At 39.4% G+C, this 63195-nt stretch overlaps 1 protein-coding gene and 1 pseudogene across 3 annotated transcripts; both read right to left on the bottom strand.

The window, feature by feature from the left end:
* Window positions 1-27663: 27663 nt before the first annotated feature.
* Window positions 27664-59723, bottom strand: LOC147003500 (sulfotransferase 2A1-like). 3 transcript variants are annotated; one of them, XM_085842158.1, is made up of 10 exons: window positions 59588-59720; window positions 58329-58537; window positions 54949-55075; window positions 53583-53602; window positions 48281-48300; window positions 44198-44225; window positions 42804-42843; window positions 36226-36320; window positions 33603-33780; window positions 27664-28054 (listed from the first exon to the last, which is right to left on the bottom strand). In XM_085842158.1, the coding sequence occupies exons 1-10, from the start codon at window positions 59718-59720 to the stop codon at window positions 27942-27944; spliced, it is 963 nt and encodes a 320-aa protein (XP_085698284.1). In that variant the 3' UTR covers window positions 27664-27941. The 3 variants fall into 3 exon arrangements, with proteins under 3 accessions (XP_085698284.1, XP_085698285.1, XP_085698286.1); XM_085842159.1 differs by lacking the exons at window positions 42804-42843; window positions 44198-44225; window positions 48281-48300; window positions 53583-53602 and having other exon boundaries at window positions 59588-59723; XM_085842160.1 differs by lacking the exons at window positions 33603-33780; window positions 36226-36320; window positions 42804-42843; ... (1 more) ...; window positions 48281-48300; window positions 53583-53602 and having other exon boundaries at window positions 59588-59723.
* LOC147003501 (histone acetyltransferase KAT6B pseudogene) lies at window positions 44780-47308 on the bottom strand (annotated as a pseudogene).
* Window positions 59724-63195: the final 3472 nt, after the last annotated feature.

The raw sequence follows: 63195 nt of genomic DNA, 5'->3' as shown, positions 1-63195 counted from the left end.
TCTTTATTGTGTCTACTTCCCTTTTTAGGTCTAGTATGGTTTTGTTCATTTCCATCATCTGTTTGGATGTGTTTTCCTGATTTCATTAAGGACTTCCACCTGTTTGATTATGTTATCCTGTTTTTCTTTAAGGATTTGTAACTCTTTAGCAGTGTTCTCCTGCAATTCTTTAAGGGATTTTTGTGCTTTCTCTTTAATGTCTTCTACCTGTTTAGCAGTGTTCTCCTGTATTTCTTTAAGTGTGTTATTAAAGTCCTTCTTGAAGTCCTCTACCATCATCAGGAGATATGCTTTTAGATCCGTGTCTAGCTTTTCCGGTGTGTTGGGGTGCCCTGGACTGGGCGAAGTGGGAGTGCTGGGTTCTGATGATGGTGAGTGGTCTTGGTTTCTGTTAGTAAGATTATTACGTTTACCTTTCACCATCTGGTAATCTCTGGGGTTAGTTGTTGTCGATGTCACTATTTAAAGATTGGAGCAGAAGCTGTGTTCCACTCACCAGCAGTCTCAAAATCCTGTGGCGGGGGTCGTGGGTAGCTGGCGGGTGTCATCCGACCCTGCGCTCTAGCTACCCTGGTGCTGGTCCGGCTGGATGAGGCCTGTGGCCCTACTCAGGCCGGTTTCTGCTTCCCTAACTAATGCAGTCTCAGGTCCCGCGCTTAATTGGATTGGAGCAGAAGCTGTGTTCCACTCACCAGAAGTCTTAAGATCCTGTGGCGGGTGTTGTGGGTAGCTGGCGAGTGTCAGCCGACCCTGCGCTCTAGCTACCCCGGTGCTTTTCTGACCGGAAGAGGCTTGTGGCCCTACTGAGGCCGGATTTCTGCCTCCCCAACCAAAGCAGTCTCAGGTCCCGCGTGATTGGACTGGAGCAGAAGCTGTGTTCCACTCACCAGCAGTCTCAAAATCCCGTGGCGGGGGATCGTGTGTAGCTGGCAGGTGTCAGCCAACCCTGCGCTCTAGCTACCCCGGTGCTGGTCCGGCCGGATCTGGAGAGATCTTAAGCTAACAATTTAACTGATCACCTGTGAGCTTTAGAATAAAAAGAAGCGTACTCACTTGAGTCACATAGAAGGCAGAAAACAGTCAAAATCAGGGACAAAATCAACCAAACACAAACAAAGAAAACAATACAAAGAATCAACACAACCAGAAGAAAAAACAAACAAACAAACAAACATCAGATCCTACTCTAAATGCCTATACTCAACAAAACCGAAAAATCTAAAAGAAATGGAAGTTTTTATGGACAGATACCACATACCAAAGTTTAATTAACATAGGTAAACTATTTAAATAGGCCCATATCACACAACGATATAAAAGAAGTAATTAAAAATCTCCCAACCAAAAGAAGTACAGGGCCTGATGGATTTAGTGCAGAGTTCTACCAGACCTTCAAAGAAGTCTTGATACCAATTTTCCTCAAATTATTCCATAAAATAAAAAGAGAACGAACACTACCTAATTTCTTCTATGAAGCCATAATTACTCTAATACCTAAACAACACAAGGACCCAACCAAAAAATAAAAACTCAGACCAATCTTTCTTATGAATATCTATGCAAAAATACTTAGTAAAATTCTTGCAAACTAATTGCAAGAACACACCAAAACCACCATTCACCATGAGTGAATTCATCACAACCATCAAGACAAATTCATCCTAGTGATGCAAGGTTAGTTTAATATATGAAAATCCATTAATGTAATCCACTATATAAACAAACTCAAATTAGAAAATCACATGGTCATCTCCTTAGAAGCTGAAAAAGCATTTGACAGATTACAACATCACTTCATTGCCACACCCACTCCAGTAAAAACTGAGTTGCAGGCCCAAAAGTTTGGATAAAATCCTGAGGCAAAAAGTTTTAGGGAAACATAGTCTTCTGAAGCCTTGGCATCCCATAGCATGAATGCTCCAAACTTGTCCTTGCATTAGACAATGAATCAATCTGTGTTTTGTATTATTGTTTTATTAGAGGTACCTCCAAACAATGTCTTGTCAAATACCTAAGCAAAATTCACCTTTGCTTCCTGGCCTTCACCAATGTCCTAGGCAGTCCTTGAACTGACCCTGGTCTTAGAATTCTGTAAGAATGTTACCTATTCAGTAACATTCAGAATTACCACTAGTATAATAAAAGAGATAGTGAAAGAAATCAAACATTACTATCTACTACATAGAATTAGAAATTTCTGGGCAACCTTAACAAAGTGAGTTTAGATTTATATCATAATTATGTATGGCACACTACATTGCTTAATAAAAGAAAGTCCCCAAAAATGTCACTTACAATAACAGCCACATCAATTCCATTTACAGGAATTTACAATGGTTTAGGAAGAAGATCTGGCTGTGGTTTAAGGAGGTAATGCATTATTCATGAGAAGGTTAGCTAGAGTGGAACTCCCTGAACTTGGGCATGAAAGCCCTTAGTCCAGAGTGTAAAGATCTCATACCTGTCTTCTAAAAATGTAGTTGACCTTAGATAGAACAGACTTTGTCTCAGTTGTTTTATTGCCTAGTTCCTACTAGTCTTTATGTATGTAGTCCTCTGTTTTGGATAAGAGTCATTAATCATCAGAAAACCTCAATGTACCTTGACTGATGTGTCACCTAAATTCCTTATTTTCTTCTGTAGTAAAAATGTAATGCTCGCTTTGAGAAATTATATTCAGGGACAGCACTCTCTGTGTCTGTCTGTCTGTCATCCTCTCCAACTCCTTGCTTGCCAGATTACCGAAATCCTGGTTTCTCGTGGATTGAGGGACTGACTGAGTCTAGTCAATGGCAGCTGGCAACTTGAACAGGGACTTTGAACAGGTAAGACTCTCTCTCACTCTCTCTGTCTGTCTTCCTATTTTCTACCTTCTCTCTTTCCCCTGCATTTCTAAAATGAATCTCTTAAACCATAGACAGTCTCTGCTCCATCAAGATTCCACTGCACACTCTGTTCAGTGTTGGGAACCTCTTCCCCTATTCCTTCTCTCCTGCAACCCTGGGGTGTTAGCAAGGTTGCTCCAATGAGGTCCCTGGTCCGGGGCTGTCCCTTTTTTAAACCCACTGCGTGGGTCAGGCATGCTCACACAGGGACCTGTGGAAAAGTGTCCAGCAGCTCTGCCTGCATCTGCCTGCCCTGTGCACAGGAGCACCTTCCCTTCCCCTGGGCCCCCACAGGGCCCCCCTTTATTTTGTTCCATAGTGCTTACAATGGCTTAAAATTGTTCCTTTTTTTATATACTGCTAATTCTCAAATTTGCAATTGATGTGCTTATATAACTCAAGTTAAGAAAAAAAATACTATTCCTTTAAAGGATTGTCTTTGGACATTTAAGAACTCATCCTAATTTTCCTGGTCAAGACTTCAACTACCTTCCAAATAGCCACAAATAATATAAAATATCTTGGGGTAACTCTCACCAAACAAGTGAAAGTCCTATAAAACAATAACTTCAAGTCTCTCAAGAAAGAAATTAAAGAAGATCTCAGAAATGGAGAGATCTCCCATGCTCTCAGATTGGCAGAGTTCACATCATAAAAATGGCCACCCTATCAAAGGCAATCTATAGATTCAATGCAATTACCATCAGAATCCCAATACAATTCTTCAAAGTCATGGAAAGCACAATTCTCATATTCATTCGGTGAGGCAAAAAACCCAAAATAGTGAAAACAATTTTTAACAATAAAAGAACAGCTGGGGAAATGAACATCCCTGACCTCATGCTTTACTATAGAGCTATAGTGATAAAAAGTGTATGGTATTGGTACAGAGACAGACATATTGATCAATGAAACAGAACTGGAGACATGGGAATCAAACCACACATTTAGGAATCCTTGATCTTTGTTAAGGATGCTAAAAATATACAATGCAAAAAGAAAGCACCTTCAATAAATAGTGTTGGTCTAACTGACTGTCTTTATGTAAAAGAATGAAAATAGACCCATTATTTGTCACCTTGTACAAAGGACAAGTCCAAGTGGATCAAGGACTTTAACATAAAATTCGATACACAGAATCTAATAGAAGAGGAAGTAGGAAAGAACCTTGAACTCATTGGCACAGTGGAGAATTTTATATATAGAACTTCAAAGGTTCATTCTGTGAGATCAATAACTGATAAATGGAAATAACTCATGAAAGTGGATAGCTTCTTTCTGTAACACAAAGGACATAGTCAATAAGACAAATTGTCATTGTACAGATTGGGAAAAATATCTTCACTAACGCCCCATCTAATAGAGGGCTAATATCCAAAATATATAAGGAATTCAAGAATTTAGTCAGCAAAAAAACCAAACAGCCCAATCAAAAAATTGGGTATAGAACGAAACTGAGAATTCACAAATGAGGAATCCCGAATGTCTGAGAAGCAACTAAAGAAATGTTCAAATTCCCAAGTCATCAGAGAAATGCAAATCAAAACGACCCTGAGATTTCACCTTTTACCTGTGAGAATGGCTAAGATCAACTCCTCAGGTGTCAACATATGTTGGAGAGGATGTGGAGAAAGAGGAACACTCCTCCATTGGTGGTGGGATTGCAAACTGGTACAACCACTTTGAAAATCAATCTGGAGGTTACTCAGAAAATTGGAAATAGGTCTACCTGAAGACCCAGGTATACCACTTTTGGGAATATACCCAAAAGATGCCTCATCATGCCACAAGGGCACTGTGTTTATAGCTGCCTTATTTGTAATAGCCAGAAGGTGGCAACAACCCAGATGTCCCAGTACAGAAGAATGAATAAAGAAAATGTGGTTCATTTACACAATGGAATACTACTCAGCTATTAAGAAGGAGAACATCCTGAGTTTTATAGGCAAATGGGTGGAAGTAGAAAATATCATCCTGAGTTATGTACCTCAGACCCCAAAGGAGATGTATGGTATGTACTCACCAATATGTGGATGTTAGCCACAAAAGTACAGAATTCCCAAGATACAGTCCACAGAACTCAAAAAGTTCACCAAGCTTAAGTGCTCAAGTGAGGACACCACAGTCCCACTTGGGTGGGAGAAAAAGGCATTCACAAGTGGGTTGTGAGAGAGGGACCTGGGATGAGAAGGGCTGGGAGGGATGGGGAGAAGAAGGGATCCTGATCTGTTTTTGAGTGAGGGAAAAGGACTAAAGCCCTGAAGGAAGGCAGGTAGAATGGAAACAGACATCTTCAGTAGATAGGAGGTTGGGGGGATCCTCCAGAATGTACCAGACCCCTTCAAGGTCAGAGATTCTGAGGAATCAAAGGGAGGGATCTTAGATAAAATGCCAGAGAGTAGGGAGAAGAAAGTTATAGAGGCCAACTCCAGCAGGAAGGCAGGACATCAAATCAGGGAGAGGTGACCCATCCCACTATCAGAACTTTGACTCATAGTTGTTCCTGTCTGAAAGAATCACAGGGAGGAAAATGGAGGGGACCCTGAGGAAAGGAAGGTCCAGCAACAGGCTCAAAGTTGGATCCACCTCAATGGGTGGTCCCAAGGGTTGCACACTATTATTTAGGCTATGGAGCACTCACAAAAAGGGTCCTAACATGACTGCATTCAGGAAGTCCCAGCAAGCAGCTAAAAGAGACAAAGGTAGATATTTGCTCCCACCCAATGGACAGAAGCAGCTGAACCCTGTTGTTGTATCCCATCCCGCGGGATTCAGTTACTCGTGGGTGCAAGGGAGACCACAAACCTGGAAAGAGATGGGAGGAAAAAAAAAAGAGAAATAGGAGACCAAGAAGGATACCTATCAAGGTCTCGTTTATTATGCTGAGGGGCCTTCTTTTTAAAGCATACATCATGTGGAATATGGGAGGGGTCGAGGGAGAATTCTACAAAGAACAAAGAAATGGGCAACTGCTGACATGGGGGCCGAAGTCACATGCCAAGCAACGGGTACTTTGCATCTTATCTCCGGAACATTGATCCTTCTCAATAGCCTTGGGAGTCAAGCTGGGCTCAGGTGCAGCTCATGTCCTTGGATGTCATGGGAACTCAGGAAGAAATAGGGAAGAGGGGACTGTTATTCAACTTTTACAGCCTTAGGTGTTAGGAAGGGAATAAGGAGGAAGGGGGTGGCAACCAGCTCTTAGTACAAGACCCTTTGGCCTGTTAGGGAGATTGTGAAGGGCTCACTTTCTCACGGGATGGTTTCTGACATTGTTGAATTAGGGAAGGATGAAAGAAGCTGAGAAGAACGGCAAACCTGTAGAGGTGCCAGCAGTCTCAGTTAATCTGGACCCTTGAGATCTGTCCAAAACTGGACCACCAACGAGGTAGCATACAACAGCTGATATGAGTCTCCCAACACACATACAGTAGAGGAATTCCAGGTCTGTGTCCATTCAGAGATGATGCACCTAACTCAAGTGACTGGCAGCCCCAGGTAGTTTAGTGGTCAGGTGCGGTGGGAGGTGGGTGCATCCATGTGGAGTCTGGATGAGGAGGAGTTATGGGATGTGGAGCAGTCCAAGTGCCGGCCTGGCAGGTGCTGATAAAATATGGAGTGTGAAAACATTAATAATTAATTAAAAGAAAAAAGAAATAAATTGAAGCCTTATAAATATAAGACCGAATCTCAATATAATTTTGATTTGTATTTCCCCTCCAGGGCCAATCCCAGTGGGATTCTTCTTTCTTGTCTGTTCTTCTTGATGTAGAGATGAGGGAAGAGCATCAGCAGAGAGTAAGACTTGGTTTCATGAGATACAGGCATAAGACTTTGTCTTACTATATATTTAGGGTTGTTGTATAATAATAAACAGTTTACTTATTGTACTGGCTAGTTTTATGTGTCAACTTCACACAGGCTGGGGTTATCACAGAGAAAGGAGCTTTAGTTGGGGAAGTGCCTCCATGAGATCCAGCTGTGAGGTATTTTCTCAATTATTGATCAAGGGGGAAAGGCCCCTTGTGGGACCATCTCTGGGCTGGCAGTCTTGGGCTCTATAAAAGAGCAGGCTGGGCAAAGCCACAAAAGAGCATCCCTCCATGGCCTCTGTATCAGCTCCTGCTTCCTGAACTGCTTGAGTTCCAGTCCTGACTTGCTTGGTGATGAATAGCAGTATTGAAATGTAAGCGGAATAAACCTTTTCCTCCCCACCTTGCTCTGTTGCGGCCCGACCGCGGTCCACAACACGAACGGTTCACTGAGAATGGCAGTTCCCTGCAAAGAGAGGAATCTAGACGGGGCGGAAGAAACAATGGAGTCAGGACAAGACTCTGATCAAGACTCAATTTAATATTTCCAGACACTCAGTTTATAAAGGAAGGGGGAGGGAACCCAATTTCCCACCAAGTAACTCAGGGTCCAGTAGCAGGACGAACACGTGTGTGACTCCAGGCAGCAAGGGCAGGTTCCAGCAGTGGGCGTGGCAGGACGAATGAGCCTGTAGCTCCACCCTTGAGCAGGCAGGTTCCAGGCTGGGGGGAAGGGAGGCCACATTTCCCCCGATTAGATAACAAAACAAAAATAAAAAAAGGGGGTGGCCTGTGGCAGAAAAATTATCTATGTTCAATAGTTCTGCCTGAGTTCCTAGGGCTAAAGAAAAAACTTGTTTCCGTGGGGTTCCCTAACTTTTCTAATGGTAAACTGTATCTGGCTAAGACTGTCTTAAAAGCACTGACTGAATAGCAGCACTGGGCTGTAGGCTCTGACTTTATAATGCTAATTAGTGCTGAATAGGTAGCTACCTGTTTACATTTTAAGTAGGGCGTTGGAACCCTGGCTGAGTTTAACTAAACAATTTTAGAATAACACTGAACTGATAATCCTCTGCAATTTTGGGTAAAAGGCAGGGGAACAGTGAGAAGGGGTTAAGACCAGCTCTTTAGTACAAGGCCAATTGGCTTTTTTATTATTTGGGTGGGAGGCAGTGAAGGGCTTGCCCTTACGACAGCAAGGTCTCCAATCTCTCTCCCCCCTATTAATTAAGTTTAAATAGGCAATGCTTAACAGAGGTGATCAAATGATTTTCTCATCCGTAGATGAGTGGGCCTTTAACCTTGACTTGGGTGGACATTAGCCTGATTCCTCCCGTGAGCATTGTAACGACTCACATCTGTGGCTCTTGGTATCTTTTGGGGAGGGGAGGCAGAGCCTTAAGTATTTTTGGTTTTTAGCTAGAGTCGGATACCAACCTCCTTCAAATCAGGTGTGTCGCACAGGGAACTCAGAAACGGTCAAACTGGACCTTCCCTCCGCAGTAATCTCCTGCGCCAAGCGGTACCCATACCGTATTCATATGATTATGAATCAGTAGCGCAATTCTGAGTTATTGCGAGGTCTCTATATGAGACTTGTCAACCTCAGATTTAGCAAGGCCTAGACAAGAATTATGTCAGTATTAACACCATTAATTTTGGTTAAAATAGGAGCTGAAAGTCTTTCCTCTTCATCTCTGTTATTCCCAGTAGCCTGAGGAACTAAGGACACCTTGCAGTAACAGCAAGGGTGAAAAACCAGAGGCCAGCTAAGGGACTAAGCCTATATCTATCAAAATAAGAACTAATCTTTGTAAATATATATGAAATTTCTACTTCCCTAGCTCTCCTGGTAAATCTAAATCTTATCTTAGACTGAAAAGCCACATGCTGGGATGTCCCTGGAAGGGAGATTAGCAGAACCACCTGTTTGCTCGTAGGGTCGGAGAACCGGAGAATGTAGATTGACCTGCTTGAGAGAAGGAAGAATTTTAAACAATGAGAGTGTAGCAATGTAAATTTTCTGTTTGGAGAAGTCAAGGTACTTTATTTAGATGCAAATTGTAAAGCTAAAGTTAATCTCCGGCCTCTAGTAGGGGAATTGGGAAACAGAGGAAAACAATTTTTTTCTGAGAGCTTCCACTCCCAGCACAAGAGGAATTTTAGTCTTTAGAATGATACTTACGAGGAGAGACAGAATCTGTGTCTACCTGACGAATTAATCTCTCTGGTAGCCACCGTGCTTCATCTTCATCTCGTGAAAAAACACAAACCGAGCCTCTTCCCCAGATTAGAACTGGATCTGGACCCTTCCATTTATTAGTCAGGGCGTCCTTCCATTTTACCAATGCATAAGAATTAGAAGTAACTGGGTGCCAGTGGCGTTCCGCTGCAGACTGACCTTTAATGTCAGTTTGCAAAAAGTTTAGGACAAATAAGGTAAAGGCAAGGTGAGCCTTTGGTGACTTTGGGGGATATGTTCTGAATTAACTTTGCTAGGTAATTTAGAATATAGGAATCTCTAATAATTGAACTGAATATTAGACCAGTCTAAGATTGAGTTAGAATGGCTGGTCACACTGAAGAAGAGTGAAAAATCATTATGACTCTATTAAATGACTAATTTTACTAAGTCTGAATATACAGTCTCTGATGTACTATTGCCATAAAGTTAAAAGGCTAGAAGCTAGTCCAAACTGGAAAAATGACAAGCAAGGATGGATCTAAAACATGAATTTAATTTTTTAGTCCTTTTAATCAGGACACTGAGTTAACTTACCTGTCAGCTCAGCACACGAATTACCAATATGCTTCTGTAGAGTTCTGGGGAGAGAACTTGTTTTTTCCTTTTCTAATAAGGTAGCTGTTTTAGGATCAATCTATAAGCCAATAAGTAGATCCTTTTAAGATACTAAAAAGCATTTATTAAATTTGACATTTTAATTTCAAATTTTGAAAATAAAGGTATGTTTTAAATAGTGTGCATGGAAATGCACTAAATAGTATATATGGGGATACAATTTCTCTCTTTTGTCTTTTAAGAGGTTAAAGTTTAAAATTTTACAATATCTAACCTTTTGAATTAATAACTTTTTGGACAAAACATTTTAAATATTTGGCTGTAAAGGGGCAGTGACTAATTGCACTTTCAATTATTTTTCTTAAGGAACGGTTGTAACTAGAAGACTAGAAAAGTTATTAAGAGTCACACGTGCATAATTTATTTATTTATTAACTAAAAATATGTATAAGCAATTGTAAATTTGAGAATTAATAGTATCTGAGGGACGAACAATTTTAAGTAATTATGAGCTCAGAGATATAGCATTGACTATCAATATATAAATTAAGGTTTGATTGTTTAGCATTTTAAAACACCATCTACAGCACACAACCAGATTATTTGTGCTGGAATAGGGGCAACTGTGTGTCTTAAGACTCCGCCCCACAGCAGCTAGTTGGGCCCACGTGGCCAACGATCGGCTGGGAGGATGAGAAAAATGACTTTACAATAATGTTTTTTCTGGCCAAAGAATTGTCTTGGGCACAACTAATTTTTAATTACCAATTAACAACAATTATAAAAGCTTTCTTTATTTTTTGTAAAACCTTTTGTAGTAAACTAAAACACTAAATAACAAAAGGATACTGTCTCTGAATCTTTTGGGTGAGAGCAAGGATTTAAGGTAAACTTCCCTTGAGAAGCATTAGTTAATAAAATACTTTCCACTTAGGAAACAATATATACTGAAAGATTAAAACTTTTGGCTTCTTGTAAAGAAGCAGAAACAATAAACATTTTTCTTACATAATGTAAAGCTATATTAGCCATACGTAGAGGCAAAATTTTCTAGTGATTACCAGTTTACTAGAAGCAAAAATCTTTGAATTTAAGCATTATTTTAAACATCTGAATAGATCTGTAACACTGTTAAAAAGAAATTTTCTTGAACACAGGGAAAAACTTTTTTAGGCATTGTTTGCAAAACAAAAGAAAGGGCCACAAGCCGCTCTGGGGTTGCCCAGAGCCCTGTATTGACTCAAAGGTAAAATACTTTTTAATCTGAGCATTAATCTTAAATTTGCAATCAAACTGCAAGCTGCAGTCAATGGAACAATGGCAGTTTTAACCATAATTTTTAAGTTTTTGTGCAAGGTTAGGATAATACCTATAACTTTGGGAAAGCAAAGCCTACGTTTAAAACAATTTATCACTGTTAAAATCAATATTAGAAGCATTACTATCATATTACGAAGTTTGGATATCAATTAATACCTATGAATACCTATTAAAGCAAGCTTTAACGCTTTAATAAAGAGGCATTGCTTTATATCTTATCTTAAATTTTACTATTTAGGATAGGAACCACATTAATCATTATCTAAACTAGAAATATCTTAAGAGACTCAGCCTCTGAAGCTTAATCTCAAACTTTAACTCGCTTCAGGGCCTCACCAACTTTCTCCCAGGTTCCACAATCTATCGTTTCTTCTTCTTTGAACCATGGACAACAGCTATCTATCTTATCTAAAATATTTCTGACTTTGAACCCTTCTTTCTTCCACCTAAGCAGTTTTCTAAAAAACTGCGGCACACCGCCTGTCTCCGTATCTAGTTCCGATTAACGAAACTGCTGACCCCAAGCAGAAGCAGTGTTGGGTCAGCACTGGTTCAAACTTGATTCGTATCCTACCGCATCCTCAGCAACACTTTACAAAACTGAAATTTTTTAGGCTAGCGCTAGCATGTGTACCTGTCCGTTGCTCCGATGCTCCTCTGATACGAAGATTCTTTCCTTTCTTGTGGAGCTCCACACAGCAGTCGTTTCTCTTAACATCCCTCTGCCATTCTTCAGGTCCCAGTTCTGGCGCCAACTGTTGCGGCCCGCCCGCGGTCCACAACACGAACGGTTCACTGAGAATGGCAGTTCCCTGCAAAGAGAGGAATCTAGACGGGGCGGAAGAAACAATGGAGTCAAGACAAGACTCTGATCAAGACTCAATTTAATATTTCCAGACACTCAGTTTATAAAGGAAGGAGGAGGGAACCCAATTTCCCGCCAAGTAACTCAGGGTCCAGTAGCAGGACGAACACGTGTGTGACTCCAGGCAGCAAGGGCAGGTTCCAGCAGTGGGCGTGGCAGGACGAATGAGCCTGTAGCTTCACCCTTGAGCAGGCAGGTTCCAGGCTGGGGGGAAGGGAGGCCACATTGCTCCTTGGTCATGATGTTTGTGCAGGAATAGAAAACTTCACTATGACACTTAGATCTAAGTCTATGTTACCTTGCTACTGTAGTTGACCTGCCTCCTGCGATCATCTGAGATCAGAAACTAGTTTCTTCCTAAAACTATCAAAGGATTAAGTGAATAGCCTTTGTACTATCTCAGCAGGTACTCTACTGCTCTATCAGCCACCGATTTGTAAATAGCAGGAAGAGAAAGGGACACTTAGAAAAGTGATTAAAGTATTTATTACTATGTTGTAAAAACATTCCTATGAAAGCAAACTTAGGAGAAAAGCAGAAAGATCCAAAGTGGGGTAGGGCTAGGGGAAGGGGCAAAAATCCTAGTAAGGGAAAAAATGTTCTAAGGGAAAAATTCTTCTGTATTTGACTCTCATTATTTGTCCTCAGTACTTATACATTTTTCAGAATACATGGTCACATGTTACAAGGTTCTTCACAAGTTCACACAAATAAATCTTATCATAAATTGAAATAGTTTTCAACAGAGAATATTTACATGCAAATCCAATAGGAGTAATTATCTGGCTAAACATCCATCACCAGTCACAAATTCACAGGTTTACAGAAGGTTTAAAACCATAACTAAGTTATTAGTGAAGTTTTGTATAGAAAAACCAGTCAATATTTTATCTTCTATCCTCTAACCTGTAAAAAGTCATTAGATCTCTTTTATGACCTTTGATTAATTGTTTTACAACCTCTTGGAATGTGCTCTGAGTAGGAGAGAGTCTGGTTACTACTAAGAGAATTTAAAGTGTGACACGTGGGAGACTGGCAGAGTTCTCATTGCAGTTTTTACTATCAGAAAAGGACCTAATAGCAGTCCCACTACAAAAAAAGCATATTAATCACAAGTATAATTTAGGAATTCTTTTAGGATAATCATTAAGACATAAGAAGTCATCTATTTGTCTATATAGCATCATTTCAAGAAAATGCATCTTTGTGTATCTGCAGTGACCTGCTCTAAAGGCTTGTGCTGTTACTTAATGATTGTTATATAGGTTTAATAACAACAGGAAAAGTATATTAATAGTAGGAAACTTTCCTAAAATGTATTTCCTTAAAGCATTTCCCAATAAGGGCAACCCTGTCACAGATTATATTATAATCAGAAGCAGGCCATCTCAGAAAGATCATGTGCTAGATATTACCTTGTCACATTATGGCTCCTGACAACTGAGAATTGATAAACGGGACCTCATGAAACTGAAAAGCTTCTCCAAGGCAAAGGACATAGTCAATAGGACAAATAGGCAAATTACAGACTAGGAAAAAACCTCAATAACCCCACATCCAATGGAGGGGTAATAATCAAAATATATTAAGAAGTCAAGGAGCTAACCTCCCAGAAACCAACCCACCAATAAGAAAATGGAGAGTAGAGCTAAACAGAGAATTTATGACAGAGGAATTTCAAATGACCAAGAAGCAGTTAGAGAAATATTCAAAGTCCTTAGTGATCAGGGAAATGCAAATCAAAATGACATTGAGACCCTTAGATCAAACCTCACACAAGTCAGAATGGCTAAGATAAAAAAAAAAAATCAGGTGATACCACCTCCATTGCTAGTGCGATTTCAAGGTGGTAAGAACACTCTGGAAATCAGTCTGGTGGTGCCTCAGAAAATAGGATATACTACTGCCTGAGGACCCAGCTATACCACTCCTGCACATATACCCAAAAGACACTCCAGCATGTAATAAGGACATATACACATGCTCCACTATGTTCATAGCAGCCATATTAATGATAGCTCAAACCTGTAAACAACCCAGATGTCCCTCAACAGAGGAATGGATATGGAAAATATGGTACATTTACACACGAAATACTACTCAGCTCTTAAAAACAATGACTTCAAGAAATTCACAGGCAAATGATGGAACTTGAAAATAATATCCTGAGTGAGGTAACTCAGTCACAAAAGAACACATACAGTATATACTCACTGATAAATGAATATTAGCACAAAAGTTCGGAACATACAAGGTTCAATTTACAGACCATATGTAGCCTAGGTGAAGGAAGTACAATATGTGGATTCTTCAGTGCTTCTTAGAACTAATAAGAAAATACTCACAGTTGGAAATATGGAGACAAAGTGTGGAGCAGAGACTGAAGGAAAAGTCATCTAAAGACTGATTCATCCGGGAATCCATACCAAATATAGTGACCAAATATGGATTCTGGGAAGGGCTTGGTAATGGTGGACTAATATGGCTATCTTCTGAGATGCTCTGTCATTGTCTTTCAAATACAGAGGTGGATACTCACAGCCAACCATTTGACTGAGCATGGGGGTCTCTGATGAAGGAATTGGAAAAGAGCCTGAGGAGCTGAGAGGAGTTGGTTTGCAGCCCCATGGAGGGAGCAACAGTGTCATCAGGCCAGAAACCCTGGAGCTCCTGGGGACTGAACCACCAACCAAAGAATACACATGGAGGGACCCATGGTGTTGATATCATATGTAGCAGAGGATGGCTTTGTTGGACATCAGTGGGAGGAGAGGCCCTTGGGCCTGAGGGTTTTCAATGACCCTAAGTAGGGGAATGCCAAGGAGGGAAGTTGGGAGAGGGTGCATGGATGGGAGAGCATCCCAATAGATTCAGTGGGAGGAGGGAGGAGGTAGGTATTTTCCAAAGGGAAGACCTGGAAGGGGAAAACATTTGAAATAAGAACAAAAACAAAAACGAAAACAAAAATTACCCTGAGATTCTTCCTCATACCAATCAGAATGACTATGATCAAAAACCCAGGTGACAGCAACTGTTGGGGAGAATGTGGAGAAAGAGCAATATTCCTCCATTGGTACTGGGATTGCAAACTGGTACAATCAATCTGGAAATCAATCTGGAGGTTCCTTAGAAAATTGGAAATATATCTCCCTGAAGCCACAGCTATACACTTGAGCATATACCCAAAAGATATATGTGTCCACCATGCCACAGGGACATTTGATCCACTATGTTCACAGCAGCTTTACACAATGGAATACTATTCAGGTATTAAGAATGACGATAATATGAGTTTGCAAGCAAGTGGATGGAACTAGAAAATATCATCCTGAGTGAAGTAAGTCAGACCCAAAAGGACCCACATAATATGTACTCACTAATATGTGGCTTTAGTCAAAAAACACAGGATATTCAGGATATGATCCACAGAACTCAAGAGGTTACCGAGCTAAATGGCCTAAGTAAGGGTGGTTCAATCATACTAGGGAGGTAGCAAAAAAAAAATCATGGGGGCAGAAGGAGGGAGAGGAAGGGAGAGGTGGAGAAAAGGGGAGCATGATCAGGTATTGGGGGTGACATAGGAAAAAGCCCGTAGGACCAGTAGAAGGAATGGAAATATGCAATCTTGGGGATATGATGTGGGACGACCCTCTAGAATGTACCTACAACCTTGGAGGTGAGAGTTTCTCAGTACTCAAATGGAGGGACCTTAGATAAAATGGACAACACTGGGGAGAGGGAACTTGTACAGTCCAACTCCAGTTGAAAGACAAGACATCAATTTGAGAGATGGGTTTGCCATTACACAGTCAATAACTCTGATCCCGAATTGTTCCTTTCTAAAAGAACTTCAGGGGAAAATATGGAAAAAAAAAAAAAAAGGAAAGAAGTGACTGGCCAAATTTGGGATCCATCTCAAGGGGAGGCTCCACGGCCTGTTACTATTATTGATGCTATGGTTTCCTTACAGACAAGAGCATGGCTGCCCTCTGTGTGGCCCAACAAGCAGCTGACTGAGATAGATGTAGATACTTACACTCAATCAATGGACTGAGTTTGGAGACTCCTGTTTCCCTTGAATTAGGGAAACACTGGAAGAAGATGAGAAGGAAGGCAAACCCACAGTAAGACCAGTAGTCTCAGCTATTCCAGACACCTGAGATGTCTCAGATACTGAGCCATCAATCTAGGCAGCATATACTAGCTTGTATGAGCACCCCAAAACATACATATACAACAAAGGACTAACTGGTCTGGCTTCTTGAGAGAAGATGAATGTAACCCTCTAGAAACTTGAGGCCACAGGGATTATGGATGTCAGAGGGCTGGTGCAGTTGTGGGTTGGAAGTTGAGGGATTTGAAAAAAGGGGAGGAAGAATGGTATGAGGAATTGTGGGAGGTAGGACTGGGAGGTGGATAATGACTGGACTGTAAAAAAAAAAAATAAAGTTAATAATAAAAGAAAAATGCCCTGCAACCAGATCTTATGGAGGCATTTTCTGAATTGAGGTTCCCTCCTTTAAGAAAAGTTGTGTCAAGTTGATATGAAACTATTATGATATATAATATTATATAGTATAATTACATTATGGATATGGGTCACCACTTGTGTGTGGAGGACAAAAAGAACTCTGTGGGGAGTTATTACTTCTTTCTGCTTTATGGATGATATGCAAGGAACTCATTACATTCAGCTTGCAAAGCAGGTGCCGGTATCTGCTGTGCCAGCTATTGATTTTAACATTTTTTTTCCAACTTGAAGAAGGGCACTTTACAAAGTCATGTTAGGAGGCTACTCTGGTGGTCTCTACACTGTACTGGCTAACCAATGGTAATAATAAATGACCCTCTGCTGTTACACAATTATAGCTGAGGAAAAATAAAAGTATTTTTCTCAGTGTGAGGGTTTGGGCAATGTATTTATGTGTCATTGCCAGGGAAGAACACACAGACAATAAAAGGATACAAATCTTATTCCTCCCTGGCATAATTAATAAGTTTGGCTTAGGCTAGGATTATCAATAAGAGGGCTGATTCCATCCACACTCTGTGAGGGTGTCAGAGGTTTTGAATTTTCTAAATCCCACTGGTTTATGGTCTGAATTCCTTCATTGGATTAATGTGAGAAGAGGAATACATAATCAGAGATGGTATTGGCACCTCCAGAAAGTTTCATTTCTTTCCCTCATAATTTATTTTTATATTCACATTACATCCCAATTGCACATCCTCCCTTCTCTCCTCCTATCCTAGTCTTCTGAAAATGTGGACCTTACAGCTACTATCCATTTGTTGTGGATTGCCCTGTTGCTGTTTGTATTTTGATGCTAATTCTGCTTACCCAAGAGGAGGCTGCCTGGAACAAGGAGTGATATATTCAGGTGACTTCAGGTGGAATATCCTCTAATAAATAAAGATTTCAAGGAATCAATCACTGGGTTAATAGGCAGAACTTCCTGGTTGGAGAAAGAAAGAGGAGAAGCAGGAGAGAGATCTTTTGAATGGGAGAGTGGATGGAGGACATATGTAGGTACCAAAGGCCCCAGGTTCAGTTGGTAGATACACTGGAATTCACTACCAGAGGATATGTAACTCAGAAGAGCTTACAAATTAGAACACTACCTGCTGCATTTAGCGATTGTGTTACCTGTTGATTTTAAACTAAGTTGTGTGGTGTTTGTCTTCATGTGGCAAGTGAGTTCTAGAGAGAATGGTACTGCAGCAAATCATGGGAATGTGAGAAGTGCCATGTGAACTTAGTGAGCCAGGTGGAGAGATTTCAGAACTCTGGGTCAAAGAGTCTGCTGGGCTGAGAAGAGTCTAGCCTATCCACTGGTGCCTAGTTGGTGGTAGTGTGGGATTCTTATTTAATAATTACAGCTACAGGTGTTATTCCAAACTGTGAGGCAAAAATCTACTATGAATTTAAAATTATTAGCCTATGAGTTAAAAATTTGGAGGTTTGGAGAGCTGAGCAGAGTCTAGTGATGTGATGACTCAAGCATGGAAACCTTGAAAGAAAGAAAGAGGGCTCTGAGAAGGAGTGTGAAGAGTCAAGATGGCTGCTCTGAGTCAGCGAACTGGAGAATGCAAGCTGCCTACTTCTTGTTTCAGATATTGATTGAACTGTGAATTTATAAAATTGGGACTATTTGCTTTTAGGATAGATTTATATACACACTAATAAATCAAGAAAGACAAGATACAGACCAGAAGATGTAGGTAAGGTAGCTGAGAGTCCATATAAGTTGGTCCAAAAATCTGAATTATATATAATACTCATGGTGTTGTCAGATTTTCAAGGGTCTCTTACTACATTAACTGCCTCTCAATATACAGAAAGCACTGTTTTACACATAGAGACTGCTGAACTTATTCAGGATGATTTTGAATTGACTTCACTATATATTCAGCTACAAGAAATGATCAGAAATAGGAGTAATCCACTATATATAATCTCATACAGGTCTGCAAGGCCGGCTGTTTCAAGGTAATAATGAAATTGACCAGCTATTGATAGGAAGTATATGAGAGGACTCAGAATTCCATTAAAAATAACAAAACATGTTAACAGCAAAGAATTAAAGAATTCTCTATCACTTGGCATCAAGCCAAGAAAATTGTGAGGCACTTTCCTTCTTGTTTACTATATAACCATACTCCATTACCTACTGGAAGTAACCTTAATGGTAGGCAAAGAAATGAAATTTGGCAGAGATATGTTCCTTTTTACAGAGTTTGATAAACTGATATGTGCATCATACTATAGAAACATTCAGGATTTCAATGGACAATAACCAAAGGCTGATTCTGGTATTACACATTTGTTAGAAGTTATGGCCATTATGGGAATACCCACATAAACTAAAATGGACAACAGTCTGACATATGTCTCCAATAAGATGAAACAATTTTTAATACATTATACGATAAAACATGTTATAGTCATATAACATAATCAATACAGGACAAGCAATTGTGGAACGATCCAATTGAATTCTAAAAGAGATGCTTAACAGGCAATGGCAGGCAACAAAAGCACCCAGAGATAGATTACATAGTGCTTTATTAACCTTAATTTTTAAAATGCTAATCAAAAGAAATCTAACACTGCTAAAAGATATTGAATTTTTGAAAAAAAAAAACTGCTAAACTAAACCAGCCTGTTTTACTTTAAGGATGTTCAGACATCAGAATGGAAGATGAGAAATGTGTTAGGCAGAAGGGTTATGCCTATATTTCTATAAGGAGAGAAAAGCTATGGGTTCTTTCCAAATTTGTAGCTTTCCCCAGCCTGAAGTGGGCTGGTACAAACCTTGTTGCCACTGAGGTGATGCCACCTGCTGTACAGCTTTCAGACTTGGCTGGCTCCTTTTTGAAGTGACAACTGCTCTGAGATTCTGTTGTCTGCAGACAGGCTGAACCTCTCTTCCTGAGACATTACTGAATAAGCAACCAGTCTGGCAACCAAGAGCTGACAGAATGCCTCCAGGCACCAAGAATGGATTGGCGGAGGTGGTAGGGGATGGGGGGGGGGGTGCCTTCCCCCTTATAAACATCATCTCTTAGTAAACTCACAGGCCTTGAACAGAAATGTGTCATGGTCTCCATTAATTTCTCTCGTAGTCTAAGTCTCTTTCAGCTCCAGCCTGCCTCCCAGGTGTACCTGGTTCATGTAGGCGGTGGGCAGGCATACAACAGATTGGCGCCTGAACAGCTACCAGCTGGAAACATGGAAATGGCAGGGAAACACTGAGGGAATCGCTGTCTTGTGTGGAGCTCCATGAGAAGGAAGAATCAGAGGATCATATCTGGCACAGTGAAAAACAGGTATTTATGCTAGCGCTGGCTTTAAATGTCATTTTTTAAAAGTGTTTCTGGAGGGGCGATAGGAATAGGGCTAAGTTTGAAATAGTGCTGACCTGGCACTAGGTCCACTTAGGTTTGACAGCAAAATATATGTGGGACTAGAAACTTTGAATCAGGGTGTTGTCCGCAGCTTTCAAAGCTGCTTCAGGCAAGAGGGATAGGGTTTAAAATAATAAAACATGCGGTTGTCCGCAGTCTAGAACTGCATCAGGCTAGAGGAATAGTGCTTAAAATAATAAAATAAAATAAAATAATATAAAATAATATAATATAAAATAAAATAAGATAATAAAATTAAATAAAATAGAGGAAAATGGATTTTGAAACTCTCCCGGAGACAGAGAGAAAATCGGGGGATGTCCTGCTTTATTCTCTCTGGCCCCTACAGGAGACACTCTTAGATTTGGCTACATCAAGTTCTCTACATTCTCTGTGTTGTTTGTGTTTGGTGCACCAATATTTGTCCACTTGTCAATTCATGTCTGTCTTTATTTCCTTGTATGTATGCCTGTTGTTTTGTGTTTTATGTTGGAAAATAAAAATGGCTAAGACTATCTGCTGTTTCAGCAGAGCCTGAGAGTAGCCAAGAATCAAGCACAGCAGGGGAGCCACTGCTGGAAAAAACTGCTTTTAAAGAAAAGGAGTCTGCAGCTTCTTAGTTTTAAGGCAAAAAAAGCTGATAGTTGTTTTTTCCTAAAAAATTCTCTGCAATCATTATTGTGTTTAGCAAATGACAAAGTGCTTTTTTATCTTATAATTATAGCTATAAACAGTAAAATTCTTTGATTGGTTTAAATTTATAAGACTCATGTACCCGCTGCATTTGTTTTTTTTTTTTTTTTTACTGGTCTTAAAGGTGTAACACTGGTAGCAAGACAGCTTTAAATTGGTAACTCAGGTTTGGAGTCTTTCAAACTTGTGGCATAAAGCAGGCCAAAAAGTAGGCCTCTAAAGACACTTCTAGTTGAGATAATATTTAATGTGATTCTTATCCTAAAAGGTAGACTTAAAGATAAGATTTAAAACAATGTCTCTTTAATGAAGCATTAAAATTTGCACTGTCATGCACTCATAGGTATAAAATGGCAGCCAAAATTTCATAACATGATAATAATGCTTCTAATATTGATTTTAAAGATGATAAATTGTTTTAAAATTGGGTTTTGCTTTCCCAAGGTTGTAGATATTATCCTAACGTTGCAAAAGAAACTTAAAAATTATGGTTAAAACTGCCAGTGTTCCATTGACTGCCACTTGCAGTTTGATCACAAATTTAAGATTTTCTACTCACCCATATAGTGTTAATTAAGATTATTACGAGAGTAATCATCTTATGAGAGTACCAATACAGCTCTCTGTGGCCATAAAGCCATACAAAGCTCAGAGCAGCCTCAGAGAGGATTGTGTGACTTTCTTTTGTTTTGCAAATGGTGTGCCTAAGTTAGTTCTTGAAACTTGCCTCTCCCTGCCCCAGGGTAATTTCTCTTTAGCTAAAAGAACACAGTTGCAGATATATCCAGATGTTGTTCTAATGAAGTTCAAATTCAAAGTTTATAAAAGTTCAACCAGACTGTAGAACTTATAAAGGTATTGCAATCTGGCTTGCCTACTTCATGTAAAGTTGTTATAGGTTTAAAGGTTTGCTTTTTCCTTTGCATCTGGATAACTGTAAAAGGTTTGCTTCTAGTGAACTGGTAATCACTGGAAAATTTTGTCTCTGTGTATGGCTAATATAGCTTTACATTATGTTAGAAAAGTTTTTATTGTCTCTGCTTCAATACAAGAAGCTAAGAGTTCTAATCTTTCACTGTATATTGTTTCCTAAGTGGAAAGTATTTTACTAGCTAATGCCTCTCAGGGGAAATTTACTTCAAATGTTTGCTCTCACACAATGAGCTCTAAATTTCTTGGGAGTAGCTGTTGCTCCAGAAAAGATTCAGAGGCAATATCTTTTTAATATTTAGGGTTTTAGTTATACTATAAAAATGTGGTACAGAAATTCTAGAATGAAAAATTGATTTGCTTCAAAATTTTATTTTCAAAAGCTTCCAGAAGATGTTAATTGGCTAAGGTCTCACCTTAAGGTCTTAAAGTGACTTATACCTTTGGTGGATGTTATCTTGCCTGGACAAGACCCCTTTAGGCAATGCCATGCTGGATTTATATCTCAGGCAGATTACAGGCCTAACATAAGAATACTCTCGTTCTTTATATAATCAAAAGAGTATTGGCTTAAGATAATAATATTTTGGTAGTTTTAGAGAATGTGCATATCAAATTGTAAAGAAAAGAATTTGTTCTTGATGTCTTCAGATTCTACCTGTTTCCACATAATTGTATTACTTATTGAGGACCTATACTTAATCAATTGCTGCAAATGAATGCTCTTATTTCTGATAAATAAATAAATAAATTATGCACATGTGACTATTAATAACTTTTCATGCTTTCTAGTAACAACCACTGTTCAAGAGAAACAACTGAAAGTGTAATTAGTCACTGGCCATGTTATATTAAAACTGACTATAACAGTCAAGTATTTGAGATGTTTCGTCAACAATTTAATAATTCTCAAAGACAAGGTATTAAACTATAGCTTCTTAAAACACAAAAGGGGGAGGAATTATATCCCTATGCACATTATTTAAATCATATACTTTTTAAGAATTTTGAAATTTGGATATCAAAGAACTTAATAAATGCCTTATAGTACCTTAAAACTAGACCTAATCATGTCTAGGTGAGATGAAAAGGATCTACTTATTGGCATATGGCATGATCCGGAACAGCTACCCTATTGGGGAAAGGGAAAAAGATTAGGGTCTCTCCACAGAATGCTCAGAAGCATGACAATTGTCACAATGATTCATGTGACAACCTGACCTGTGAGTTTGCTGAGTGCCCTGACTATGGTGACAAAAAAGCTGAATTGGATATATGTTTTTGAACCACCTATTCTTGCCTTTGTCTTCGATTGTCCCACCATAGATCCAGTCTGGGTGGTCTGGGTGGGTGGACACGGTAGGATTGCCGGAAGCTTTTCATGCGGCCCTGGATGGGCACCTGGCTGTGTTAAGTCACTGACCCCACATGGCAGATGATGGACAAGGGGCAGCTCCAGGTACCAGGTTCTCAGCCTCCAGTATTACATGCTCAATATGGCAGAGGAGCTGAGAACAGAATAGGGGCCCAGGGGTGGCAGTTGGCCCCAGAAATAAGGGAAGAAGGGAGGGAGAGAGGCAGGTGCTGTGTGGTTCCCACACAGGCGGGTGTCCTTATTCCGGTTCTTGGCTGCAGTATAGAAGGCCTTATGTCAGGAGTTTAGACCTGGATTGTTACAAGAAAGCCTATCCCATTGTTCAAGCATGGTAGGTCTTGATAGTCAGAGACATTCTATAATTTTAGAGCTTTATTGGACAAAGGCAGGGGGAAAGAGAGAAGGGAGAGAGAGAGAAAGAGAGAGAGAGAGAGAGAGAGAGAGAGAGAAGGTAAGAGAGGGTAAGAGAGATAAGTTTCCAGAGTAAGAAAAGTGAAAGCTTAAGAGAGCAAAGAGTGGCCAAGCAGCCTCTCTTTAGTGGGCTAGCTATCATGCTGTTAATACATTAATTGGGGGAGGAGTCTAGCAAGAATGCCAAAAGCTTGGGACATTTTCTACATGACTGCTAACAACATGCTTCTGTTGTGGAGGATGTGGTGTTTGTAACTTTAACAGGAGCCGGGGTCCAGGAGACATGATCAAATGCCTTCTATCCCATGTAGTTGTAAATTACCACCCTACGGGTCCCACTGGAGTTCAAGCCCTCAGCTCGACCGGAGACCAGGCTGTCTGTGCATAGCCCATTGCCCCACAGGTGGCCCTGGTGCTGTTTGTAGTCTGATGTTAATTCTGCATCCCCAAGAGGGGCTACCTCAATTAATAATAGATCACATACTCAGGTGATTTTATGTGAACTTTCTCCCATTCTAACTAGTCAAATAAATGATGGGGCCCGTGATTGGACAGTAGAAGGGAAAAGGTGGGGCTGGAAGTTTTAGAAAGTGGAAGAAGGTTAGGCATGATAGAGAAGAAGGTCAGAGAAAGAAGAGGTAGAAGGAAGTTGGAAAAGAATCACATGGCTTGGAGAAGCTGCAAGTAGCAAGGGATCTATGTCATACTTGGGGAATAGATTGGTATAGTGGTAGTACTGCCCAATCTAAGCATACAGTATATAAACATAAGAATTGAGTTGTATGTTATCTTCATGGGCTTATTGAGGTTGAAAATTTACTGCGATATGAATTAACAACCATTGGTAATTAATATCTCTCAACATCAATGTACTCAACTCCTCAATACAAAGTCACAGGCTAACAGAATATATGTGAAAACAGGATCCATCATTCTGCTACACACAAGAAATACACTTCAGCCACAAAGATAGACATTATCTCAGAGTAAATGGCTGGGACAAGATTTTTTAAGCAAATGTACCCAAGAACCAAGCTGGAGCAACCATTCTAATATCTAATAAAACAGACTTCCAACAAAAATGAATCAAGAGATTGGGAAGTACTTTTCATACTCATCCAAGAAAAAAATCCTTCACAATGATATCTCAATACTGAACATCCATTCCCCAAATGCAAGGGCACCACATTTATAAAAGCATCATTACTAACACTTAAATCACACATCAAACTTCACATATTGGTAGTGCAAAACTATCATCTCACTCCTACCAATGGATATGTTATCTAGACAGAAACTAAACAGAGAAATAATGAAACAAACAGATGTTAGAACTCAAATGGACCTAACAGATACCTATGGAATATTTTGCCCAAACATGAAAGCATATATTGTCTTCTCATCCTGTCACAGAACTTTCTTAAAAATTTACCATGTACTCAGTTCCAAAGCAAATTTCAACAGATACAAAAAATGGAAATAACCTCCTGTATCTTTTCAGATCCCCACAGATTAAGGTTGGGCTTCAACAAGAACAACAGAAAGAGCAGAAAGCCTACAAACTGAAGGAGATTGAACAACTCTCTACTGAATGACTACTGGGTCAGGATGAAATACAGAAGAAATTAAAGACTTTCTAGAATTCAATGAAAATGAAAACACAACATACCAAAATTATGATACACAATGAAAGCAGTGCTAGGAGGAAAATTCATAGTACTAAATGCCTTATAAAGAAATTGATGAGTTCTCATGCTAGCTATTTAATAATATACCTGAAAGCTCTGGAACATAAAGAAGCAAACATACACAAGAGGAGTAGATCAGAGGAAATAATCAACCTCAAGTCTGAGATCAATAAATTAGAAGCAAAGAGTACAATACAAACGTACAATGCAGCAAATAACTCTTTGTTTGTTTGTTTTTGAGAAAATAAATAAAATAGACAAGATTTCAGTTAACTAAAGACAGAAAGAACTTCCAAATTAACAAAATCATAATGAAAATGGGGACATAACAATAGACACCAGGGAAATACAAAGAATCATTATGTATTACTTTAAAAGCCTGTACTTTTTAAAATTGGAATATAGAAGTGAAATCAATGATTTTCCTGATAGATTTCACTTAACAAACTTAAGTCAAGATCAGGTAAACAATTTAAATAAAATTATAACCCGCAAAGAAACAGAAGCAGACATAAAGCTCTTTCATGCCAAGGTAAACAAACAAACAAACAAACAAGCCTCGGGAGAGATGGTTTTAGCACAGAATTCTACTAGACTTTCAAAGAAGAGCTAATGCTGATATCTTTTCAAATTATTCTACAAAATAGAAACAGAAGGAACATTGCCAAATTCATTTTATGAGACAACAGCCACCCTGATTTCTAAACAACACAAAGACTCAACCAAAAATTAGAAATACAGATAAATTTGCCTTGTAAACATTGATGCAAAAATACTCAACAAAATACTTGCAAAACCAATCAAAGACCACATTAAAGCCATAATCCATGATGAACAAATAGGCTTCATCCCAGGACTGCAGAGATGTTCACATACAAAAATCTACCAATATTCTCGATCATATAAACAAACAGTATGGAAAAAAAAAACATGTGATTACCTCATCAGATTATGAGAAAAGCCTTTGACAAAATCTAACATTCTTTCTTTATTTTAAAAGTCTTGGAGTTATCAGGGATGCATGGTACATACTTAAACATAATGAAAGTAATATACATCAGGCTAATAGCAAATATCAAATTAAATGGAGAGAAATCCAATGTAATTTCACTAAAATTAGATACAAGATAAGGCTGTCCACTCTCACCATAGCTTTGAAATGTAGTACTTGAAGTTCTAGATAGAACAATAAGACAACAAAAGAAGATCAAGGAGATACAAATTACAAAGGAGGAAGTCAAAATATCACTATGTGCAGATAATGTGGTAGTATACATAAGTGAGCACTAAAATTCTATCAAAGAACTCTTACAGGTGATAAACTTCTTCAGCCAAATTATTAACCTTCACTTACACAAAAGATGAAAGGGCTAAAGGCCGGGCATGGTGGTGCACACCTTTAATCCCAGGACTCCAGAGGCAGAAGGAGGTGGATTTCTGAGTTCCAGGCCAGCCTGGTCTACAAAGTAAGTTCCAGGACAGCCAGACCTATACAGAGAAACCCTGTATCAAAAAACCAAACAAACAAAAGAAAAAAGAAAGAAAAGAAAAGAAGAGAGAAAGAAAAAGAAAAAGAAAAAAGGAAAATAAGGAAACAAACCCTTCAGAATAGCCATAAATAATATGGCTACATTTGGGTGACTCTAACCAAGCATGTAAAAGAATTGTATGACAAGAATTTCAGGTGTCTGTAAAGAAATTGAAGCCGAAATAGAAGATGGCATCATATTCTATGCTCATGTACAAGTAGGATTAACATAGTTAAAAGAGCCATTCTACCAAAAAACAATCTATAGATTCAGTGTGACTTCTATAAAAATTCCTAAAGAATTCTTTACCCACCTTGAAAGAATAATTTTTCATTTTATGTGGTTAAAAACAAAACAAAACAAAAAACAATGAGAAAGCTAAAAACTCCTGTACAAGAAAAGAACTTCTGGGATGTGTCACCATCTGTGTTCTCAACCTCTACTACAGAGCTCAGGGAGTCTTATGAAAGAATTGTGGGTAAGATTGAAGGAGCTGGAAGGGTCAAGATCATCAGAAGAAAACCTGCAGAGCCAATTAACCTGGGTCTTAGGGGGCTCCCAGAGACTGAACCACCAACAAAAGAGTATGCACTGATTAGACCTAGGCTGCCTGTACATATGTAACAAATATGAATCTTAATCTTCATGTGTGTCTCATGAAGACTAATTGAAGCAGGGGCTGTCTCTGGCTATGACTCTGTTGCCTCCTTTTGTATCCCTTTCCCACAGTTGGACTGCCCTGTCTGGCCTCAGTGGGAGAGGATGTACTTAGTTCTATGAGATTTGATGCACCAGGGTGGGTTTTTCCCTGAGTGGGTGAATGCAAGGGAACCCCCTTTCTTGAGGAGAAGAGGAGAGGGGATGGAGGGAGGAAGTTGTAAATGTGCGGCTCAGAGGAGAGTAGGGAGTTGGTTGCAAGCAGGATGTAAAGAGAATAAATAAACAAATGAAAACATTAAGAATATATATATATGTTTATATATATGCACACATATATATAAACACACACATATATACATATGTATATATGTATATATATACATGTGTATATATATACATACATATATATATATACATGTGTATATATATATATGTTTCTTTGCAAACAATGGAGCTGATATTCATGAAAAGTTTGATTAATACACAAATACTGAGTAATACTTGTATAATTTTCATAGCGTCACACTTATAAACTTTTCATGTCCAATCTCAGTCAATAAAACTAGAAATAAATGACTTATTTAAATGAAAATAAAATGTTTTAAAGTTGGAATTCTATAAAGTGCATTGGAATTTGCTGATAATACACAACAAAACAATAATAAAAGTAGCAAATATATGATGACTCAAGATTCCATGATTCTTGGCTTAAGAGATGACTCTCAAAGATGGACAGATTTTAGAAGTATTGTATTGCTTAGGTAGAGTACCTAAGATCAGTTCCTACAACTCAAAGCAGGAAGTTTACAGCTACATTCAACTGCAGGTCCCTTGGAACCAATGTATTCTTCTGGCCACTGAAGGCACTACAAACATAAAGGTATACACACCACCAGCAGCACCACTGTTGCTACTACTAGTATCAGTAACACAAGTTTTTAAAAATTCACTCTCACAATTCCACAACAGGATTTATTCTATGACTACATCCAGGTATTCAGGATACAGAACAACAGGAACATAAACATCAGTGTTCATATATTATTTAAAAGTTTTGAAAACTTATTCCCATGGAAACATCCCTGGGGGGAATACAGCCATTTTCTCCTGGAACACTTTATCGAAGGCTTCAGCTTGGGCTACTGTGAAGTGATTCTTCCAGTCCCCAGTTGTGCCTGTAAAATGTGAAGAAGATACATAGGTGGATTTATAATGGTCATAATACTAAACTAGTTCTTCCCATCATATGCTTTTACCTTCCGTTTGATAAAGATCACACAGTTAATATCCTACATCCACTCCAGTAGTGACTCACATTACAGGTTTAGAAATCTGGAAGCAGTCCTGAGGCACAGTTTCAAGGAAAGAGCCTCCTGGAACCTTGGCATTCCCATAGCTAGAATGCCCCAGATTTCTCTCTGCAATATTGTGGAGGGTCTTGCATGCTTTCTTAAGTTATTTACTGGATAAGAGTTAGAAATCTCAGGGCAAGCTTAGCAAAGTATACTTAGACTCTTCATTACAACCAGGTATAGCAGTCTACATTGCATATTAGAAGCAAGTTGGTGAATTCTTCTGACAAATGGAGATTCCCTACAGACACTTTAAAGAACAGCCAAGTTACACTCATATGCAAGAATTTATCAAGGCCTAGGATATAGAAGGGTTGTGGTATTATATTACTCATGAGAAGGTCTGCTTGAGCAGAACCCCCTGGTGCTAGCTTTCTAAAGGCTCAAAGGAGTAGAAGAAATTGTGACTAGGTTGTGAAGTCCTTACCTGACATTAGCTGACTCTAGGCAGGGCTGTTTTATCTTTACTGTAAATATTACCTAGTTCCTGTAAGTCTTTTGAAGTCATTTCTCTGTTTTGTGTCAGATACTTCAATGTACTTTGCCTGCTGTGACACACTACTCCTTTCTTTTCTGTATTATATAAGACTAGTGTTTGATTTGTGACAATACATTCAGATTCAGCACACTCTCTCCTCTCTGTGTCTGTCTATGCTCACCTGTTGGAACCTTGATTCCCACAGGTTGAAAGGGGCTGAATGAACCTGGTCTGTGGCATTAATAAATCAAACTACCATTTTCTGTAGAAAATTAACTCCTTTCTTTCTTTCTTTCTTTCTTTCTTTCTTTCTTTCTTTCTTTCTTTCTTTCTTTCTTTCTTTCTTTCTTTCTTTCCTTCCTTCCTTCCTTCCTTCCTTCCTTCCTTCCTTCCTTCCTTCCTTCTCTCCCTCTTCTCTCCTTTCTCTCTCTCTCTCTCTCTCTCCTCTCTCTCTCTCTCTCTCTCTCTCTCTCTCTCTCTCTCTCTCTCTCTCTCTCTCTATCTCTCTCTCTCTCTCTCTCTCTCTCTCTCTCTCTTCTCTGAAACAGGGTTTCTCTGTATAGCTCTGGCTGTCCTGGAACTCACTTTGTAGACCAGGCTGCCTCCCAATGAAGGGATTAAAGGCATGTGCCACCATGCCTTGCCAAAAATTTCTTAAGTCCTGAAATCATATATACAAACTTCTCCCTCTGTCTAAATTACGTCCTACCTTTTCCTCTCCCAACCTATATGCTAGACAATCTAATATCGGCAACAATGGCTTGATCTTTTTATATATACACAGATTATTCCTGCTTCCCATCAAACCTGTTCCTATCATGCTATCCAACTCAGAAGTGTTTATCATCTCAATGATCCAAATAAACTTAAACTGTTCTGTCTACATCTTAGTATTTACTTATAGAAGTAAATAATTTTAAAGCAACTTTTAACTAATATCTTAAAATAGTTTCTACTTATGTGTGTGTGTGTGTGGTCACATGAGTGCTGCAGATACACACAGTTATGAGCAGCATTTCAGCTGTCTTGATTTTCTCACTAGATACAGTGAACCCAGCCCCTCACAGCTGAGGGCATTGAAGGACTCTGTTTCACTCATCCATGGTGTTTTGTGATGCATGGAGATCTGCATAATTTCTGCATATGTCCAATGTAGCACTGTGTCTTCTGACCATATATTGTTTTTCACCACTCCATTCCAGAATGTTTTTAGTTATAACCTTAGAGGTTAATCAATTGTACATTCTGTGTTGTGTCTTCTGTCATCCTAGAGGACTAATAATTTTCATATAATTACATCTTGCTCTTTGTCTTTTTATTAATGACACTGTAACCTTCTCTTCCCATCTTTCCTCCATTTATAACCCAGCAGGTCCCATCCTTGCTTTGTTTCCTAGCTGTGACACTGTTATTTACACCATGTATTTATGCTTTGAATATACACACAGAATATGCATCAAATATATTTGGAAAGAAAGTGTTTCTGAAATTACTAAATGGTTCATTGTACAGAGTGACTGACATGTAGGATATACTCAGTGTGGGATTGTTAAATAAATTCGTGCATACCTGAGAAAGGTATAGGCAGTGCTCCTATTTTGCTGATGACGAAAAATTAGTCTTTGAGATGTTGCCAGTATGACAGTGATGGATGTGTATTTGAATCCAAAAAGAATGACAATAGAAGCCATTCTTTTCTTTATCACATTACTTTCTTTCTATATCATCACATAAGTTAATTTTAATTCCCCAGAGGGCTATATTAAAGAAAATATAAAGAATTCATAAAAATGTAAATCCTTGATACAGCATATTAAAATAATATACTATAATTGATATGAATATAAAAGTGTCATCTAATGAGATGGGTACCTATTAATATTCATTGTGCTCTCAGGTTCTTTCTTTTCTTTATTAGAACATGATATCTTATGGTTTTTGACAGCATGCCTGGATCCTGATAGGCCAAACCAGATAGATGTTAGACTCAAGCATCTCAAACAAATTCAATATGGATTCCCAATGGAATAAATCAGTCCATCTGAGAAACCACATCTTTGGAGGTACACACATGGAGTTGTAAGTTCACCTATTTGCAAATTCTGTGCACCTTATTGATGCACTTTTATTTTCTTTCCTTGTTTCTAAAAATCTCTACAAACTTTTGTGTGCCAGATGTCAGGATAACCCTAACATGTGGTGGCTTAACTCTTGTTGAAAAAGAACTTCCTCATAGTTCTGGAGTCTGCAGATCTCACATCAGAGTACTGTCCAAACCTTTGTAGGATTTTCTTTATGGCCTGAAGATGGGAGGCTTCTTCTTCTGTCCTTGGGTCATCTTCCCCTTTTGACTCTGATTCAGGTCTTCTGAAGATACCAGTGAAAATGATCGATGGCCCAACTACTGTGTCCATTAAATTATACACTGTGAAGTAATGAGTGCTGGGAATTTTGAGGTTTGCCAGAATATATTTCCTATACATATCTAGATTGTGGCATTGTCTTTATAAAGTCTTGTCACCCAAAGAGTAGCTAAATATCTCTCTAGTATGCATTTCCTGCAGAGCCTAAATATTGAATTACATTGACTACAATTGTACATGGAAAATCATTGCTTGGAGATTAAAAGCAGATGCATCTCAACAACTTGAATGATTGAGTCTCTGGGATAAAGCTTACAAAGCAGCTCTGCAGAGGCAATAAAAGGTAATTTCTTGTGTCTTAAGATAAGAACAATTAAAGGATTTTGGAAAATAGGTCTAGTGAATTCCTCATTGCCCAAGCAAGTCTAACACTTACTACAGCTTTTTAATGCTTTATGATATAGGGAATTAGGTTGCCTAATGGTAAATAATGGAGTGTGTTTTAGCATTATCTTAGATTTGCACATATTTTGATGATTCAAAACTGGCACCAATCTGATAGAGAAATTGAGAAGACAAATATTATCTTTACATACATTTTTCTTTCAAAGTTATTTCCAGACATATCCATTTCATCATTCTCTATAATGAATTAGTGAAGCAAGTGGGCAATGTATTTTGTGTCCCTCATCAGTGACCTGGTTTCCAGAATTACCTGGCTTAAAGGATATTGGTGTCACACTAGTATAAGAAAAATAATACCCCCAAATAAAAGCTGTCTTCAAATGCAAAACAAACAAACAAACAAACAAACAAAACAACAACAACAAACATATGCTACATATAATCACTAGGATAATTAAATTTCTAAAGACTAATGAAGTCTTATCAAGAATTTTGGCCGAACTATATTATAATTACTGTATGTATGTATATATGTATGTATTTCTGCTATCATCTGTGCTGCATGGCAAATAGTATTTGTATTTGGAAGAGAATAAAACCAAGTATGGTCTCATCCTAAAAGAGTCTTCCTGGCAAAGCAGAAACAACAGTTGTCTTCATGGAATTTTGTCTTAAATTCTATTCCATCTGCTCTGATTTGTCTCTGCTAATGCTTTTGCTTGTCAGTTTCCTTATCCCTTTGCTATTAACAGAGCTACTTCATTCTTTTAGGTATGTAATAACAGACTTATTTTCTTACAATGTTTTAACACTGCCAAGTTCTCATTCATTATAGAAAATCCAGAAACAGACCACTTTGCTTAGGTGAGACCATTTTTCTAGTGCAGTATGTCTCCACAGAGTCAGGAGTACAGTAGTGTGATGGCAGCTGGAAAGAAAAGTTTATTTTTCCACATGCCTTGAACTTTAGTGTATAGATTTCCATTATCTTTTAGTTAGTGGTGACATATCTTTATGTTTACATCTCAGTCAAAATTTCCCATTATTTGGATAGTACTAGTCCTGGACTAAATACAATCTGGTATCTACTTTGACTTCATGTTTTCTTTGAAAATTCCTTATATCCTTATATTGTTCATTTCCAAATTTCACACTCCAAAGCTGTCAATGGAAGGCAAATGCTGAAATATTTCAATTATGTATAAAGGAAAGATACTAACATATATTGTTAGTATCCAAATTTCAGACTCCAAAACTGTCGATTGAAGTTAAAGGCTGAAACATTTAAATTATGGATAAAGAAAATTAAACTCATAATTTATACTTCATTCATTTATACCTATATTTTTATTCAGTGTTAAATATCTGATGACTGACACCTTCTTTCTTCTACTCTAAGTTCCATCTCACCTATCATTATCTAATTAGGTCTGGGTGAGGTTCAAGGTCTGATTCATTCTGGCAAAGTCACTCCAGAACTGTACAGCTATGACACCACACACACAAACAATCTGCTCCCATCATAGAGAGGAGTTGGCAAATAAATAGAGAGCATTGAAATTTCCTGTTCAGGAAAGATAATTCCAAAGAAGAGAGGGGTCATGACCCTAAAGCAATCTAAACATAGGTTGGCAAATAACATCAGATTTTAACATTAGAGATTTTTTTTTACTCCTATAGGAGTATCATCTTGGCTTACAGTCGGCAGCAATCTTGACCTGTTCAAAATCTTTTCCAGCAGTTAATGTAATTTTTGCCGTTCTATGCTTATCATCTTAGATATATCTTTGGTCTACTGCATTACACTTTTTATATTTTAAAAATGAGGAATGTGATACAGGAAACTTTACAATGCCTCATAGAATACTGACTACTTTCCCATTTTCTTCATTGAAGTTATTAGACATGACCATCTCCAATCCTAAGTTCATCTACCAGAATAAATAAACTTTGCAGAGTGTCTTAAACCCACATCTTCTCCACAAAAACCTTCCCTGTAATGTCTGTGAGAAGCTATCAGTGATGAGCAGTGACTTTCAGTACATTCCCAACAACTACTTAGAGTTTCATTGGCACAAGCCCTTCACTTATTCTGACATATTCTGAAGCTAGATGATCTCTTTACCTTTTCTCATGAGCTTCAAGCCATTGGGAACCCATTCTTCCTTAATGAGACTAAAATTGGACATGTTGTTTTCTTTCATGGCTTGGAAGGAGCTGTATTTGAGGACGAGATCCAGCTCATCTGGCCCTAAATTTTTCCCTAGGAAGTCACAGATCTTCTTTATGGTTTCCTTTGTATCCTAAAAGAAGAAAGTGAAATGAGGGCAATCAACAGAGAGCACTGAGAGAAAAGATTCAAACATGTGATCTGTGGATGGAGATGATCAAAATGTTGTGAAAAGGTCATCATCAAATGAGAGAGCATGAATAGGAATTAGGCAATAAAGGAAATGGAACAAATGGAGGAAGGACTCAGACTCAACATTTATATATTGAGTGGGCTCTCAATGTGGCTCATCTCTGCTCTCTAAAAGACAGAGACTGGGTATTCTTTTTAGGGAAGAGGAAATGTAAGAGAGAGGCTCTCATAGAACCAAGGTTAAATTTAAACTTGCTTTTTAGAGGATCATGACCTTGAATTTCAGACCTTCCTGGGTCAATCTCCATAGTACTAAGGTCACAGGTGTGTGCTGACACAGTCTCTCAGTATACTGAGTTTTTTTTCTTAAGACAGGGCCTCACTATGGAATTTTTTCTTGTGTGTTGGAAGTTGCTGTGGAGATTAGTATATGTCATGCTCACAGAGATCAGAAATCCATCTATCTGGCTTTTTCCTTCCAAGTGCTGGCACTGAAAGTATGTACAAGCATACCTATCCTGCCCTGGCAGGTTTAAAGAAACTTATAGAAATGCTGCTAGACAATGATCAAGGCAAATGAAGATATGTGCACAAAATCATCAGCAGAGATTACTGTTAGTTCCAGATAATAGTGTTTGCTTAGGTATCTGAAAACAATACAGATTTTAGGACAGTTTCATAGAAATGTTCTCAATATTTGTTTTTTGAGGGTACTTCCAAGAGATTTTGTTTTGAGAAAGTATCTCAGGTTGCAGCTTATATGGGCATCACATTCCCAAATTTTCTGTCTCAGATCTCTAACTGTTGTAATGATATCTGTGTACTACCACAATTAATTTAATCTTCTGATATAGTCATTACAAGGTAAAATCTTAGAATGTCAAAAATTGTGCTTTTAATCCTAGCCTTCCCCATGGGGACAGGAGGTTTTCTTGGTTTAAAACATTTTTTGCATATTTATTAGAATTCTGCTTAATATTTCATATGTATGTAAACAATCATGACAATAACTGAAAAGAATGTATTAATGGTCAGATAGAAGACTTATTAGAATGTGTAGTAGTGTGTAGCAGACAGATGGGTAGTGATCCTTTCTTGGGAAAAGTGAACTTAATGATGATTAAGTAAAAGAATCTACATATGGAAAAAGGAGTGTGATGAAACTTTTTTAATTGTAAAATTAATTTATTTTGTACACTCTATATGTTATTTCCCCAAAGCCGACCCTATGACTGTTCCATACCACATATCTCCTCCCCACCATCCTGTCTCTATGGGGATGTCCTCCCCAAACCAGCTGACTTCTAATCTCCCTGTGTCCTCCAGTCTCCCAAGGGTTAGGTGCATCATCTCTGAATGAACACTGACCAAAAGTTCTCTACTGTATATGTGTTGGAGGCCTCATATTAGCTGGTGTATGCTGTCTGTTTGGTGTTCCACCTTTTGAAAGATCTCAGGGGTCCAGATTAATTGAGACTCTTGGTCATCTAAAAGGATCACCCTTCTCCTCAGCTACCTTCAGCCTACTCTAATTCAAAAACAAGGATCAGCTGCTTTTGTCCATTGGCAGGGTACAAACATCTGCCTCTGATTCTTTCAGCTGCTTGCTGGTGTTTTCAGAGGCCATTTATGATAGGTCCCTTTTTGCAAACCTTCCAGAGCCTCAGGAATAGTGTCAGGCCTTGTGACCTCCCCTTGAGCTGGACACCACTTTGGGTCTTTTGCTGGACCTTCTTTTCCTCAGGTTCCTCTCCATTTCCAACCCTGTCATTCTTTCAGACAGGAACAATTATGGGTCAGAGTTATGACTGTGGGATGGGCCCACTCTCCCTCATTTGATGCCCTGTCTTCCTGATGGAAGTGCAGGTAGGGTCTATAACATCATTCTCCCTAATGCATGGAAATTCATCTAAGGTGTCTCTCTTTGAGTCCTGAGAGTCTTTAACTTACCAGGTCTCTGGTAAATTCTGGAGGGTCCCCTAAACATCCTAATTTTAGAGGATGCTTTTATCCATTCTTACTGCTGGCCATCAGAGTTTCAGTCCTTTTCCTTCATACTATACTAGATCAGGTTCACCTCTCCCTCCCAGTTCCCCCATATACTTTCCCTCCCAGGTTCCTCCCTCCTATTTCCTGAGAGAAAACTCTATGAGGTCAAATTTGTTTTTGAATAATTTCATCTTTCAGTTTTTGTCTGGTTGCATTTTTACTTTTTATTAATAATTATTTTTCTCCATTCCTTCAGGGAAGCAGGTAGGCTGAGAGCAGATTTTTGGCTTTCTCTCTGCTTTTCTAGATCCTATGACCAATATTCATCTTTTGTTGTTGTTGTTATTATTGTTGTAATGGATTCTCGTTCTTAACTGAGTGATAACTGTAAGCTCACCTTTTTCAAGTCTTCATAGTATAGTACCAAGAAGTTGTCCCATTCTCTCATGGATAGCCAGTCACGGACATGCTCAAACCATGATCCAAATATGACTGTGTGCAGGGAGAAGTGGAGTGTCAGTTACAAAGCACTAACAAAGGGTCTGCTTGACTTTCTTCATTTTCTGAAAGCAGCAGCAGAAAGCTTCACTAAGAAAAATCTAACTAGTCTGTATTTATAGCATTAAACATGATGTTTGAGGTTGATACACAAATAGAGAACTGATAAAATCAAGTTCATTATCAAACTCATTACCACTAAGATTTACCATTGATGCCATGAGGAGATATTCTACTGCCAAGGTGCAAGGTCAGAGGTGTGTGCTGGGGGAAACCTATCACACCAATACAGAAATCCAGAGGTGATTTCTGTAAGTACCTGCCTCCTAGTGAGGTATATGAAGACAACAGAAAGATTTGATAATGGAGATGGGAGAACAGTATTTTATATGGTGTTGGAAAGAAACATTCCAATTTATACAGCAACCTACTGGCAGAAATCTAATAGATGTATAAAACAAAGCTATATGACATCATTAATAATCACATCAACAAAGTTAGTTAAGGGGATAAGGCACTTTATGGTGTGTGTGTGTATGTGTGTGTGTGTGTCTGTCTGTCTGTGTGTGTGTGTGTAAGGGGTAGGGAGAGAGAGAGAGAGAGAGAGAGAGAGAGAGAGAGAGAGAGAGAGAGAGAGAGAGAGAGAGAATGTGAGGTTTTAGAATTATCTTAGCATATGTTTGGATGCAGATCTGTTGATTATGAAAACTATATAAGGCACTGCCAAGTGGGGAAGACAAGAGACAGAGGAATTTTAACAGATTCCCTCAACTCAGCATACCTATGTCTACAATTCCCTTTGGGAGTATATAGGGGTATCATTTCCATTTCTCAGTGTTCAATTTTCAGCCCCTGATTTTCCACATAATGCTCTTATCCTGAGCTGAATTCACATGCTACAATATAGATGTACCAGGCCAAAAGTGTCTTGTAGTGCAATAATGACACAATTGTTATGGGGTTACATAAATGATGGCTGATTGGATTTGAGCCTTGATCCTTGAGATGGAATTCATGCCTGGTACTATAATCCTGGTCATGAACCCATGATTGATGATGTCATAGTTCCAAACTAGGGTTCCTACTGTCATTTAACTAAACGGTCATATTGTCAAACTACCGTCTAAATATTTGTATTTATACCTGTGGAATTGTGCTGTTCTATATCTATGTTAGAGATTAATTTTGCAACTGGCTCTGGATAATGTAGACTCAGAAGTGATCAAATTGTGCAGCCTAATTGTGAGTGCTCAGTCATTGATGTACCGAAGACTCAGGAAATACCATGGGACAGGAAGTAGAAAGTAAAAGCTAGAGAATGTGGTGGAGTGATTTGAAATATTCCTCTGTAAATATTGTCCTTTGAACATGAATTAGCTGTTATTATGCAAATGTGTTCATATCACCAATGGTTGCCTATAGCAAAACTGCATAACATAAAGCCGATCAATATTCCAGGATGCATGGGAGAGGGTGTCCTGAATCCTCACTCCTCACTGAAGATCCATTTGCAGTTGATGACTGCTAGATGAGAAAGACTTCCACACCCTTTTCATATAGGGCCACTTTTATGTTTCTAGTGCACACATGGATGGCCCTACATCCATGCACATATGAGCACCACAAATTATCATTAGTGGGTTGTACTGTTTTGAAAAAATTAAGTTCTGCTATGGACATATTATGCAATGTATAGTGTGTTGGAATGCATACTGGTAAATCTGGTAGAATGTGATATAACATATTCATTTTTAATTTTTTAAAGAATAGAAATATTATGTATAAAAACACAAAAATTTTGAAAAATAAATCAAGTAAAAACATAGGACATATGCAGCTGGAAACACGAATTTCTGGGGTACTGGTTAGTTCCTATTGTTGTTCCACCTATAGGATTGCAGACCCCTTCAGCACTTTGTGGACTTTTTCTAGCTCCTCCATTTGGGGCCCTGTGTTCAATCCAATAGATGACTCTGAGCATCCACTTCTGTGTTTGCCAGGCACTGGCATAGCCTCACAAGAGACAGCTATATCAAGGTCTTTTCAGCAAAATCTTGCTAGCCTATGCTATAGTGTCTGCGTTTGGTGGCTTATTATGGGATGGATGCATGGTGCAGTCTCTGGATGTTCCATCCTTTCCTCTCAGCTCCAAACTTTGTCTCTATAAGTCCTTCGATGGGTGTTTTGTTCCCAATTCTGAAGGGGCAAAGTGTTCACACTTTGGTCTTAGTTCTTCTTGAGTTTCATGTGTTTTGCAAATTATATCTTGGGTATTCTATGTTTCTGGTCTAATATCCACTTATCAGTGTGTGCATATCATGTGAGTTATCTTGTGATTGGGTTACCTCACTCAGGATAATACCCTCCAGATCCATCGATTTGCCTAGGAATTTCATAAGTTTATTGTTTTAATAGCTGAGTAGTTTTCCATTTTGTAAATATACCACAATTTCTATATCCATTCCTCTGTTGAGGGACATATGGATTCTTTCCATTTTCTGGCTATTATAAATAAGGCTGCTATGAACATAGTGGAGCTTGTATTCTTATTACCAGTTGGAACATCTTCTAGATATATGCCCAAAAGTGGCATTGCTGGTTCCTCCAGTAGTACTATGTCCAATTTTCTGAGGAACAGCCAGACTGATTTCCAGAGTGGTTGTACAAGTTTGCAATCCCACCAACAATGGAGGAGTGTTCCTCTTTCTCCACATCCTCGCCAGCATCTGCTTTCACATGAATTTTTGATCTTAGCCATTCTGTCTGGTGTGAGGTGGAATCAGGGTTGTCTTGCTTTGTATTTCCCTGATGATTAAGGATGTTCAACATTTTTTCAGGTTGAAAAGCATATGAAATGAATTAATGGCCACCAAGCCTGTTCTACTTGAGAAAAACGATTTTATCTTAAAACCCCATCCACATGAGTTAGTTTCAGCAGTCAACCATATACATCCCTGTGTCACCTTAGACTCTCAGTTTAGAGATTTTCCCCATGAAATTTGCCTATGAATGTGTATTTGAGTGATTGTCTTTATTGACCAATGACGTGGTAGCGCAAAGAGCATAAACCTGTCGACCTGGTCTGAATGAAAAAACTGAGAGTGAGACATTGAGAAAATTAGTAAGCTGATTTGTAAACTGTTTTCACTTCAGCTCTTTCTTAAGATCCTCCCTTGATTTCTCCTGTTGATAGATTTTTCACCTGAAAGTGTAAGTCAGATAAACTCTTTCTGCTCTTAAGTTGCTTCTGGAAAGACTATTTTATCAGAAAAAACATAAACCAAACTAGACCAATCATTAAACAGGAAATAGGAGAACACCTTGTGTACCTTAGCAAAATCATCAAAATGACAGGCATTGATAGTCAACTTACAATTATAACAACTTATTAATGTGACTTTTTATTTATTAATTTAAGTTTTATTGCATTATGATGAGAAAAGATAATTTCAATTTATCAGAAATTAACATTTAACATTTAAAACATATTTTAACATTTAAAAACATATTTTGAGTACATACAATTATATCACATTCTTCTTCTCCTTTGGTTCCCCAATTCCTCCCAGAGAACCTCCTTCAATACCTGCCATATCTTTCAGGATTTTTATCATATTTTGTAAAATTTATAAAATAATATAACAATAAAAATGAGTACTCTAAAAGTTACTTGATATAAAACCACAATCAACTGAAAAATCTTATATTGATGCTTGTCTACAGCAATACTGAAAATACATACCTTATTCTCAATATAAATTTCAAATAATTCCAAATATATGAGTATATCACATTTTAAAATAATATATCACCTCTTCAGGTCAGTGCCTGCTCTAGGCCACCATGTGTGCGAACTCAGCAGACAGTCCACTGTCCCCAGAGGATTCTACACTCTCTTGGTGCCCTTGCATGCCCAGGATCTTAGGATCCCTGGTGAGTAGAGTGTAACATCTGTTCTAAAACAATCATGATGGGCCTGTGCCAGCAAAAGAAGGACACAGGAGTCCTGCCTGACCAGCAGCTCGGGTTCCTTCAGATCAGTGCTGGTCTACCTTGGGTTCGAACACAATGTCCCATGGTCCCCAGAGGAGATTCCGATTCCAGATTCTCTAACACACCGGCAATCTTAGGATTTGAGGATCCCAGTACCCAGGAGCGTGGTCACAACAGGATTTTAGGGTTTCAGAGGAAGCTTGACTGCCAAGAACTCTGACACACCCAGAAAATCAGGTTCATAGGATCCTGGAATCATAGGATCATAGAGAAAGCTGGACTCTGAGGAGTTCTGAATCAACTGGGATTACAGGAAGGACAGGCTCCAATCAGACATATTGAGGGCAGCAAGCACTTGAGATAATCAGGTAACAGGAGACAAGTGTAAGAATAGAAGCAACAGAAACCAAGGCTACATGGCATCATCAGAACCAAACTGTCCCACCATAGCAAGTCCTGGATACAGCATCACACAAGATATGGATCTAATGTCACTTCTTTTGATAATGATGGAGGACTATAATAAGGAAATAAATAACTCTTTTAAAGAAACACAGAAGAGCACATCCAATCAGGTGAAAGAATTGAACAAAACCATCCAGGATCTACAAATGGAAGTAGAAACAATAAAGAATTCACAAGGGAGACCACTCTGAAAAAAGAAAACCTAGAAAAGAAGTCAGGAGCCATTGATGCAAGCATAACCTACAGAATACAAGAGATAGAAGAGAGACTCTCAGGTGCAAAGATACCTTAGAAAACATTGACACAATAATCAAATAAAATGGAAAATGCAAAAAGATCCTAACCCAAAGCATTCAGGAAATCCAGGACACAGTGAGAAGACCAAATCTAATGGTAATAGGTATAGACAAGAAGAAAGATTTTCAACCTAAAAGGCCAGTAAATACCCTCAACAAATTTATAGAAGAAAACTTCCCCAACCTAAAGAAAGAGATCCCCATGAATATACAAGAAGTCTACAGATCTCCAAATAGTTTGGACCAGAAAAGGAATTTCTCCCATCCTATAATAATCAAACCACCAAATAAAATCAGTAAAGGGAAAAAGTCAAGAACATATGAAGGCAGACCTATCAGAATTTCACCTGACTTCTCCCCACAGATTACAGAAGCCAGAAGATCCAGGGAAAATGTCATACAGACCCACAGTGATCACAAATGCCAGCTCAGGCTACTATATCCAAGAAAAGTCTCAATTACTATAGATGGAGAAACTAAGGTATCCCATGGCAAAACCAAATTCACACAATATCTTTCCACAAACCCAGCCCTTCAAAGGATAATAAAGGGAAAGCTTCAACACAATGAGGGAAACTACGCTCGAGAAAAAGCAAGAAAGTAATCTTTCAACAAACCTGAAAACATAGCCACATGAACAGAATTCCAAATCTAAGAATAAACATAACAGGAAGAAATAACAACTTTTCCTTAATATTTCTTAATATCAATAGACTGAATTCCCCAATAAAAAGACATACAATAACAGACTGGTTAAGTAAACAGGACCCCACTTTTTGCTGCATACAGAAAATCCACCTAAGGCATAAAGGAAGACACTAACTACCTCAGAGTAAAAGGCTGGAAAAAAATTTTCCAAGCAAATGGTCCCAAGAACCAAGTTGGAGTAGCCACTCTAATATCAAATAAAATGGACTTTCTCTCTTTTTTAAAAATGGCTCATCATAATTTATTTTATATTAAAATGTACAGCTTTTTGGGGGGGAGGGTGTTTACCTTCTTTTTTTTTTTGAAGTAACTGAATAAAAAGAAAACAGGTAAATACAAGAGTTCTGCTGGCTCCTACTTTATAAAAGGTCGTGCACACCTGTTATGCTTAGCCCTTACTGCCATCTGTCCAGGTGCAAAGGCTACAAAAGGAAGCAATAGAAACAGACACAAATAAGTTTTCTGCTTTTTTACTTGAGATTTGTAAGCTTACTTTGTGCTATTCACAAGCTACTTTTCTATTTTTCTTTAAAAAATAATTTCAATATTTTTTAAAGATAGAAAAATCTACAGATGAAATGAAAATGTAAAGAGGCATTTCCATAAAATAGCAACTTTACACCAAATTCATGATTAAAAAAAAAATCTTGCCAAGTATTTGGACATATATGAAATGCTTCAAAACCTGACAGATAAACACTGAGACATGCTTCATTTAATAAATAGAAGTGTGCATTTATAAAACAGAAAGCTGCCTCTCCCCAAAGGAGCCTGCCACCAAAATGGAAAATGGTCTTCTCAACTTTACACCAAACATTTAGCAATAAACCCCCTTCACTAACCAGACGGGAATAGCTGTGATTGCTCTTTACAGTTTTATAATTAACAAAAATAGATACTTTTTTAAAACCTCAAATTAGGGTACCCTAATCAAGGCAAAAAAAAAAAAAAAAGCAAAAACCTTAAGAAGTGGCTTACCGTTAGCACAACACTTGTACAGTACTACAAAATGCACTGTCACCATCAAAGAAATTAGTGGCATACTGAAGGGTCACCTTAAACAAAATATACAGTAATTGAAATGCTAAAGGCATTTCCATGGAGTAGACAAGGAAGAAGAAAAGCTGGAGGTTCAGTATTAAAACAGGTGATTTGGGAAGGGGCTTGTATGCACACTGTTAAATGGAAACAGGCAAGATGTGTGGCTACTGCCAACTAGAGTCCTAAGAGAGGCCTTCCTTTGCAAAGAATTTTATATAAAAGTAACAGAAATAAAGGTATCAAAAAAGAAAAAAAAAGGAAAGAAGAAAAACGACTTGTATAAGGCATTCTGCTGCATACAGCTTTTTTTTTTTTTTTTTTGAATAAATGGTGCCAACAAATGTTTTTGTACTCACACCAATGCTGGTTTTGAAATCGTACTCTTCAAAGGTATTTGCGCAGATCAATCCAATAGTGGGGCCCAGTGGGCTGGGTGGGCTGCCAGGCTGTCTACCTTCTCATGTAGGATCCATTGGGAGACTGTTTGGACATGCCCATGTTCATGTAGCCATGGGGTCCCAGGGCCGTGTACATCATGTTAGTGTGGGGTGGGGTCTGCATCGGCTGCTGGGCATATGGCTGGCTTCCCATCATATGCCCAGCAGATGGGCACATATGCAACTGCATCGGGTACTGGGGGGGTTGATTCATGGAGCCATGGTAGCTGTGGTAACCACTCTTCATCATCCTGTTCATCATCGGCTGGGACATGCTATACCCATTCATGGCATTCAGAGTGTTCATGTTCATATTTACGGAGATGACATTGTAGGCTGGTGCTGGCATCAAGTTCACACTCATGTTCATGCCTCTTTGCATTGTTAAAGTCCATGCAGGACCCTGCATGGCTACAGTTTGGGAACGCCCATCGATTTGTGACTGATGGGTGGCAGCATCTGGTGGCAGAGATACGGACTTAGTTCTTATGGAGACGTGGTCCTTGCTGGCTATCTGAGTTTGCAGTATTTGGCTGTGGGAGATGCCAATATTCGATGCTGACTTGTTCTGCTGCAGGAGAGATGGTGGCAGATTCATGGGAGGAGGAGTCAGGTTAGGGGTTGGGGTCATGGTAGCTTGTGCTTGAGGTCCTTCAGGGACAGAGTGTAGAGACTGTGAAAGCTGAACAAGCCCTGTGTTGCTTAATGGTGTGGACAAAGAGACACTGTTTGCATAGGAGGTCACAGCAGTGGAATGATTAATAAGTGTATTAGTTAACTGCTGCAGTTTGTCAGGGTTGAAGGTGGCAGATGGCTGTGGGTAGTGCCCATCCCCAAAATCACTTTGACCCATTCACTCATATAAGCCAATGTTGGTATTGCTGGTCTCGGGGATGTCAGCCAGCTTCATGGGTGGGGTGAAATTGGTGACCATGCTGCACTGAGCTAGCTGCTGACTGCTACTGGGAGGCCTCTCCACCACACAGCCTTGGGGAAACTTGACGCTGCAGGTTGGAGGGGAGCTGATGCTGGTCTGCTGCATCATGCTGCAGTTACCGCTGATGTTGGACATCTGCTGGGTGACAGCACAGCTGTTCTGTGTCAGATTGCTAGAGGTGAGACTGCTATAGGAGCAACTATTCTGGGAAGAGCTATTTCCACAGATGCTGCCTCCCATGGTTGAGTCATAGCTGCTTGGGTTCTCGTTGTTCTCTCTTGTGCTCTCAATACTGCCCAGGTCACTGAACCTGCTGTCAATGACCTGCTGTGAGTGATCTGACACTGACAGGATGTCCATCATTGGACTGGTCTCCATGTTCTGCAGAGGTGGCACTGTGATGGCAGTCTGATCAGGGCTAATTTGGATAAAGCTATTCTCTAGCAGGGACACTGGGGCTATTGACAGAATGAACTGACTTGCCTGGAAAGGAATGGACAGATTAAAGTGGGCTACCTTGGACTGTTGGCACTCGTCCAGTATGGTGGGAATTTGAGGACTTTGGTCTGTGTGCATTTAGTTTTGCAGGCTTCTACAGGCCTCTTGAGTCTCAGCACAATCTGGAAAGGTGTCATCTTTTTCCCTGTTTTCTTGGGTCAAAGACTGAATAGCCTGGGCAGTCTTGGAGTCAATTTCCACAGCTGCTGGGCCTCCCTCTTTGAGATCAGCATCCATACCATCACTGTTCTTTTGGTCCTGCTTCTGTGTCTTTTCTTCCTGGTGCTCCCTGTCAGACTCAGGTGCAATTCCAGTGTCCCCGGCAAGCTCCTTTGGCTCACTGTTACATGACACTGTGAGATCAACACTGCAGTTTATCAAGACCCCAGAGTTCAAGTGGCTCAACTGAATGTTCAGGTCTAAATAAGTCTCCTGGCCCTTTAGTGCATCTTTGAAGGTTTCTCTTGGGAGGTCTCCTCTCTCCATGTTGGCAGCCTCCATGTGGCCATATTCTTCATCATCTGCATCATGGTCCTCATTGTGAGATGGCTCTTCTTCCTCATCCTCATCCTCTTCATGGTCATCCAAATGCACAGGGTCTTCCTTTTCCTAGGAGATTTCCTCTTCTGTGTTTTGTTTACTTTCAGCACCACCTTGGTCTTTTTCTCCTCTTCCTCCTCTTCCTCCTCTCCCTCCTCCTCCTCCTTCCTTATCCTGTTCTTCCCATACAGATTCAGCTTGAACTCATCTATCCTCTCTTTGCTTTGCTTCCTCTTGGAGAGCCCTTGCTTCACTCCTTTTGGCCACACTTGTCTGCACTTTAGAGGCTCAGGATTGTCTTTACTGCCTACTTTCAAGTGTTATGCATCATTGCCTACATCTTTTCTACAAAGGGCAGCATTCTTGAAGAAATGATTGTCGATTCCTTCCTCTTCCTCTGTCTGCCTTTTCTTCCCTGCGTGATGTTGGAATGCTTTTCTAAGAACTGACTTTCTGTCCCTCTCTCACTGGGACCTCACAGGTAGGCTCCAGCTGCAGCATTGTTCTCTCCTCATCTGAGTTGTCAAAGGGCTCATTCAGCACTTCTGTCCTCTTGGAAATGGTCTCAATGGTTACGCTGCTGTTGATCCTCCTGCGTTTATGACCTTTTTTCTTCTTTACTACAAAAGTCCTCTTTCTTTTAATGGAATCTGACTGTGGCTTAGTCAACTGTGGGGGAGATGTGTGAATGCTCTCCTCCTCTTCCCCATCATCTTCCTCTTCCTCATCATCGTCCTCCTCCTTTTCCTCTTCCTCTTCTTCACTGCTCTCTTTTGACAGTTTTAACTACTGTCCTCTCTCCCCGGCCACTGGCTGCCTATCTGGACAATGCAAGTATTTATTTATTTTTATTGTACTTTTGCAGATGATTGCCCACTGGTAACTCTAGACTACAGGATCTCTTGATCCTCCTTCTCCCAGCAGCTGGCTTGTTCCACTAGTCATTCAGGCTCTTTCTCAGCTTCTCACTCTTCCTCAGAAAACACAGCAATAGAAATTAAAATTGGAGTCCATCTTAGAACGTCTGGATCAATTTTGTTGGTTTGGGAACAGTTCTTCAGCTTTTCCATGTGGCTCAATATCAACTTTTCCCTTCTTATGATGACAAACCTGCCATCTCTCCATCAATCATGTGGAGGTGCTGCAGAGTGGTGGCAATGACATGTGGGCACATACCTGTGGCTCTCCTAATGACCTTGATGCTGATGTGCCTCTTGTGGTGGTTGTAGAGGTATTCTAAGATGACACTTTTCCAGTAGGTCAGATAGGAGAGCTGGCCCAGGTCAGAGAGTGGCTTTCGTGAGACCCTGCTTGGCCTTCTCCTTGAGAAAGCAAATAGATGAATTCAATGAGAAAGCATCCAAATCCTTCCCTTTGGTGCTGGGGCATGATCATTATGCTGGCCAAATTATACTTCTGCTGGCAGAGCTTTTCCTTGGAGAATTATCCAACCACATGACAGCCTTTTTCATAATTTTTTGTAAGGACATTAAAAAGGAATGGCTCAAAATCATAATACAAGGTTTTGTGGTCTAGTAAGAGCTTGGCGAAGTAAATGTTTTGGCAGTACATATTACATATATTTCCACTAACTTCAAATACCGAAAGGTCTTTCCTTCAGGAAAATTTATTTGCTGTAGGACGAAACCATCCACACTTCTTTGAGTGTCATAGCAAAATATTTTTACTCTTCATATATTTAAGAAAGAATTCACACAGGTAAAACTTTGATAATCTTGCATATTTCTGTGGGTAAGGCAAGGAGTACCAGGTTTGGATATCATATTTTCTGAACTCTATTACTGAGGGGTAGTGACCACAGTCTTCCAATCCACTTTCAAATTCGATTTTCTCCCAAGACAGTCCTGGGCCTGATTAAAATTGTCCAGATACTCTTCAGTCACGATATCTGTGTTTCCCATCAGACTTACATCTGCACTTTCTTTTTTGATGCTTATTTTAATTTCAGTATCAGGTGACCCCTTCCTGTGAATGCACTTATGGATCCTTTATCACTGGTTACAATTCTTTTGTCAGTCTGGAAAGTGGTGGGTCACAGCACGCCATATGGAATCTTTTATCACAGGAATAAAAAAAAAAAAAGTATATTATCTGCATATTTTCCCTGGACTTGACATGTTCTGCAGGTCTTGTACTTGATGCACTGCCACTTCAAGGCCTTCACATTTGTGGTTAATTCAGGAAAAAATTCAGACAGGATGGATATCCACTACTGACACAATCTGCACAAGATACAAGTTCTTCTGGTTTCTTTTCACAATTTGACTCTTTAGTCCTCAAACAGAAGCTACATATTGGAATGGGATCAGCAGGGTTTTTTTTAGTTAGGATTTTACTGCTGTGAACAGACACCATGACTAAGGCAACTCCTATAAGAACAGCATTTAATTGGGGCAGGCTCACAGGTTCAGAGTTTGAATCCATTATCATCAAGGCAGGAACATGGAAGCATCTACACAAGCCTAGTGGAGGAGGAGGTGAGAATTCTACACCTTCAACTCAAAATGGACTTTCAAACTAAAGTTCTCCAAAAATATAAGGAGGGACACTTCTTACTCATCAAAGGTAAAGTTTACAATAATGAACTCTAAATTATAAACATCTATGCTCCAAATGCAAGTGCATCCACATTCATTAAAGAAAATTTGATAAAAATCAAAGCACACATTATAATTCTAACAATAATACTGGGATATTTCAACACCCCACTCTCATCAATGGACAGATCCTGGAAACAGAAAATAAATGGACACACAGTGAAAATAATAGAAGTTATGAAACAAATGGATTTAAATGCTATCTTTACACATTTCATCCAAAAATAAAATGATATATCCTCTTTTCAACATGTCAGATTACCTTCTCCAAAATTGACCATATAATAAGTCACAAAACAGGCCTAGGCAATACAAAATTATAGAATGAATACCATGTGCTCTATTAGATTTCCACGGACTAAGGCTGATCTTCAATAACAACATAGATAATAGAAATCCCACATACATGTGGAAGCTGAACAACACTATACTCGATGATAACTTGGTCAAGGAAGAAAGAAAGAAAGAAATTAAAAACTCTAGAGTTTAATGAAAATGAACCCACAACATACCCAAATGTATAGGTCACAATGAAAGCGGTCCTACAAGGAAAAGTCATAGATCTGAGCGTCTCCAAAAAGAAGCTGAAGTGAGCACACACTAGCAGCTCGACTGCATACCCAAAATCTCTAGACCAAAGGGAAGTAAAAACACCCAATATGAATCGGTGGAAGGAAATAAACTCAAGGTAGAAATCAACCAAGTGGAAACAATGAGAACTATTCAAAGAATTATCCAAACCAAGAGCTGGTTTTTAAGAAAATCAACAGGATAAATAAACCCTTAGCTAGACTAACTAGAGGGCAGAGGGACAGTATCCTAATTAACAAAATCAGAAATGAAAAGATAGATATAACAACAGAATCTGAGGAAATCTAAAAATTCATCAGATCCTACAACAAAAGTCTATACTCTACAAAACGGTAAAACCTAAATTAAATGGACAATTTCCTAGACAGATACCAGGTACCAAAGTTAAATCAGGTTCAGATTAATGACCTAAACAGTTCCATTTCCCCTAAAGAAATAGAAGCAGTCATCAATAGTCTCCCAAACAGAAAAAGCCCAGGACCAGATGGGTTTAGTGCAGAGTTCTATCAGACCTTCAAAGAAGACCTAATTCCAAATCTCCTAAACTATTCCAAAAAATCAAAACAGAAAGTACTCTACCCAATTCATTCTTTGAAGCCACAATTACTTTGATACCTAAATCATATAGAGACCCAACAAAGAAAGAGTACTTCAGATCAATTTCCCTTATGAATATCGACTCAAAAATAATTAATAAAATTTTAACAAACCGAATCTAAGAAAACATCCAACCATCATCCTTCATGTTCAAGAAACTTCATCCTAGGGATGCAAGGATGGTTCAATATATGGAAATCTGTCAACATAATCTGCTATATAAACAAACTCAATGGCAAAAAACAAATGATCATCTCTTTGGATGATGAGAAAACATTAGAAAAAGTCCAACACCCCTTAATGATAAAAGTCTTGGAAAGATCAGGAATTCAAGGCCCATACCTTGACATAATAAAAGCAATATACAGCAAACCAGTAGCTAACATCAAAGTAAATGGTGAGAAACTGGAAGCAATCCCACTAAAAGCAGGGACTGGATAAGGCTGCCCACTCTTTCCCTAACTGTTCAATATAGGACTTGAAGTCTAGCTAGCTCCGGGGTACTGGTTAGTTCATAATGTTGTTCTACCTATAGGGTTGCAGATCCCTTTAGTTCCTTGGGTAGTTTCTCTAGCTCCGGAGGTCTTGACTCTAGCTGCATATGTATCAAAAGATGACCTAGTCGGCCATCACTGGAAAGAGAGGCCCATTGGACTTGCCAACTTTATATGCCCCAGTACAGGGGAATGCCAGGGCCAAAAAGTGGGAATAGGTGGGTAGGGGAGTGGGTGGGAGGATATAGGAGACTTTTGGGATAGCATTGGAAATGTAAATGAGGAAAATACCTAATAAAAAGTATTAAAAAAATAAAAAGTTTAATTTCAGTATCCAAGTTCGTCATTTATAAACACACGAAAGCATAGTCCAGGCAAATTAAATACAGAGCCTACATACACTATTTCAACAAAACATTTTTTTTTCTAAAATATCAGAGGCAAATGAGTGATTTGTTTCACCCATAATATTTAACTGATTTGCAATGAGAAAATGAAAAACTTTTTTTTTTTTTAAGACATAAGCAAAAACTTTGGAGTCAGGTAAAGTGTCTGATAGCTGATACTTCATTTTGATATCCTTGGCACTCTATAATGTACCAATGATGGTTTAGGCTTCCCTATCATAGGAAAAAAATCTAAATATCTAAGATTTTTCTCATGACTGCAATATACAAGCGCTTTCCTTGTCAACAAGCTACCTCCTCAAAGAAGAATCTGAGCTGTATCTGGTCAAGCTCTGAGGGGTCAGCACATACTTCTTACTAGATAGCTTTATTGTATAGAGATGCAAAAAGTAAACCAGAGGCAGGGATATTTGATCAACAGGCCCTATCTCTTTTATACATGTCATATCATGCACTGGTGAAGTCCTAAGCATGACTTTAAAAATTGGATTAAATTTCAAGGGACTCATAATAAGCAGGATATCTCTGAGTTAACTGACCCTGTAAAACCTGATTGCAACACCTGACATTGGAACGTGCTCATGACCAATTCGCCATGTGATTGACACTCCATGATATGCCCAAGTTGAGTTTTGTTTTCAAATTCCTGGTTCTGTAATGTAAACAGCTTCCAGAATATTCCCTCTAGGACATACTTTTGGAGCCTGTGGTTAAGAACTGTTCAGTCAGGATGGCTTAACCTCCACCTCCTATTTACAGGTTTCATTTAACAGCCACAAAAGCTGTTTTGTTGCAAATAAAATATTTAATTAAAATACAGCACCTAATTTATGGTTTTTACACAACTGAATAAAAACCCTACATAATAAAATTGTTTACATCTTCCTTTCATTCTAGTAAAACAGATTATTATCCTCTCAAAACAAAACAAAAAACCTTTATAGTTTTAAACCTGATCATCCTAATTCATAATTGCCAAGACTTTGTTTCTAGTGGGCTTCTGAAAATGCACCTTGACACCTGGCCTGAAGGAGGAGTAAGGCACATGTGGGTATTATGGTGAGAACTGGCAGGTAGCCCCAGATGCCTGGTCTGGGGTCCTAAATGGCCCATCCAGGCAAGTCAGCCCTGGTACAATAGCTAGCACTCTGAAGGACGTTTACAGTCTGGTGGCTCCATCAATGAGTTCAATACTGAAAGCATATCAAAGGAAGATTCACTTTTTAAAAGACTAGCTTTTCAAAATGCTCCATCATGAGACTGGGCTGGCCAAAGCTGCCAGCATCTTTGGATATGCTGAACAACTTTTCTGAGGGGACTGTACTTGGGGGACAGCCCAGAAATCAGACTGCTAAGTTAGACTGCCCAGGCCACAATGACTGCTTTAGGTTCCAGTAGGTAAGTGGGTCACAGCTGTGTTCCAGCACCTCTTCCTCCAAATACGCAAGCACCATGTCTTCAGATAGTTTCTCTCTCTGATCTCTCTCTATCGGTGCGAGTGACCACAGGCTCTCCTCTGTGCCAGTGTCTTTAAGTGGGGTCCCTGAGTCACAGCCATTGGAGGTGGCAGTGTCCTCTGAGGTAGAATTCAGTATTTCTAGCTCCCTGATTAAGTCTTGCCTGTACTGCCCTGCCTCCTCTTCTGTGAACAGGGAAGCTTTGTAGCGAGGGTCCAACAGTGTGGCAATGATGTATCTGTGGTCATGAAGGGTGGCAGACAGGCAGCTCGCCATGGCTTCCCTCAGGGACTTAAACATGGTGTCAATGCCCATGGTCTCCCCAAACAGCATCTCCACTTTTCTGCTGAGGCTGTGGATCATGGGGATTACCTGGCTCAGCGTAGATATGTGGGCACTCATCTCTCGGATTGCAGCATCAAATGATCTCAGCACATGGCACACAGACCTCATGACCTTCCACTGGTCACAGTTGATCAATTCTCTGAAGTTACATTCAATGGATACCTGGTTAACTGCCCTCTTCTGCTCAATCAGATGTTCAAGCATGTGGAACAATGTGCTTCACCTAGACGGTACATCCTGGATCACCTGGTGCTGTGGCAGCTCGTAGTCTTTCTGCAGTTCTGCTAACTTCTCTCTTACTCTGGGTGACTGATGGACCCGCTCACACAGCTTCCGGGCAATACTCAGTAAGTTCTTGAGCATCCTCTGGCTCTTGATAGCCTCACTCACAATCAGATTCACTGTGTGACTGAAACACTGCACACTTGAGTGTTCACCCTCACTCAGCATCTTCCCTATGCTTGGATTGTCAGTGACAGTGATGCCAATCTGAAGGCCAATGGAAGTCACCTAGGCTTCCCACCAACACTCCAATTGCTTCTGAATGCTATTTCCACTATTGTCACAGTCAATCTGTGACACATCTAAAAGTGCTGAGCAATGGTGGTCCTCACAATGTGGTTGGACAGTGGGTGTGAAGGTGACCCAGTGAGCTATAATGGTCAGATATTCACGAGTCTGGCTACTCATCCATATTCAAGAGGTGAAGTGAACCACACCACTCTCAGCTTCCTTCAGATGTGACATAATTATCTGTTTCATATTGTCATACATATCTGGGATAGCTGTTCTAGAGAAGTAGGAAGGGGAGAGTAAAGAGTACAAGGTTTCAAGTATTCGAGCAGCCTGTTAAAGCCAACATTGTCTACAAGGGAATGTGGGTGAAGGTCAAGTGCAATCATTTCAGCTATGAGACTTGTGATTTTTTTGGCAACTTGATGAGAGTCATAGAACTTCTCTGTGGAGTCACAGAAAGGGAAAGGCCCTAAGAGCTCTATGCCCAGAGGCCTCCAGATGCCTGGAGAATGGGACAGAGTGGTCTCTGAGATGCCATTCTTGAGTACATGGCCATGGAACTGCTGCAGATGGTTCAGAAGACAGCTGATGCCCAGGTTTGTGGGCTTCTTGCCCCTGCTGATGGTCCGGTCACAATGCAGGCACACCACCTTTGTTGAGTCTGCTGAACAAATAGAAAAGTGATTCCATAGCTTGGTGGTCTTCTTGCTATTAGTAGGAAACACACCTTGAGGGTTTTTTTTTCTGACCACTGCTGGCAAGTCAGTTAATTTGGAGGATATTTCTGCAGAGGCCAAAGTGGCATATGGAGAGATTGCCAAACTTGCACCCAGAAAGTCCTTGGGTTCCCAACCACCTCAGGGTGGCGTCTGTACAGGTGTTGCATCAAACAACTGGTGCCAATATCTCCCTTCTTCCCCCGACTAATAATGCAGCTACAGTACTGGCACACTGCTTTGAGACTGACCATTAGGGACAGGGAAAAGTGATGCCAGACTTCTGACTATAGTTTTCTCATCACCTTAATTTTGCTGGAAGACAGTGCCTGATTCCAACCTTGGATTTACTGTGTCTGGTGGCTGCTTCTCTGGAGAAAACACTACAGAGGCCTCCCTCAAGTCATCAGAGGATGACAACATGGACACATCTTCTGGGGACACATCCCCAGGATTTATGTGTGATGACAGGACCTCAGGAAGTCTGTCGGGGGATGAGGAGGCAGAAGGGGACTCTTTGACTCATTTGCCTGGAGATAACGATGCAGAGTTGAGATCCCCTTCTTGGGGCAGCAGGGCAGGCATCAGGGTTCAGGGCACAGGGTACAATGGTGGGATGCCTGTGTTGCTCCCGTTCTCCTGCAGTACAATGGAGCAATATGCTCTCCACATGTGCCTGATGAGGCAGCTTGTGACCAGGTCCTTCCTGTTCTTCCCTCTACTGAACTCATTCATACAGTGGACACACACAGCCTTTGAGCAACTAAGGGGTGACAAGTAGAAGTGCTTCCAGATGGCTGATCTCTGCCTGGACCCAAATGTGCTTTGGGGAAAGGAAAGGTTTCTGTCTGCCATGGTTTCTGAAGTGTTATCATAATGGAGCATGGAGAGGTTGAGAGAGGAGCCTGCCAAGGCCTCCTCTCTGCTGTACTTTTCAGTGACAGACACATCAGACACCTCTTCAGAAGAAACTACAGTTACAAACTCTTTCATTATTTGGTGAGGAGATGGGATCTTGGGAGCCATTTTCTGGAGAATTCTGACAGGTGATAGCACAGTGCTAAGGTCTCTCATATCTGAAATGCCACCTCCTGTAGGCGGATAGGATTCACAGTGGAGGGATAAGAATAGCAACCCATTCAGAAAAACCTTTGGCCCCAAATGTGTCCTAACCAGAAGATGTCCAGAAATAAAGATGGAGCAGAGATGGGCAATCAATTACTGGCCAAAATTGAGACACACACCATGGACAAGAAACAATCCATGATACTATTGCTGATACTCTTAGATGCTTACCTACAATAGCCCAGAATAACTGTACTCTGAGAGGCTCCACGTAGCAGCTGAATTACAGAGATATATAAGTCCACAGCCAAACATTAGTTAGAGCTGTGGAAGTCTTTTGGAAAAGTTGGGGAAAGGATTGTTGTACCCAATGGGGTTAAGAACTCCAGATGAAGACCAGAAGAGTCAACTAACCTGGACCTTTTAGCACTCTCAGATACTGAACCACCAAACAAAAAGTTATCCAGAGCTAGACCTAGGGGCCCTGCACATATGTAGCAGATTTGTAGCTTGGTCTTTGAGCAGATCTCCCAACAATTGGAGCTGGGGCTCTCCATGGACATGTTTCCTCTCTGTGGATCCTATTCCTCTATCTGGGCTGCCTTGTCTTGTCTCTGTGGGAGAAGACACACCACGTCCTGGGGAGAATTGTTGTGTCATGGTAGGGAGGTACCCTAGGGCAACTATCCCTTCACCGAAGAGAAGAGGATGGGGATAGGAGCTGTGAGTAGGGGTCATTAAGAGGAGAGTGGTGCTGTATATTGTGACATAACAAACAAACAAACGAATAAATTTATAATATATATATAATATGAATAAATAAATTTATTAATTTATAAATTAATTAATGAAATTAATTTCTCTGAGTTTCTCCCCCTCCTATATTTAACAGATTACTCACCATTTCCTTTGAGAAACCATTCAAAATATGTTCCAAAAGACCCTGGATTCTTCACAAGGTTTGTGTTTCCCCAGAAAAAGTAACCAGACACAAGAATATCTCTGGGATTTCTGATGAGATAGATCGCCTTGAATGGATGAAAATGTAAATGAAGGTCAACAGTTATTCCTCACATTTTAACTGTCATAATTTACATGATATATTCTAATATCTAATTATTTCTAATTACATTTGCTATTTCTATGTGGGAAAACATATACACAAGTGAAAAATCTATAGTCATAATTCCCCTTTTCTAATTTTATATGATTTGTAAAAAATGAACAACAAAATGACTAGTTCATTAATAATGAAAAAAAGAAACAGACTGATTCGACAGTTCTAAAGATTATAATAACAATTGGTTATCCAACACCAAATGCCATGCCTGTAAAATAAACATACAATTAATACTGTAGTGACTGAGAAAAGTGCACTGAAGTAATTTGGGATATACAGATTCATTTACGAATATATTGATTATTTATTTATTTAGGAATATATACTGTATACATTAGAAGCATGTAAATATATATCTCTATAGGAATACATAAACATAGGAATATATTTAGAAATATATATGTATATTCATATGTATATATATGCAACATAATTAATGAAAAAGGAAAAAATAAATTTGAAAGAGAGAAAAAATTATATATTAATTTTGCAGGGGAAATATGGTAGGGGAAAATGATTATATATATAATTATATTTTATTATAAAATGTCAAAACATAAAAGAAATAATTTAAAAGAAATCATTATTTTTTAAAAATATATTTATTTTATACATAGGAATACACTGTTGCTGTATTCAGACATACCAAAAGGCACTGGATCTCATTACATATCGTCATGAACCACCATGTTGTTTCTGGGAACTGATGTCAGTACCTCTGGAAAAGCAATTACTGCTCTTTACCTTGGAGCCAACACACCAGCACCCAAAGTAATCATTTTTAATAAAATGAACTTCATATTTTGTACCAATTATTCTATATCTCATCTTTTTATCTTCAAATGTATTGATTTATGCATGTCTGAGTGCACACATTCATTTTTGCACACCATATGTGGACAGAAACCCACAGACATTAAGTAAAAGGGAGTTGGATGCCCTGGCACTAGAGTTGCAGAGAGTTGTGAGACACCATGTGGGTGTTGGGAACTGAACCTAGGTCCTTTACAAGAGCAGCCAGTACTCTTAACAGCTGAGCCATCTCGCTAAGTCGTCTTAGAAATTTTAAATATTTTTATTGGATGTTTTTGTATACATTTCAAATGTTATCACCTTTTTCAGCTTCCTACCTCCTCCCTGTAAACCCCCAATCCAATCCCCTTCCCCCTGCTTCAATGAAAGTGTTTTCTGACAACCATCCACTCCTACTTCCCAAGGATAGCTAAAGTTATTCTCAACAATAAACGAAATACTGGGTGAATCACCATCCCTGATCTCAAGCTGTGTTATAAACAATAATGATAAAACATTTATGCTATTGGTACAATGAAATGCAGGTGGATTAATGGAATAGAATTGAAAACCCAAAATTGAACCCACACACCTATGTTCAGTTGATCTTTTGCAAAGCTTCTAAAACCATCCACTGGGAAAAAGAGAGCATTTTCAACAAATGATGCCTGTTTAATTGGCTATCAGCTTGTAGAACAGTGGGAATTGATTCATTCTTGTCTCCTTTTACACAGCTCAACTCCATGTGTATCGAGAACTTCCACATATAACCAGATACACTGAAACTTATAGAAGATAAAGTAGGGAAGAACCTAAAATACATGGGCACAAGAGAAAAGTTCCTGAACAGAACAGAAATGGTTTATGCTCAAAGGTCAAGAATTAACAAATGGGACCTAATAAAATTGCAGAGTTTCTGTAAGGCAAAGAACACTGTCATTAGGACAAATGGAGAGAGGAACACTCCTCTATTGCAGGTGGGATTGCAAGCTGGTACAACAACTCTGGAAATCACTCTGGTGGTTTCTAGGGAAATTGGACATAGTATTACCTGAGGACCCACTCCCGAGCATATATCCAAAAGATGCTACAACATATAACAAGGATATGTTCATAGCAGCTGTAATGATAAGAGACAGATTATGGAAATATATCAGATGTCCTTCAACAGAGGAAATGATACAGAAAGGGTGATACATTTACACGATGGCATACTACTCATCAATAAAAAGCAATGACTTTTGAAATTCATAGGAAAATTAATAAAAATAGAAAATATCATCTTGAGTGAGGTAACCCAATCAGAAAAGCATACAAATGGTATGCATTAACTGATAATTTATTACTAGCCCAGTATGTCAGAATAACCAAAATATATTTCACACACCACATGAAGCTCTAGAAGGACGACCAGAGCGTTGATACTTCCATGATTCTTAGAAGGGGGGACAAAAACTTATGGGAGGAAACATGAAGACAAAGTGTTGAGCAGAGACTGAAGGAAAGACAATACAGATACTGCTCCATCTGGGGATCCATCCCATATTCAGTAACCAAACCAAGACACTATTTTCGATGCAAAGAAGTGCATGCTGTCAGGAACTGTCTTCTGAGAGGCTCTGCCAGAAATATAGAATTCATCTCTTTAAGCTTCAGTTTCCCTGGTCAAAATTTTCCAAATCCAGATAAGACACACACATATATATGAATGGCCACAAACATTGTGCCATTTTAGTGAGAGATTATTCTAAGTTTGTCTTTGTAGTTGCAGCATAAACTATAGCTTTTATGGATGGAGGAATTTACACAAAAATTTCTTACTAACTAGGACCTTTCATAGGTCAGTATGTGGATATCTCTGATTACTTCTACTGTTCCTCTTTCCATTTCATGGGAGACTTCTGTGGCTACTGATCTCAATAAACAGCTACACACGTGATGACACTGTATATATAACTGATCTTTGAAAATTGATGGCTGGTCAATTTTCTTCCCCTATGAGCAATTGTGTCTTTGGTGTTTCACCCACAGGGCTTAGTTATACATTATATAAGAAAGATTAGCTTTTTGATGACAATGATATAGTAATATCCATTGTACATTAGAGATTGAACTCTATTTGGCCTTTATATGTAGTTCATGAATGTTTCAGTGTGATATTTCACTTTATTTCTTAAAGCTGCCCAGGATCACTGTGTGCTGGTCCACATCCTTGTACTCTATCTAATATAGTCTGAGGTGGGGAAACATCAGCATCACCTACTGCATGAGAATCCCATCTTCACATTTCAGCAAGACCTCCAGGATTTGTCAGGTAAAATAAGTTCAGAGTGTTTAGTCAAAGAATATTTCAACCACTGGACACTGACCTTGGCCTTGGAACTGAAGAAAGACTTGGGGAAGAGATGGATGGGAAGATGGGAGGTTATGAGTCGTGGTCCTTCTTTATTGATTAATGCAGGATATCCTGTCTCAGTCTCTAGCCAGGGTGAGCGGTCCCAAATGGGCACAGTTTGGATCCATTTCGGATCTCCCTTGGTCTGAATCAAGCAGACAATCTCAATCAGCCAGTTTGTTCCTGAAGGAAAAGGAAAAGTGACTGTCACTCATTTCAACATTACTTGTGAAAAAGCCTCAAGTAGAATATATGCCCATAAAATTTACAGTGCTGCCCAATTTCAAGCACACAGAATTGTATTCACAATGGCTGTGTGACATAAGTGCAAAGTATATTCACTCATCATATTCTAGACTTCATTTGCAAAACCTTATACTCAGTAAACAGCAACCTGGCAATGGAATATCTCCTCCAGGCCTGGGCCAACATCATTCTATATTCTGGTGGAATGAATTTGTATCTCATATATTTCAGAATGTTATAATCATATCACATGCCCTTTGAGACTACCTCATTTAATTTAATTCACTGTCATTGAGATGCCCCCATGCTGAAATATATGACTGAGTACTTCTCCTTTTTAAGGTGAATCAATTCCCTTGTGCATTTTTATCACACACACTTGATTTCCGATTATGTGCTCATTTATCACTGGATGTTTCTCTAGCTTCCTTCTCTGAGATAGTGTCTTGTACTTTTTTCCTATATTCCCACTGCCTATGGAATTTCTGTGTCATTTTTCTTTATATGTCAACAACCTAATACTTGCTCAATGTTCAGTGCTCCTTCCACACAGCAATCATCCATATCACAAAACTACCATGATGTTGCTTTTTGCTTTCTTGAGTGTTCTGATTCTTTCTACATCCTGGACAAGGTCCATAGCAATTTTACCTGAAACTGTCCTCTCTTCCACATATCCTCACATACATGCCTCTATCTCTTATTTCTTGCATTTATTCTCATCACTCTCTCTCTTCTATCTCTTCCCCAGAGAGAGGGACCAATGACATATTCTGCCTCAGGGAGCACTGTCATTGTTTTGGAGCCATAGCTGATCTCCTCTGCCCACATAGGTCAGTCTGAGTGGAACACACACAAATCTCCATGCCCACAAGTCATTTTACACATTAATATATAGAACACTCTACTCATCACCCGAAATGAATTAGGATCAAAGTACTAATCTCCCTTATACATTTCTGAATTAGTTTTACTGATGATCCTTACCTGACTTGGGGTAAGTCAATATCAATAAGTCTTCTTCTTTCACCACAAACTTATTACGAATATCTTCCAAAATTTCTCTTTGATGTAATATGGCAGGAAAAGGTATGCCTTCAAACCAATAATATTCTGACATCATGAATAGCTCCTTGTAGGTGCTGTTAGGATTCCAGCCAAGGACACTTATTCAACTTATAACAAATGCTGAGAGGTAAGATTTATAGTGCAGGTAAAAAATTATTAACATTTTTTATGTGTTTTGAAATATTTACTGATGGCGAGAAATAAATATTATCACATACAGTCAAAGGTTACTATTCAGCAATTTTAAAGTTGTACAAAGAGACAGCTTCTGGGACAGGCGGGAGCCACAGAGCCACTGAGGCAGCACCCTTTTGGGGCCGCAGACATCCTGCACCCTCCCAGCCGGAGGACAGTGATGTGCTTTGCAGGGAGCGCCATCTTGGCTCCGGGACTCCGCCAAACTTAGTCTGTACAGGTCAGAGTGAGGACCACAGAGGCAGACAGCTTCTGGGACAGGCGGGAGCCACAGAGCCACTGAGGCAGCACCCTTTTGGGGCTACAGACATCCGGCACCCTCCCAGCCAGAGGACAGTGACCTGCCCTGCAGGGAGCACCATCTTGGCTCCGGGACTCCGCCGAACTTAGTCTGCACAGGTCAGAGTGAGGACCACAGAGGCAGACAGCTTCTGGGACAGGTGGGAGCCACAGAGCTGCTGAGGCAGCACCCTTTTGGGGCCGCAGACATCCGGCACCCTCCCAGCTGGAAGACAGTGGTCTGCCCTGCACAGGAGCCCTCTGCCTCAGGAGCAGGGAGCACACCTTGGATCCAGGACTCCACTGAACTTAGGAACTTAGTCTGCACAGCTGAGAGTGTGCACCACAAAAGCCTACAGCTTCTGTGACCTGCCAAAGCAACACAGCATCTGGGAAAGGTCCTGTTTTCCGCCTTCTTCTTCGGCCAGGAGGAGGTCCAAACGCCAGATATCTGTACACCTTCCCTTTAAGAGGAAAGCTTGTCAGCAGGGAGTGCTCTAACCACTGAAACTCAGAGGAGAGAGCCTGTCTCCCAGCTCTGCTGACAGACGATACTCAGAATCACCAGAAGAACAACCTCTGAACAGAGACAACGATAACAACTCCAGAGATTACCAGATGGCGAGAGGTAAACGTAAGAATCTTACTAACAGAAACCAAGACCACTCACAATCATCAGGACCCAGCACTCCCACTTCGCCCAGTCCAGGGCACCACAACACACCTGAAAAGCTAGACCTGGATTTAAAAGCATATCTCATGATGATGGTAGAGGACATCAAGAAGGACTTTAAAGAACTACAGGAGAACATGGCTAAAGAGTTACAAGTCCTTAAAGAAAAACAGAAAAACACAACCAAACTGGTAGAAGTCCTTAAAGAGAAACAAGAAAACACATCCAATCAGATGATGGAAATGAACAAAACCATACTAGACCTAAAAAGGGAAGTAGACACAATAAAGAAAACCCAAAATGAGGCAACACTGGAGAAAGAAACCCTAGGAAAGAAATCTGGAACCATAGATGCAAGCATCAGCCACAGAATACAAGAGATGGAAGAGAGAATCTCAGGTGCAGAAGATTCCATAGAGAACATCGGCACAACAATCAAGGAAAATGGAAAATGCAAAAAGATCCTAACTCAAAACATCCAGGAAATACAGGACACAATGAGAAGACCAAACCTACTGATAATAGGAGTGGATGAGAATGAAGATTTTCAACTCAAAGGACCAGCAAACATCTTCAACAAAATTATAGAAGAAAACTTCCCAAATCTAAAGAAAGAGATGCCCATGAACATACAAGAAGCCTACAGAACTCCAAATAGGCTGGACCAGAAAAGAAATACCTCCCGACACTTAATAATCAGAACAACAAATGCACTAAATAAAGATAGAATACTAAAAGCAGTAAGAGAAAAAGGCCAAGTAACATATAAAGGCAAGCCTATCAGAATTACACCAGATTTTTCACCAGAGACTATGAAAGCCAGAAGATCCTGGACAGATGTTATACAGGCACTAAAAGAACACAAATTCCAGCCCAGGCTACTATACCCAGCCAAACTCTCAATTAACATAGATGGAGAAACCAAAGTATTCCACGACAAAACCAAATTCACACATTATCTCTCCAGGAATCCAGCCCTTCAAAGGATAATAACAGAAAAAAACCAATACAAGGACGGGAACCACGCCCTAGAAACAACAAGAAGGTAATCCCTCAACAATCCTAAAAGAAGACAGCCACAAGAACAGAATGCCAACTTTAACAACAAAAATAACAGGAAACAACAATTACTTTTCCTTAATATCTCTTAATATCAATGGACTCAACTCCCCAATAAAAAGACATAGACTAACAAACTGGCTACACAAACAAGACCCAACATTTTGCTGCTTACAGGAAACTCATCTCAGAGAAAAAGATAGACACTACCTAAGAATGAAAGGCTGAAAAACAATTTTCCAAGCAAATGGTATGAAGAAACAAGCTGGAGTAGCCATTCTAATTTCTGATAAGATTGACTTCCAGGCCAAGGTCATCAAAAAAGACAGGGAGGGGCACTTCATACTCATCAAAGGTAAAATCCTCCAAGAGGAACTATCAATCCTGAATATCTATGCTCCAAATACAAAGGCAGCCTCATTCATTAAAGAAACTTTAGTAAATCTCAAAGCACACATTGCACCTCATACAATAATAGTGGGAGACTTCAACACACCACTTTCACCAATGGACAGATCATGGAAACAGAAACTAAACAGGGACACAGTGAAACTAACAGAAGTTATGGATCAAATGGATCTGGCAGATATCTACAGAACATTTTACCCTAAAACAAAAGGATACACCTTCTTCTCAGCACCTCATGGTACCTTCTCCAAAATTGACCACGTAATTGGGCACAAAACAGGACTCAACAGATACAAAAATATTGAAATTGTCCCATGCATCCTATCAGATCACCATGGACTAAGACTGATCTTCAATAACAAAATAAATAATAGAAAGCCAACATTCACGTGGAAACTGAACAACACTCTTCTCAATGATACCTTGGTCAAGGAAGGAATAAAGAAAGAAATCAAGGACTTTTTAGAGTTCAATGAAAATGAAGCCACAACATACCCAAACTTATGGGACGCAATGAAAGCATTTCTAAGAGGAAAACTCATAGCTCTGAGTGCCTCCAAATAGAAACTAGAAAGAGCACACATTAGCAGCTTGACAACACACCTAAAAGCACTAGAACTAAAGGAAGCAAACTCACCCAAGAGGAGTAGATGGCAGGAAATAATCAAACTCAGAGGCGAAATCAATCGAGTGGAAACAAGAAGAACTATTCAAAGAATCAACCAATCAAGGAGCTGGTTCTTTGAGAAAATCAACAAGATAGATAAACCCTTAGCCAGACTAACTAGAGGGCACAGGGAAAGTATTCTAAATAACAAAATCAGAAATGAAAAAGGAGACATAACAACAGATCCTGAAGACATCCAAAACACCATCAGATCCTTCTACCAAAGGCTATACTCAACAAAACTGG

Source organism: Mus caroli, unplaced genomic scaffold, assembly GCF_978045245.1.
Source record: "Mus caroli unplaced genomic scaffold, Mus_caroli_1 scaffold_8, whole genome shotgun sequence".
NCBI classification, from domain to species: Eukaryota; Metazoa; Chordata; class Mammalia; order Rodentia; family Muridae; genus Mus; species Mus caroli.
The sequence above is the reverse complement of the archived record's forward strand: the minus strand, read 5'-3'. Positions and strand labels throughout refer to the sequence as shown.

What these genes read in the sequence shown, in the direction of transcription:
- LOC147003500 (XM_085842158.1), bottom strand. Translation starts at nt 59,720, where the DNA reads ATGTCAGAATATTATTGGTTTGAAGGCATACCTTTTCCTGCCATATTA. An exon ending in ACTATGAAGACTTGAAAAAG is followed by an intron (nt 33,781 to 36,225) that starts GTGAGCTTACAG and finishes TTCTTCTTTTAG; the next exon opens with GATACAAAGGAAACCATAAA. An exon ending in CTTGAAGCTCATGAGAAAAG is followed by an intron (nt 28,055 to 33,602) that starts GTAAAGAGATCA and finishes CACATTTTACAG; the next exon opens with GCACAACTGGGGACTGGAAG.